Below are 72,089 nucleotides of genomic sequence, written 5' to 3'. Positions count from 1 at the left end.
ACAGAGGAGTCTGATGGGCTACAGTCCATGGGTCACAAAGAGTCAGACAGGACTGAAGGACTAACACTTTCACTTTTTCATACCTCCTGTATACATGTGAGATACTCAGAAAAACTGAGTAACTCCCTGAAAATTGCATGGTGGAAGCTCTTCACCCTGAATACCATCTTCAGTTAAAAAAAAAAAAAAAAAGATGTGGGACTTCTCTGGTGGTCCAGTGGTTAAGAATCCACCTGCCAATGCAGGGAACACTGGTTCGATCCCACATGCCTCGGAGCAACTAAGCCTGTGTGCCGCAAGTACTGAAACTCCTGTGCCCAGGGCAGGTGCTCTGCAATAAGAGAAGGCACTGCAGTGAGAAGCTGGCACACTAGAAGGAGAGGTGGCCCCCACTTGCCGCAACTAGAGAAAGCTCATGAGTAACAACCAAAGAGCCAATGCAGCCAAAAGTAAATACATATATATTTAAAGCAGAAGATGTAGGATTTCCCTGATGGTCCAGTGGCTAAGACTGCTCTTCCATGAAGGGAGCCAGATTCCATCCCTGGTCTGGATCCCACGTGCCAAAGCTGAGTTCACATGCCACAGCTAAGTCCCTGCCCAGCCAAATAAATAAATAAAAATAAATATTTAAAACAACAAACAAAAAATGTTGGGGGTGGAGACCTATGGCAGGTCACCAGGAAAAGCACAGTAAACAAGGTTAGGTTTTGTGTGGATTTGAGGCTTTATCTTCTGCACTGGACATGAGTTTGAGTAAACTTTGGGAGTTGTTGATGGACAGGCAGGCCTGGTGTGCTGCAGTCCATGGAGCTGCAAAGAGTCGGACACGACTGAGCGACTGAACTGAACTGAACTGAACTCTTGCACTGGTAAGTGTTTCTAGAAATAAGGTCATCTTTCTCTTCCCGGTACACTGAGGGAGATACCTTACAGATGGAGACTTCCCCTGTACATGTGAATGCCTCTTATAAAAGGGTAACTTCTACTCAGTTTTCAGAGCTTCTCATGGTCTGCAGTTTCTTAAAAGTAATCAGCCTGAAATAGCCCTATGCTAAAGAGTTAAATTCTGTGGTGGCAAATTTTGTTCCCGTATAGCAGAAAATTCCTTTGAAAATTTTCCAAGATGTCTCACAGCCCAGAAACTATTGGTCCGTACCATGTTGAACCAGTTTCCCAATGGTGAGAATAGGTCAGTTCAGTTAGAGTTATATATCTCATTTCAGGAGGTAAGTGATGCAACTGGGTCCCCAAAGTTAGCCCTATATTGTGCAAGAAATCAGGTATTTAATAAGAGGAATTTCTTTTTCTTTTTTAACTTTTAATTTTGTATTGGGGTATAGACGATTAACAATGTTGTGATAGTTTCAAGCGAGGGACTCAGCCATACACATATATGTACCCATTCTCCCCAAAATCCTCTCCCATCTAGGCTGCCACATAACACTGAGTAGAATCCATGTGCTATACAGGAGGTTCTTGCTGGTTATCCAGTTTAAATCCAGCATCGTGTACAAGCAACCATACATTCGTTCTCCAAGTTTGTGAGTCTTAATAAGAGGAATTTCTAAGGAAACAAAGTGAATGATTGGAGCAAGTTATAACCCAATGTCTGAGTCCTGAGAACCGCCAGTGAGAGCTGACATCAGTTGTAGATGTCAGGCTGAAAGCATCTTCAGATGGAGGGCAAGTGGTGGCAATCAGATTCTCCTGATTCGCAGTTTGAATGTCGGATGATAATCATCAAGCATACTGGTGGCCCATCGAATTTTTCTCAATGGCCTAGACAACAACAAACACAAAGAAGATTGTCTAAACATGAGCTATTGGGGCAATTTCTCTGAAGTTTATATCAAGTCATTCAGTCTGTAGGGTTTCAAGGAAAAGAGCAGCTTTTGTTCTCAGTGATTCCAAGTCAGAAGGGTGGGAGAAAATTGGAAAGTTTAGTTTGGAGCATCATAACCAGATATTGAAGGAAACTAGTAGAATTCAGGATCCAGTTCAGTTCACAAGTAAATAACAAAATCTCAAAGACAATGAACAGCACTACAGCCTGATATCTACAAAGGTGTGCTATTGAAATTTTTCTCTTTAAAATCACCCTGTTCAGTCACTAAGCTGTGTCTGACTCTTTGCAACCCCTTAGACTGTAGCACACCAGGCTTCCTTGTCCTTCACCATCTCCTGGATTTTGTTCAAACCCATATCCATTGAGTCAGTGATGCCATCCAATCATCTCATCCTCTGTTGCCCCCTTCTGTTCTCAATCTTTCCCAGCATCAGGGTCTTTTCCAATGAGTCAGCCCCTTGCATCACGTGGCCAAAGTATTGGAGCTTCAGCATCAGTCTTTCCTTGAATGAATATTCAAGGTTGATTTCCTTTAGAATTGACTGGTTTGATCTCTGCTGTCCAAGGGACTCTCAAGAGTCTTCTCTAGCACCACAGTTCAAAAGCATCAATTCTTTGGCACTCAGCCTTCTTTATGGTCCTACTCTCACATCCATACAAGACTACTGGAAAAACCATAGTTATACGGACCTTTGTCGGCAAAGTAATGTCTCTCCTTTTTAAGATGATGTGTAGGTTTGACATTGCTTTTTTTTTTCCAAGGAGCAATTGTCTTTTAATTTCATGGCTGCAGTCACCATCCACAGTGATTTTGCAGCCCCCCAAAATAAAAGCTGTCACTGTTATTGCTTTTTCCCCATTTATCTTCCATGAAGTGATGGGACTGGATGCCATGATCTTAGTTTTTGCAATGTTGGGTTTTAAGCCATCTTAAAATCATCTTAATTTCTACCAAAGATAGACAAATTAAGACCAGTTTGTTTGCAAAGGAAATACAGCCTCATCAGACTTGGCCAGATTATCTACATAAGTGCAGCAAGAATAGTGATTGATCATGTAGGCTGTCTAAAATCTGGTTTGAGGGAACTTTACATAAGGAATCTTCAGAGTGAAATTTTCACAGCTTCTTGAGGTCAAGAAGCCAAGCCAAGGACCAGCCATTGTGAAAATTAATTAACAGAAACCTCATTTAAGATGGAGTTGGGAGGTCAGAAGAGGGAGCTCTCATGCTCTACCATTCAATGTCAACTGCAAACCTGATATAAAGTATAGTCCATGGGGTCGCCGAGTCAGACACGACTGAGCGACTTGCACTTTGCATCTCCAGTGGAAGAAAGTTACTACTTAGAGCCCAGCAGGAGGAAGGAAGAACTTCTCCTTGCCCTGCAACAGCCCAGCCAACGAGAGACTGTCACAACTCGGCCAATGAATAGCCACCACATTTCAAACTTCCTGTTTCTTCCAATGGACTCTTTGTTTATATCAGCCCCTCCCAGCTTCCCTTTCTTTTCTATCAAAGAATGATTTTGAAACTGCTAGGTGGTGGCATTCAGCAAGAGGCAAAGTGATAGCTAACAAGTGATTTATCAGATTAGGACACTTGTGGTGCTCACAAGTAGGTAGGAGAGAGGATGCTGTGCCCCGAGAACTTAGTGGGCTACAGTTTTATAATCAAAGGAAAAGTGTGTGTGGGGGCGGGGGGAGACCACTTTATTCCTCATTCTTGAGTAGACGTCATGATTCCATTCAGCTCCTCCTCCAGGTTGGACAGTGGAGTTTTCGTATCCCTACATGGTCAAGCTGGGACTGTCGTGGCACTATGGAAAAGTAATTTCAGGTCTCAGTACAATGAGGAGCTTTCACTTTGAAGTGTCACCTTTCTAGAAATTATTGTTTTTTAGGTGTGCAGAGAGCATGTCCTAGAGGTCATTAACTCACTGAGCTCACTGGGCAGAGTGTGGGTCTCATGCCATTATTGTTTTATTGTTTTGAGGCATGTCTCATGCCTCTGTTTCATGGTTTTATGGTTAAGCAAACCTGCTTTCTTGAGTGATCATTAACTTACTGAGGTCTCCCAAAGCCCCCTAAAGTTCCCTCTATAATTGCCTAATGGGATTTCTGAGCTAACTATTTGATCATCCTACTCTGTCCCTTTCGGTTCTCCCCTTTGTTCTTCAGATTTGCTTGTGATTTGCCATAGGTTGTATGTACCAAATTGCAGTTCTTTGCTGTTCCCATATACACCCATTTTCCTGGTAAAATAATTGACTGTTTTGTTTTAGGTCAACACCATCAGACTTTCCTGAAATCCCTATAGCTTTGAATGAGTCCTCTATTTTTTGAGGTTCCCTCAAATACCGTGAGATTCCTGCCCCTGCCAGGAAGTGGCAGATGAAGGCCTTATTCATCTGGTAAACTTGCTGGTAATCTTGTAAGTAAGGTGCCAGGCCAGCTCTGTGAAGAGGCTTTATTGGCTCCATAAAGTCAACCTGAGTTCTTTAAAGCTGTCTGGTCAAATCTGAGTCTCTGCACATCTCTCAAATATGGCATTCCAGTCAAAGGTTTGGTAATATAACCAATGTTTCTCGTTGTGTCCTATTATAAGGAGAACAGATTCCTAGAAACTAAGAGTTTCTGAATTCTGGAGGGATCTGGTAGAGAGAAGACATAAATGTTTCATCTTTGTTCACAAGATATATTTTACTAAATGACTGTAAGCTTAAGAGAAAGAAGTTTCCTTAAGTGTGGAGAGAGTGAATTTGTGTGCACGCATGCTCAGTCGTGCCCAAATCTTTGCAACCCCAGACAGGCAGATTCTTTACCTCTGCACTACCTGGGATGACTAAGTGTGAAAAGACAAAACCTTAAAGAACCTTAAAGCAATAAAACAAAGTCACAAAAATTATAGTCATTCTTATCAGTTTATTCAATTCCATATTATTAATTCTTGATCTTTTGTTAGCAATTTTATGAATCCAGTTTTTCCTTAGGGTTCTGTTACTTCTTACCCAGTTCAGTTTTATGGTCTTAAGGTTATCAGAAATGTGTATTTGTCAGAATTCCTTTTCTTGAATCTCCTTGATTCTGCATACATTGGAGTGTTTTCCTTTTCCTCTGGCTCCATTTAGCTTAGGAAAAACTCCTACTGGATCTTAATATCAGCTGTAATGAGTTCAGGCAGACTGGTGGCCTCTCACCTTATTTTCTTTCTGTTTGTTATCAAACCGTTAATCTCAGGAGGTAATCCACAAAATCTTTTGAGAATCCTTCCTGCATTTAAGGCATTCTTTAACTATGGCCCTTAGCTTGGCCTTTGACCGAGAAGTGAAAGGTATCTAAGACTGTCTGCAACCTCAAGTGGTTTTATTTTCAAAAATAATTGTCTAATAGTCTCTTCAGAGTGGAAAGGGAATTCAGGCAAAGGATTACTAGGGTAAGCACTCAAAGGAGGACAGAGAGGAGCAGTAGGAATTGTTAATCTCATGCTTGTTTTTTTTTTCTTCTGTAAATTATCTTTTAGTTTAAATTTCTTACTTTTTTTTTTTTTTTTTTAGTTATTTTAGTTTTGGTTGTTCTGGGTCTTCATTGCTGCACATGGGTTTTCTCCAGCTGTGGCGAGCAGGAGCTACTCTTCATTGCAGAGTGCAAGCTTCTCACTGCAGCGGCTTCTCTCGTTGCAGAGCACGGGCTCTAGCAGCTGCAGGACACAGGCTCCGTCTCTCTGCAGCACATGGAATCGTCCTGGACCTGGGATCAAACCCACGTCCCCTGTATTGGCAGGCGGACTCCAATCCACTGTGCCACCGGGGAAGTCCTAACCTTTTGTTGGGATACTTCTTGTATCTTTATTTTTCATTAGCCTTTTACAACAAATCTTTCAAGAGGCCATTTTGGAACCTTTGGGAGGCTTCCACATACCAATTAAAATAGGTATCCCTCTAACTGATTCCAAAGCCCTTGGTTGTAAGTGTACTTCCTAAATGGTCTTATCTAATCAGAATATTCCCCACTTTGGTCATGGTAGTTCTAGGCTGTAATTTCTCTGAGGGCTGGCAGCAACTGTGTCGGAACCTAGCCGCAAATGAAATGTAACCCACATTTTCTGTCTAGCCAGCTGTGTTAAGTCACTTCAGTCATGTCGGACTTTGTGACCCCATGGACTGTAGCCTGCCATGCTCCTCTGTCCATGGGGATTTTCCAGACAAGAATATGGGAGTGGGTTACCATGCCCTCCTCCAGGGGATCATCCTAGGGATAGAACCCACACCTCGTATGTCTCCTTCCCTGGCAGGTGGGTTCTTTACCACTAGCGCCACCTGGGAAGCCCTAATCAGCTTTACCTCGATACAAAAGGAAAAGTTTAAAAAAAAAAAAAAAGAAAGAAAGAAAGAAATGATTAAATATACAAACTAAAAAAAAAGGGCTGTGGCCCAATTCTCGGAAATCCCCAACACTTCCCCCAAAGAGTTGGAATAATCCTCCCACTCTTTAGCTTAGGAAATTACCCATCCTTATAAAGAGTGACAACGCTGTGCCCTGATGCCTCTCTCGCCTTCTGAGATGGGCCTCACTCTGCCTACAGAGTGTATCTCCCTCAACGAACCTTCTTTCGCTTTACCATGACTTGCTCTTGAATTCTTTCTTGTGCAAAGCCAAGAACCCACACTTGGCAGCCATCCCAGGGACTTGCCTGAGACCTGGGACCTGACCATCTTCTTGAGCCTTCCTTTCTTTCCTGCAAGAGGCGTCCCCAAGAGAGTGAAAAACATCCAGCCATTACATGATCCAGAAAGTTCACTCTCAAAGGCAGCCTGAGAAGTAAAACCCTTTGTTGATACAGGCGGTAAGACTGATGCTGTGAAAATGTATCTCCAGTTTCCCAATAGCGAGCCCGGTGCCTTCGGTTATGGAACTGATCATCTTTGACACCTGGCAGGTGCTCCCGGCATGGATTTTTTTTTTTTTCTTTTTAGCACTAACAAAGTAACAGAAGTTGACAAGACAAAGGCCTCTTATGGACAAGGACACCTGATGACAAAGTACGTAAGAGCTGGCAAGGATGAACAGAGATTGCGGAGAGCCCAGTTGCAAGCCCTGGTCATTACCTGAGCATCTGACTAACTGGCTGATTGGATCCATAGCTTATATGGTGTCCATTAGATGCACACTGGTACGTGCACCTCCCTGCTGGCAAGAGACTGGACAGGACATTCTCACTGGGCGTAAAGTCCAGTGCACAGGATGTGGATGACAGAGACAAAAGAGTAATCCTCCCTGGAAAGAAAGGGGTCAACAGAAAATTCATAACATTCTTAGCAAAATCCTGGAGTGCCAAGGAACTAATTCCACAGATATTTTCTCCTGCTAATCTAAATTTACACAAAGAAAAGGACTCACCTCTCTTATTTCCATCAGATCCTGCAGGCAGAGATCCAGGAGACTGATGTGATAAGAATTCTTAATTTCTGCCAGCTTTTGCCTGAGGCCCCAGGTTCTCTCAGCTGCAGCAGTCGATTACACAGATTAAACTACCGGGGAGGCATTTTTTTCTTTTACCCTTCTAGGGTCTTGGACTAGTCTAATAATTTAACTGATGTAGGACAGATTACCCTGGTGGGTCAGATAGTAAAGAATCTGCCTGCCAATACAGGAGACCTGGGTTCAATCACTGGGTCAGGAAGATCGCCTGGAGAAGGAAATGGCAACCTACTCCAGTATTCTTGCCTGGAGAATTCGATGGACAGAGGAACATGGCAGGCTACAGTTCATTGGGTCACAAACAGTTGGACATGACTGAGTGACGAACACACACACGAGACAGATTAACGGCTTCCCAGGTGGTGCTAGTGGTAAAGAACTCAGCTGCCAATGCAAGAGACATAAAATAAGTGGATTTGATTCCTGGGTTGGGAAGATCCCCTAGAGGAGGGTATGGCAACCCATTCCAGTATTCTTGCCTGGAGAATCCATGGACGGAGGAGCCAGGCGGGCTACAGTTCATAGGGTTGCAAAGAGTCGCACACGACTGAAGCGACTTAGCATGCAAGCACACAAGACAGATTAACAGGAGAAAAGCAAACAAAAAAAAGCTGAAGAACTTGTATACCTGCTGTGTGGGGCTTCCCTGGCCGCTCACTGGTAAAGAATCAGCCTGTCAGTGCAGGAGATGTGGATTCAGTTCCTGGGTTGGGAAGATCCCCTGGAGAAGGAAATGGTGACTTACACTAGTATTTTTGTCTGGAAAACCCCATGGACAGGGGAACTTGGCAGGCTATAGTCCCCGGGGTCACAAAGAGTCAGACATGACTTAGTAACTAAAAAACAGCAACACCTCTTGTATACGTGGAAGATCCCCCAGAAAAATAAGTAACTCCCCAAAATGGCAGAAATCCTCACCTTAAACATCATCTTCAGCTGAAGACAAAAGGAGTTGGGGGAAAAAGAATTTTAAAAAGATAATTCCCAGGTGATCCAGTGGTTAAGACTCTGTGCTTCCATTGCAAGGGGAATGTTCGATTCCTGGTCTGGGAACTAAGATCCTTCTTGCCCTGGGTGGCAGCTAAGACCAAAAAAAAAAAAAAAAAGAGTTGTTGGTGGTGAAGAATCAGTTTGGGAGGTCACCAGGAAAAGCACAGTGAACAAAGGTTAGATTTTTCAGCAGATTGAATTCTCCTCTTCTGCACTGATAAGAATTTCTAGAGGTAAGGTCATCGTCCTCTTCCCAGAACACAGAGGGAGATACCCTTATAAAGGGAGATTTCCCTTATACACACGGATGTCTCTTATCAAAGGGTAACTTCTACTCAGTTTTCAGAGCTTCTCCTATGTCTGCAATTTCTTAAAATAATCAGTCAAAGAGACATATTTTTGGGTGGCAACTTTTGCTCCCCCATAGTAGCAAGAATGGGGAAGAAGGGAAGACAGCTTAGGGACTGAGTTAGGAGTGAGTAAGTGGTCCTCATATTTCAATGGGGTGATTTCCAAATCCCTGAGCTGTGGTACCCTCAGATGGTAAAGAATCTGCCTGCCAATGCAGGAGACCTGGGTTCAATCCCTGGGTCAGGAATGTTCCCTGGAGAAGGAAATGGCAACCTACTCCAGTATTCTTGCCTGGAGAATTCGATGGACAGAGGAACCTGGCAGGCTACAGTCCATGGGGTCGCAAAGAGTCAGACATGACTGACTAACACACACACACACTCATTAGCATCTCCTCGCAACCCTTAAGGTGATCAGGATCCACACTGTTATAGCTACTTAAACATGGAGGGACTGCAGTTTAAGAAAGGTGAAAAGTGCCGTGGACCTCACACTGCCTCTCTCCTAAGGGGCTGTGGGAGGAGACATTGTAGAAACTGCTGGGTGCAGCCTGATGCGGTGAGAGGCTGCGAAGGTGACTCTGGACAACAGGTGGGAGGGCGGGGCAATGGGGGACCCACAACGGGTCCTTTGCATGCCACCCCTGCAGTGGTCAGCCTCCTCTAGCAACGTCATGTCATGCTGGTCTCAGTTCCAGATGGCGAGAACGGACTTCTCTGGCACTGAAGACTGGGCATAGACATTCACACCTAAAGCCTTGGTCACAAGGTAAGAGAGGATGAGGCAAACACTTGGGAAGAGTGCACTGACTTTTATGCCTATGCAAGGCAATAGAGGAAAAGAACAGAATGGGAAAGACTAGAGATCTCTTCAAGAAAATTAGAGATACCAAGGGAACATTTCATGCAAAGATGGGCTCGATAAAGGACAGAAATGGTACCGACCTAACAGAAGCAGAAGATATTAAGAAGAGGTGGCAAGAATACACAGAAGAACTGTACAAAAAAGATCTTCATGACCCAGATAATCATGATGGTGTGATCTCTAATCTAGAGCCAGACATCCTGGAATGTGAAGTCAAGTGGGCCTTAGAAAGCATCACTACGAACAAAGCTAGTGGAGGTGATGGAATTCCAGTGGAGCTGTTTCAAATCCTGAAAGATGATGCTGTGAAAGTGCTGCACTCAATATGCCAGCAAATTTGGAAAACTCAGCAGTGGCCACAGGACTGGAAAAGGTCAGTTTTCATTCCAATTCCAAAGAAAGGCAAAGCCAAAGAATGCTCAAACTACTGCACAATTGCACTCATCTCACATGCTAGTAAAGTAATGCTCAAAATTCTCCAAGACAGGCTTCAGCAGTACGTGAACCATGAACTTCCTGATGTTCAAGCTGGTTTTAGAAAAGGCAGAAGAACCAGAGATCAAATTGCCAACATCCGCTGGATCATGGAAAAAACAAGAGAGTTCCAGAAAAACATCTATTTCTGCTTTATTGACTATGCCAAAGCCTTTGACTGTGTGGATCACAATGAACTGTGGAAAATTCTTCAAGAGATGGGAATACCAGACCACTAACCTGCCTCTTGAGAAACCTGTATGCAGGTCAGGAAGCAACAGTTAGAACTGGACATGGAACAACAGACTGGTTCCAAATAGGAAAAGGAGTACGTCAAGGCTGTATATTGTCACCCTGCTTATTTGACTTCTATGCGGAGTACATCATGAGAAATGCTGGACTGGAAGAAGCACAAGCTGGAGTCAAGATTGCCGGGAGACATATCAATAACCTCAGATATGCAGATGACACTACCCTTATGGCAGAAAGTGAAGAGGAACTAAAAAGCCTCTTGATGAAAGTGAAAGTGGAGAGTGAAAAAGTTGGCTTAAAGGTCAACATTCAGAAAACGAAGATCATGGCATCCAGTCCCTCACTTCATGGGAAATAGATGGGGAAACAGTGGAAATAGTGTCAGACTTCATTTTTGGGGGCTCCAAAATCACTGCAGATGGTGACTGCAGCCATGAAATTAAAAGACGCTTACTCCTTGGAAGAAAAGTTGTGACCAGCCTAGATAGTATATTCAAAAGCAGAGACATTACTTTGCTAACTAAAGTCTGTCTAGTCAAGGCTATGGTTTTTCCTGTGGTCATGTATGGATGTGAGAGTTGGACTGTGAAGAAGGCTGAGCGCCGAAGAATTGATGCTTTTGAAGTGTGGTGTTGGAGAAGACTCTTGAGGGTCCCTTGGACTGCAAGGAGATCCAACCAGTCCATTCTGAAGGAGATCATCCCTGGGATTTCTTTGGAAGGACTGATGCTAAAGCTGAAACTCCAGTACTTTGGCCACCTCATGCGAAGAGTTGACTCATTGGAAAAGACCCTGATGCTGGGAGGGATTGGGGGCAGGAGGAGAAGGGGACGACAGAGGATGAGATGGCTGGATCGCATCACTGACTCGATGGACGTGAGTCTGAGTGAACTCCAAGAGCTGGTGATGGACAGGGAGGCCTGGGGTGCTGTGATTCATGGGGTTGCAAAGAGTCGGACACGACTGAGCGACTGAACTGAACTGAAAGGTTTGCTGGGACTTCCCTGGTGGTCCAGTGGTTAAGAATCCACCTGCCAGTGCAGGGGATGTAGGTTCAATCCCTGGTTGGGAAGATCCCACATGCCATGGAGCAACTAAACCCAAGCACCGTAGAGTCCATATACAGCAATGAAAGATCCCAAGTGCTGCAAATCAGCCAAACAGATTAATTTTAAAATATATTTTTTAAAAAGTTTACTGAAACAGTAACCAATATTGTTGATTTTTGAAAGGGGGATTAACACAATACATGGGGAAGATGAATGAAAATGTTAAAAAGGTCCTGGAGCTCAGAGGAAGGAGTGCTAAATGAAAGGAAGGGTCATCTCGTGGGGGAGCTTCACAGGCTGAGAAAGGGGCATTATGAGAAGGTGCTGAAGCCCTAAAAGGCAGCCAGCACGTTTGGGGTGAGCAAGAAGGATGTATCGGCCAGGGGGTGGGGCTCCCAGCAGATCCCTGGGAACCACTACCCAGAGTAGACCCTGAAAATCATCTGATGAAGACACGAATGAATGAATGAATATAAGAAGAGTGAGGAATGGCTCCAAGAGTTCTGGTAAGAACTGCTCTGTGTAGGGTTCAAACTGGGAAAAGCCTGGCATGCTGCTGGAAGGATGGCAAGACTGTATCGTGGAGGAAGCAAGGAAACTCCTAAAGTAGGAGTGTGCTAGACCTATGATCTATGATAGGTCTTTTTTAAAAATATATTTTTTAATTAATCTGTTTGTTTGGCTGATTTGCAGCACTTGGGATCTTTCATTGCTGTATGTAGACTCTAGGGTGCTTGGGTTTAGCTGCTCCATGGCATATGGGATCTTCCCAACCAGGGACTGAACCTGCCTCCCCTGCATTGGCAGGTGGATTCTTAACTACTGGACCACCAGGGAAGTCCCAGCAAACCTTTAGATCACAGACCCAGATCTATGATGTAGAAAGAGACTTTGGGGGACAAGTTGGAGGTGGGGTGGAATATAGGGGAGACATCCTACAAGAAGTAAGATCCGTTCAGAGGCACTGCAGCGTCCCAGCAGAGAGAAGGGGAGGGAGTCTGCACTAAGGGAGAACTCTATTTTATTTTATTATTTTTGCTCCATCACGCAGCTTGTGGGATCTTAGTTCTGTGACCAGGGACTGAACCCAGGGCCATGACCTCAAAACTGAAACACAAGGGATCGGGGCAGACACAACCTTTAAAAGAAGGACATAGACCTTGTTGTTTAGTCACTCAGGAGTGTCTGACTCTTTAGCAACCCCATGGGCTGTAGCCCAGCAGGCTCCTCTGTCCACAGGATGTTCCAGGCAAGAACACTAGAGTGGGTTGCCATATCCTTCTGTGGGGGATTTTGCTGACCCAGAGACTGAACTCATGTCTCCTGCATAGTCAAGTGGATTCTTTATCACTGAGCCACGTGGGAAACCCAAGGTAACATAGCCATATGACATGACAGAGACTGGTTAGAACCAACCAGGTTCAAGATAGCAGGTGAGCTGACTTCCAGTAGACTTCCAGCCTCATTAAACTCTCATTGTAATATATTAGCATATGCTGAATGACACGCCTACCAGGGTCATGGTGCTCTGTGGCCAACCATAAGAGGTCAAAAAGGGAGAGGTGGCCCAATTCCTGGAAATCTCCATCCCATACTCAAAACAGTTGGAAATAGCCATTTCCTTCTGGAGGGGATCTTCCCAACCCAGGGAGAGAACTCAGGTCTCCTGCATTGCAGGCAGATTCTTTACCATCTGAGCCACCAGGGAAGTCCAAGAATACTGGAGTGTGTAGCCTATCCCTTCTCCAGTGGATCTTCCCAACCCAGGAATTGAACTGGAGTCTCCTGCATAGCAGGCAGATTCTTTACCAGCTGGGCTACCAGGGAAGCTTCCCAATCATTAGCTTATGAAATTACCCACCCCTATAAAAATTGACAACCCATACACCTTCTGAGATAACCCTCACTCTGTCTGTGGCGTGTGTTTCTCTCTATGCTCTGAATAAATCCACATCTTACCTATCACTTTTTCACTGAATTCTTTCTGTGATGAGACATCAAGAGTCTGAGCTTCACTGAGTCCTGAAACGAAGTGTGTGATTGCAATTAAAAGACTGTGGGTTGAAGTCCTAACCTCGGGGCCACTAGGGAACACCCCTAAGGGGGAATTTTAGAAGGCTGAAGTCTGCAGCATCACTGCCTTGCCCCTACCTACCTCCTCCTCTATTATTCATTACTCTCACTACTTGGATGGGCTGGTGAGACTGTCCCCTTAGAGAAAATCCCCAGTTTTCCAACTGACTACAGCGTCCTTCAGAAATTAGGGTGATTTCAGAGAGGGATGAGCTTGCCATGGCATCCTCCTGCCCTACAGAACCATACCCTGGCATGCAGCAGTACCAAGGACCACAGTTCTTGGGGATCTTGTCAGGAATTCTTTGTGATCTTTGCACTTTATCAGGGACAAACAGACCGGCATGGGTGGCTTGGAGCTGAGGTCGTCTCAGCCAGCCAAGTGGTTGAAAGGGTGGGCAGGGTGGGGCAGTTACCCAGTAAGACAGAGCCTGGAAGGATGGAGCCCATGACACCAGTTCCCACAGAACTGGTGAGTGGGGTTTTCCGTCTTGTCCTCACCAGGAGTCTCTGAAGTCTGCAGCAGACTGGCGGAGTCCAGGTAGCAAAGAGACTGGTTAATCAGAGGGAGGGTGAAAGTCAAAGACAGCCAAAGGGATCAGGCCCTGAGGCAGTGACAGAGAATGTGATGTGACATGGAGCACCTCACAGGCAGAGGACCAGCTGGCCCAAGCCAAAAGCTCTTTCTGGCCACTTTTGTCTCTTCCCTCCTTTCTGGGTCTACTTTCTGTCTCCTGTTCATTTCTCAGATTGCTATAATCTTCTCCAATTCTGAGAGTGGTGGTAACCATCCCTCCATTCTGTCTAGCATGTTCAGTTCAGTCGCTCAGTCGTGTCCGACTCTTTGCGACCCCATGGATGGCAGCATGCCAGGCTTCCCTGTCCAGCACGCCAGGCTTCCCAGTCCAGCACCAACTCCTGAAGCTTGCTCAAACTCATGTCCATCGAGTTGGTGATGCCATCCAACCATCTCATCCTCTGTCCTCCCCTTCTGCTCCTGCCTTCAATCTTGCCCAGGATCAGGGTCTTTTCAAACGAGTCAGTTCTTCCCATCAGGTGGCCAAAGTATTGTGCTTCAGCTTCAGCATCAGTCCTTCAAATGAATATTCAGGGCTGATCTCCTTTAGGATGGACTGGTTGGATCTCCTTGCAGTCCAAGGGACTCTCAAGAGTCTTCTCCAATACCACAGTTCAAAAGCATCAATGATCTCTATCAGGTTAGGGCATGCAAAGGGCTCTCAAGTGCACAAAAGCCCTTAGTCCAGTGCCTTCCTCCTCCTCCTCCTCCTAAGGTAGCTACTGTGACTCCATCTTTGCAGAAGAGGACTCCAATGCTCAGGAAGATGACAGACTCTCAACCAGCAGATACTAAACAGAGTCAGCCCCCACCAAGGCTTCTGGAATCTGATCTGAAAAGTCACCAGCAAGTGTGGTCACCCCTTCTCGGCCCTCTGAGAGGCATCTGGCAGGCTGACATCCCCTCCCTCTCGCCAGGCCATGTCCCCTGGCTCTTGGACAAGACGCGGTCCTGATTATACTATTGAACCACCCCTTCTTTTATCTCTTCCATTCATTTCTCTTGCTCTTCCTCCCCACTAAATGTTCTTGGTCCTTGGCTCACTCAGTATTTTCACTTTCAAGCACCACACCTAGGGCGACTCCACCTCTCAAATCTATATCCATGTAACTCCCAAGGCATGCAAAACTAACCATCCCACTACCCCAGGTAACCTCCCTGAGTCCAGAGACAGTCCTGCCCAGGTGTGTTCCCTGGGCGTACTCAGGTCTAAGCTTCACTGTTTCTGGTATAAACCTGAATTTGTCCTCTTCCGTTCCAAAAGCCCTTCCGTTGAACACATCCATTTCTATTAATGGTACCACTCCTCTTCCTGTCATTCCACCAGAATTCTAGAGTGACTTTCACTTCTCTTGCTTCCCACTCTTGCAAAAAAGTTGTGTTTGGGGATCTCCTTGGTGGTTCGGTAGTTAAGACTCCCTGGTGCCAATGCAAGGGGTTCGGGTTGGATGCCTAGTCAAGGAACTAAGATCCCACATACCCTAAGGCACAGCCAAAAGATTTAAAAAAAGAAAAAAGTTGTGTTCTACAGATTCTACCTCCATCAGTGTTTCGCATCAGCCCCTCTTGTTCTGATGCCACTGCTGCTGCTCCCATTGAAGGTCCTCCAAAACCCCCAGCTACTGATGCACGGCTGCAGTGCCCTCTGCCTCAGCCCGGCTCTTCCTGGGACTTCTGCCAGAACACTTTCCACGGTTTCACAATGCCCTGCCCAGTGAATCAGCCAGGGATGAGGCAAGGAAGGAAAGGACATAAATGGCAGTAATGTTTCCTGAAGATGTTGGTCTTGCCCAGACCTCCAGCTCAAAAGGCTAAAAAAATATAGGATGTCATCAGTGATGAGGGGAAATGACCTTATCTTTGTGCCAAATCATAGTAGAAACATCCTCTGTCATTCTGATCATGAGGCCAACTAATGACTAAGGAGGTGGGTGTCTTACTGCAAAAAAAATGCTCCTTGTTAACCTGCAGATTGAAAGAGGAGGAACAAAAAATAATAAAAGTTGGGCTAAGGGGAAGCACTAAGTCCTAGAATAAGAACAAAAATAGGAGGGGCCTCCTGGAGACCTAAAGAGGAGAGCGAACACAATATATATATACAAAAACAAGGGTGACTCTACCTGGTGGGGAACCAGGGTAAGAATAAAGGGGTGATGCTCAGTCTAGAATACCTGGGAATCTAGTATCCTTACTGCTCATTCTAATATCAGATATAAACATGCATTTTTACAGAGCATCGGAGTTAGGGAAGGACAGTGACATGAGCCATGGATCAGACCCCAGAGAATACCCGTATTACAAAGCCCAGATTCTAGCACAAGCTCTGGCCCCTGTTGGCTGTGTGACCCTCCTTGACCAGGTCATTTTATTCCTCTGAGCCTGTCTCTTCATCTGTTAAATGTAGGTAATACCTACCTCACAGGATCATGAAGATATAATCAGACAAATACAATAAAAACTAAAAACACTTGACCATCTATGAAGTACTATACACAATATAAGGGACTTATGACTCTTGTTCTTTCTACTGTTTCGTCTCAGTGGTGCTGGAGCTTGTGTGCTCTTGCCATTGTTTGTTTCTTTGACTATCAGGACCAATAAGGGACATTTCTTGAACATTTCCTATGCACAAAGCTCTGCTAAATTCTTTAAACCCAGGATTCATTTTACTCTTCATAGCAGTCCTACAAGGACCACTAAGGACACTAAGGCTTAGACAGGTTAAGTAGCTTGCCGAAGGTCCCACAAGCAGGGATGGGATATATCTGATTCTGTAGCCCATGCCCTTCCCATCAACGTGCACTCCTTGGTGAGTGTCTAAATGCTAAAGGATAAAAGCTAAAACCATTCAGTCATTCATTCATGCAACAGCTGTTGATGAAGGGCCCCTCACGCCAGGCTCAACAGAAACAAGGTGGCCAAACTCAGTGGACAGAGCAGTCCTCAGGGGAGGAAGAGCTGCTCTGGGAACCTTGGGCTTGCAGCCAAATTTGCTAACTTCAAGTGCATTTGCTCATTTCTTTATTTTCCAGGAAAGAACCATTTTTTCCCCAATATTTATTTGGATGTGTGAGATCTTAGTTATGGCACGTGAGATTTTTATTTTTGGCAAGTAAACTCTTATTTGCAGCCTGTAGGATCCAGTTCCCTGACCAGGGATCCCACTTGGGTCCCTTGCATCAGGAGAGTAGAGTCTTAGCCACTGGACCACCAGGGAAGTTCATACATTTGGTCATTTCAGAATGTCACGGTTTTTAGAGCTGGGACAACCTCATTAGATCACCAAGACGGCTAAGGCCCAGCAAGCCTGAAGGCCTTGAACAAAGGCTGTGTGGCAAACTAGTGGAAAAAGAAAGACTAGAAGCTCAGGTCTTCTGAAAGATCAAAGCTCTTTCATCAGTGATCTAGTTATGGACAGCAAACAAGACAGATTCACCTGGCAAGACTTCAGCCAACATGATAAAACATACATGTGTGTTTGAACAGGAGGCTGATGGGGTCTCAGAGCTCCAAAGGGTCTCAGAGCCTGGATCCTGACGGTTCCTCCTGCCTCGCCCTTGGCCACATCTCTGTCCTCTCTTCTCACCTTGTAGAGACCCAGGGTTCATAGGCTCCAATCTGCTGGGACTTATAGGCCCTGGCAGGCTAGTCTCCAGCCACCATCCCCACTCATAGTCTTTGGTTTGCCAGACAGCTGACTCCCATGCTTGTGCCTGAACATGGGGTGACCTTTGGAGGGAACATCCTGAGAACTGAACATGCCCTTACTGTCCCCATTTTACAGTTGGGGGAATCAGAACTCAGTGAAGTTAAGTAATTCACATAAGTGAGATTTGACCTTTAGGTCCAATTATAAAGTACAAGCTCTTTCCAAACTAACAATTGATTAACCCTTTGGACACTCTGTTAAAAGAGAGGAAAAGGAACAGATAGATATCATTAGATATCACTTATATGTAGAATCTAAAATATGGCACAAATAAACTTATCTACAAAACAGAAACTAGACACAGAGAACAGACTTGCGGTTACCAAGGGGGCACAGAGTGATGGGGGAGGGTTGGATTGGAAGTTTGGGATTAGCAGACACAAACTATTGTATATCGAATGGATAAATAGCAAGGTCCTACTGTGCACCACAGGGAACTCTGCTCAATGCCATGTGGCAGCCTGGATGGGAGGGGAGTTTGGAGGAGAAGGATACATGTGTATGTATGGCTGGATCACTTTGCTGTGTGCCTAAAACTATCACAATGTTGTCAATCAGCTATATTACAAAATAAGATGAAAAACTTCTTTTAGAAATTCTAGATCTAAATAGGAGGAGCTTCCTGGAGATGTGAAGAGGAGACCGAACATAATGTATATAAAAACAAGGCTGGACTACCCTGGTGGTCCAGTGGACAAGAATCCACCTCCCGAGGCAGAGGATGTGGGTTCAATCCAGGCCGGGAAAATATCACTGCTGCAGGGCAACTAAGCCTGTGCGCCACAAGTACTGAGCATGTGCTCTAGAGCCTGTGCTCCGAGACAAGGGAAGCCACCACAGTGAGAAGCTTGAGCACCGCAGCTAGAGAATAGCCCCTGCTCACCGGAACTACAGAAAGCCCACTTGCAGCAACAAAGAAGACTCAGAGCAGCTAAAAAGAAAATAAATGTGTTTTTAACAAAACCAAACAAGGGTGACTATCTGGTGGAGAACCAGCGTAAGAACAGGGTTCATAGGCTTCAATCTGCTGGGACTTACAGGCCCTGGCAGGCTAGTCTCCAGCCAATACCCCTGCTCATAGTCTTTGGTTTGCCAGGCAGTTGACTCCCATGCTTGTGCCCAAACATGGGGTGACCTAAGGGAGAGAAAATCCTGAGAACTGAACATGCCCTTATTGTCCCCATTTTACAGTTGCAGAAATTGGAGCTCTGTGAAGTTGAGTAATTCATGTAACTGGGATTTGAACATTAGGTCTAATTGCAAAGTATAAGTTCTTTCCAAACTAGCAATTGATTAACCTTTTGGATGCTTGGCTTTCCCATTTGTAAAAACAGAGATTTGACAAACCTAGACACTGTATTAAGAAGCAGAGACATCACTTTGCAGACAAAGGTCCGTATAGTCAAAGCTATGGTTTTTCCAGTAGTCATATATGGATGTGAAAGTTGGATGCTTTCGAACTGTGGTATTGGAAAAGGTTCTTGAGAGTCCCTTGGACAGCAAGGAGATCAAACCAGACAATCCTAAAAGGAAATCAACCTGAATACTCATTGGAAGGACTGATGCTAAAACTGGAACACCAATACTTTGGCCACCTGATATAAAGATCCAAATCATTGGAAAAGACCCTGATGCTGGGAAAGATTGAAGACCAAAGAGTAAGGGGGTGTCAGAGGATGACATGGTTAGGCAGCATCACCGAGTTCAATGGACATGAATCTGAGCAAACTCTGGGAGATAGTGAAGGACAGGGGAGACTGGTGTGAGCTGTCCATGGGGTCACAAACAGGCAGACACAACTTGGTGACTAAACAGCAACAAACAGAAAACAAAGATACATACACATAGCACTCACTTCCGAGGGCTGCACTTAATGAATAGCAAAGCACTTTTAAATTGTTATAGAAGCTAATGAAATGATGCTGAAGCATATCTATGTATGTGAAGTGAAGTGAAAGTCACTCACTCGTGTCCGACTCTTTGAGACCCCATGGACTTAGACCATGGAATTCTCCAGGCCAGATTACCGGAGTGGGTAGCTTTTCCCTTCTCCAGGGGATCTTCCCAACCCAAGGATCTAACCCAGGTCTCCCACCTTGCAGGCGGATTCTTTACCAGCTGAGCCATAAGGTATAGATAGGATGTTTATACCTATCTGTAAGGTTGGAGGCAATTCAGCATCATTAATAATATAATTGGGAGGTTGCTGAACCAGGACTACAGTTTAGATATTTGGCTTCTAATCCAAGGGCTCCTTGCCAAAGAGGCCAGCAGAACTGGGCAGAAATGTTGCCACTGTTCTCCAGGGCTCTCTTCCCACGACTGCTGTCGGGTTTGATAGATGGCCTCACAGTTCAGCTTCTGAGTGACCAGCTCTGAGAGGCTTCAGTTCAGTTCAGTTCAGTCGCTCAGTCGTGTCAGCCTCTGGCCCAGTGAGAAGTGAGTGTGGTAGAGGGGAGAGCCCTGCCCTCTGCTAGGACACATTCCTGAATGGCCTTTCAGTTGCCTGCTATGTGCCCCTGGACAAGTCACTTCTTTCTTTCATTCAGCATTTCTGCGTGTGGTGGGACTTTGGAGCATGACACCTTAGCTAAGGCGAACTGCCTTTCCTGGAATTCCCCTCCCTGTGGGGCAGCCAGGAGAGACAGGTGTGCAGGACTTGAGGGTGCAGGGGAAGCGCAGCCCTTTTGTGTCCTGAGGATGGAGCAGGGAGGACAGAGGCAGGGCGGCTCAGGCACACTTGTCAGTGGTGGGAGCCCCTGAGCCCACAGCCCCCGCACCCTGGGCTGAGAGTGTGCGCCTCTTGGGTGTGGGGCCCCAGCTGGTCCCCAGGGTCACCACAACATGGGGATCACAGGTGGTGAGAGCTTTTCCAGTCTGCCCCTCATCCTCCCACTCCGTGTCCATCTTCCCTCCCGAGCTGGCCCCACTGAGATGCAGAGAGGACCTTACCCAGACAGCAGAACCAGGCCACCAGTGCGGGAGCTCGGACCCCAGGTCAGACCCTGACTCTGGTTCTTAGCGTATTCTGTGACAGGTACCCTTCCGGACAATGGAAATAGGAAAACAAATGTCAACCCCATTGACGGTCCAGATCCCCCATTGGTACGATGAGGAGAGGTTAAATGATCTTTAAAATCTCAGCTAGAGAAGGAAATGGCACCCCACTCCAGTATTCTTGTCTGGAGAATCCCGTGGACAGAGGAGCCTGGCGGGCTACATGGGGGCTACAGGGGGCCGCAAAGAGTCGAACACGACTGAAACGACTGAGAATGCAAGATCCCAACTGTTCCACCAAATCTCTGATCAGAAGAGCCCCCAGTGAAGGTACTTGCAGCCACTCACTGTACATCCCATGGACTTATGGAACCATTCCCCTGGGACAGGGCTCGGTAGATGGAGAAGCACCCGGGAGTCAAGCTTTATGTTGCTAAGGTTATGTCTGCCCAGGGCTGAAAGAAAGACCTTTGAGCTCTGTCCACTGTTAGCTCAGCCAATCAACCACGTGTTAATTTTTCTTAAATCCTGAGGTCAAAGGCCTTCCACGCTGTGTGTGGGAGGTGGGAGGCACAAATCCAACTACTGATGGTGAAGGACTAGCATTTCAAAACGAATTTCTAATCCATCACAGATCTATGCTCATAAAATACAATAAAAATGAATCATTAGAGTAATGAAAGCCAAACCACCCAGTATCCAGGAGGAGAATGCTTTAGAATTAGAGATAGTAGGCACAAATTCTTCCATCAAATTGCTATAAACATCTATAAGCTGTTGCTGTTCTTGTTTGGTTGCTAAGTTGTGTCCGCCTCTTTTGCAAATCCGTGGACTGTAGCCCACCAGGTACCTCCATCCATGGGATTTCCCAAGCAAGAACACTGGAGCAGGTTGCCATCTCCTTCTCAGGGGATTGTCCTGACCCAGAGATCAGACCCAAGTCTCTTGCGTTTCCTACACTGGCAGGCGGGTTCTTTACCGCAGAGCCACCAGGGAAGCCCAAGCATTTCTAAATGCCAAGGCATGGACAGGCATCAAACCAAATCATGGCTGGTGAGGCTCCAGAGAGACTCGGGGCGCATGACCGGTTCCCCAGTTCTCCTGGGTAGAGGTTCTTAGGGGAGGCTCCCTGCTCGTCCGGTGCAGAACAAGGAAAGGAAGCCTTGTAATCATCACTCTATGACCTTGCTTCCAGTAGGACCTGTCCGGTCTCTGATTTCTCACCTGTAAGATGGAACGCTGTCAGAATCGTACAGCCTGACTATGCAGACCAGCTGAGCCCAACTGGGATTTGGCTGTGGCTGCTGCTGTACCGCTGCTTTTACTGATGAGTCAGTGAAAGGGCTCATTAAAGAATGTGTCTGGGGAGGCTTGAGGGCAGCACATAACTGGGGGTGTCTTGCTCAACCTGGGCTCACTTGGCTGAAGAAATTTTTTTGGCTGCACCAAGTGGCATGTGGGACCCTGTTTCGCAACCAGGGATTGAAAGGGGGCCCCCCGCCTTGCGAGCAAAAAGTCTTAATCATTGGACTACCAGGGAATTTCCTGAAGGATGTTTTCATGGGATCTCTCTGGGATTTAAGGGGGCCATGCAGCCACCAGCCGGGGGACACAGAGGGATGAAAAGTGGTGAAGCATGCACCTCCTTTCCATGAGACATCAGCACCCTTTGGGGCCATCAGGTCCAGCTACTTCGGGAGCATGGTAAGGTGACCTTGGGAAGCACAGGGTCTTCTGCAACACTGGGTGGCCACCAGGCAAGTTCTTTCAAGAAGCCAAAGTGGGCAGGTCGGAGAGTCACAGGAGCTACTCTCTCTGGTCCTGTAATAAGTGAGGAGGCTTTGATCTCAGCAGGGCAGGATCACTGCCAAAGAGAAAAAAATTGCCTTCTTGGGGGCTGAAAAAAAATCTTACTCTTTCTATATATAAACAGATAGACAAGCACAGGGAACTCTGCGCAATACTCCATGGCAGTCTGGATGGGGGGGGACGTCTGTGGGAGAATGGCTATGTGTATATGTTTGGTTGGGTCCCTTTTCTGTTCACCCGAAACCATCACAACATTGGTAAACAGCTATTCTCCAACATAAAAAAGTTAAAAGACAAACAAAAATAAACATAGACATACAAACAATAAGTGGACAGTCATCTATGGTATTAAACTTTCTAGATGGGATATGATTTGGGGATAACTGTCTAAAACGGATCCTTAGGGGCATGAGAATTAAAAAAGGGTTTGCACATACTAACCTGGAGAGTCCAAAGTCCTGCCATCATGTAGACCGATGCAGTGAGCCGTGGACTCCACTCAGATCTACTCACACCCAGGTCCCACTACTCATAACAAGAAACCCCAAACTCCTGAGCACCCTGCAAACAGGGCCATCCCAGGAGCCTTCCCAGGCTGTTCCCATGTCCGCCACCCTTGAGCAAAGCCTTTGCAAAGGCCTCATGCAAAGTTTTGATTCATCTACCAGCCACTCTGGCTCGCAGAGGCCTCGAGCTTTCTTGCATTGTAAGAAGCTGCCAGCTCACCCCCAGGGCACTGCAGGAGAAGATTTAGGAGGTCTGGCACAGGCTGGTTGTCTCTCACAAGTGAAGTCCCTGCTCTAATGCCAGCTTCCAGGAGGACGTTCCAGACACATTAGCTGAATGGGGAACTCTTCCCTGCCCCCAAGCTCTCCCCAGAATCCTGGCCCATGGAGAGCCTGTCTGGAGCTGCAGCATCTCCAGATGCCCTCTTGCTCCCCAGCAGAGCCTCCTGACCCCTCACTGCTCCACTCAACTTGAACCACCTTAAAATACATCCCAGGTCCTCTCACCCGCCTACTTGAGACCTTTCCCATTGCACCTAGAGTTGTCCAAACACCCCACTTCAAGCCTGCTTGCTGGTTTTGAAAAGTCAGGTTCTTTCCCCAAGCATTCCTCCTCTCTCCCCACCCAGGTCATAGCTCAGCGGAATTCTCGCCAACCTCCTCCACGCACCATCACCACCGCCCCCAGCGCCCCTTAGCCTCGACCGCCCTGTTTCCTTCATAGCAGCTGTCCCACTTCATTGACTGGGTTATTGCTTTTCTTCCCACTAGACTGGAAGCTTCCTGAGAGCGGGGACCAGGTCCTTTGGCCCCTCTACTGTGTGTGTCCCCCCTCTCAGAGTGCCTGGCATGTCATAGGCTTCAGTGATTCTTGAGCGAGTGAACGCGTGGACAGGCGACCACCAGGCTGTAAGAAGCAGGCTGGGGTGAACACACACTGGAAGACGGTCTCCCTCTGGGCCGCCCCGCCCACACTCAAGCCCAGCACTGCTATTAAGGACTCACGTGGGCAGGTGACTGAAGAAGAGGCTAAAGCCAGAGACGGTGCTGCGTAATATTCTCTGGGGGATAGGGCCTGGATTGAAACAGGAGGGAGGAGAGCAGCACACAGCCTTTGAAAGAAGGACATAACCAAGGACGTGACATAAGCGGATTAGAATCAAATGTGTCCAAGATGGCAGACAAGTCAACTTCAACTAGACCTTGACCCTCAGTGCACGCCCATTGTAACACATCAGCAAGTAAATGGCACACTCACAGGCACCATGACAGTTCCAAGGCTGACCATCAAAGACCAAAATGAGAGGCGGCCCAGTTCCTGGAAATCTCCACCCCTTCCCTAAGATAGTTGGAGTGATTCTCCCACTCTTTAGTTTATGAAAGTTCCCGTCCATTAAAACAAACATGACCATATTGCAGAGCTCTATCACCTTCGGAGGTGGCCCATGTCTGTCTGTGCAATGTGTTTCTCTCTAAATATATCCACTTCTTATCCACCCAAAGCAGGAATACTTTGTCTCTCTCTGAATTCTTTCTGCAATGAGACATCAAGAACCAGGGCTTCATTAAGTCCTGAAACCAGGTGTGTGATTTCATTTGAAGACCGTGGGTTTGGGCCAGATTCAAGTCCTGGCTGTGGGGGTTCAAGTCTCAGTCAGCGTTTTGGCTGGGTTCGAGTCCCAATTTGAGGTACATGCTTTTAGAATGACCCTGGGAGAGATCACCCTGCTGATCAATCACAAAGCCTATTGATAATTAACCTAAGAGATAAATTACAAATTCTTACCTCCTCCCCAGGAGACCTGGTCGATAAGCTGGTAGGAAAGTGATTCCTCTTCTGTCTGTTCCAGTGAAAGTGTCCCCAGAACTGGACAGGGAAGGAAGAGGAGGCTGGGTCACCTTGCTTCTTCCAGCACCGGCAATGTTATGTTAGCAATGCCCACAGCCCGCAGTGTCCTCTTTCAAGACATTGTCACAACTTTTGCCCCATCTCCATGGACAATCTCCCCGCAACCTGACCGCGTGCATGCATGCTCTGTCGTGTCTGACACTTTGCGACCCTGCTAGACTCCTATGTCCATGGAATTTTCCAGACAGGAATACTGGAGCAGGTTGTCATTTCCTGTTCCAGGGGAGCTTCCTGACCCAGGGATCGAACCCGAGTCTCCTGCGTCTCCTCCATTAGCAGGCGGGTTCTTTACCACAGCACTACCTGGGAAGCCCCACAACCTGATTCCGCCATGCCAATTCATTGTGCTCTTAGCAATACCAGTGGGTTTCTATTTTCAAGGAATTTTCATGTCTTTGATCTCCCGGATTCAGCCAACCTAATGCTGTGGTGAGCCAAACTGATCACCTAGGCAGCGCTCTGGGGAAGGAACTAGAAGAACAGCCAATAGTTAGTATACACTAGAACTATGCTGGGTGCCTTCCATGTATTATTTCACAAATGAGTCACTACCTGTGAAGTAGGTTTTTAAATTTACACTTTATAGAGGAGGAAGTGTAGACTCGGAGGCAATAAATAATGTCCTCCAAACCACAAAGGCACTAACTGAAAACCCATTAAGAGGTCTTCATCAGACTGTGTGGTTCAATCCTAAGGATATGTGATAAGGATCTGTATAAATTTAGACTTCCTCTGTGTAATCCGTGATCAGGTGAGATTTCACTAGAGAGGATTCAATGTTAAAGTTAAATAGCATCTGTTTATCAGCCAGCAAATCTGCCTTGGGAGGCCTTGGGTGAGGGAGATTAGAGGAATTTCAGAGGCCTGGAATGAAACTCAGGCGGCCTGAGTTCTGGTTCAGTCTTATTTTACACAAATAGTGTGCCTTTAAACCGGTGCCTCTCCTCACTGGGCCTCTGTTTTCCCCAAAATAAAACAAAGAGGTAAACACTATATACTACTTATAACATCCCTTCTGTTAATAGTACGAGTGTTCTAGGAGTGAATCATTCCTCATGTCTAAGACTCACTTTAACCTTCTTGGATACGCCAATTTCTTTCCCAAATTCTTTTCTGCCCAGTATTATCATACTTCCGGGCTCCCAGTAACAAAACACATGATCCCCATTGCCCTCTCTCTCCCTTCCTCAATATTCTTTCTTTCATGTTATTCAGATTTCATTGATTCCCAGTTATTCCTGCCACCACCATCCTGCTTCTGGTTACAGTTGCTTTCTGGCTGGTTCCTTCCTCAGCCTCGGTTTATCTGGTTCAGCTACCAGACTGATCTTAAGAGGCCACAGAACTGATTTCTCTGCTATGATCTTCAGTGATTCCCCTAAAGCCACAGCCTGCCAAGCTCCAGGCGCTGATCCCAATCTCTTTGCTTCTTAATTAATCCTGTGGACATATAACTTCTTATGGCTTCTCTCCTATAAAACACAGAGAGTGGATAAGGTCCTGCTCAAAGTCCTTTTCAAGTCAAAAGTGCCCTGATTCTACTAGAGTCAGAATGACTTTTCTATTCCCTCTAGTGTTTTCTGGCCCCCAGGCTGCCAGCTCACTGTTCTGTCCAAATGTCTCAGGAATCACTGGAGGTCTGCTTGGTGGAGAGAGTGGGAGGGTCTAGGGTCATGATCAGTGAGAGCGGATGTAGCATTTCACTCCCTGACCCTGCTCCTCACCTAAAAAAACCCAGAAAGTCATTCTTCTCCTCCCTCCCTACAGATCCACTGAGAAGATGAAATGAAGGAATGACTCTAAAAACAACCCTTCCTTCCTTCCTTCTTTTTTACTTCCTCCTTCCCTCCTTCCTTCATAAAATAGCAATAAAATGCCAGATACTTGCCTTGGCATTGGGTATATGGCGGTAAAATGGACCTATTTGGTTCCCACTCTCAGGAAGGATCTTACAGTGGAGACCAGCACTGTTCAGCAGTATTTTCCAGGCTGATGGAAATACAGGAGCCGCTAATCACGTGTGGCTACTGGACACTGGACATGTAGCTAATGTGACGAAGGATCTGAATCTTTCGTTTTATTTAATGCTGCTGCTGCTAAGTCACTTCAGTCGTGTCCGACTCTGTGCGACCCCATAGACAGCAGCCCACCAGGCTCCCCCGTCCCTGGGATTCTCCAGGCAAGAACACTGGAGTGGGTTGCCATTTCCTTTTCCAATGTATGAAAGTGAAGTCGCTCAGTCGTGTCCGACTCTTAGCGACCCCATGGACTGCAGCCTTCCAGGCTCCTCCATCCATGGTATTTTCCAGGCAAGGGTACCGGAGTGGGGTGTCATCGCCTTCTCTGTTTTATTTAATGCTAACTAATCTAAATTTTTATTTTTGCATTTCTTTCCCATGGGGATGGTCTTGATCCCTGTCTTCTGTACAATATCATGAACCTCCGTCCATAGTTCATCAGGCACTCTGTCTATCAGATCTAGTCCCTTAGATCTATTTCTCACTTCCACTATATAATCATATGGGATTGATTTAGGTCATACCTGAATGGTCTAGTGGTTTTCCCTACTTTCTTCAATTTAAGTTTGAATTTGGCAATAAGGAGTTCATGATCTGAGCCACACTCAGCCCCTGGTCTTGTTTTTGCTGACTGTATAGAGCTTCTCCATCTTCGGCTGCAAAGAATATAATAAATCTGATTTCAGTATTGACCATCTCATGATGTCCATGTGTAGAGACTTCTCTTGTGTTGTTGGAAGAGGGTGTTTGCTATGACCAGTGCTTTCTCTTGGCAAAACTCTATTAGCCTTTGCCCTGCTTCATTCCGTACTCCAAGGCCAAATTTGCCCATTACTCCAGGTGTTTCTTGACTTCCTACTTTTGCATTCCAGTCCCCTATAATGAAAAGGACATCTTTTTTGGGTGTTAGTTCTAAAAGGTCTTGTATGTCTTCATAGAACCATTCAACTTCAGCTTCTTCAGCATTACTGGTTGGGGCATAGGCTTGGATTACTGTGATATTGAATGGTTTGCCTTGGAAACGAACAGAGATCATTCTGTTGTTTTTAAGATTGCATCCAAGTACTGCATTTCAACATTTTTTGTTGACCATGATGGCTACTCCATTTCTTCTAAGGGATTCCTGCCCACAGTAGTAGATATAATGGTCATCTGAGTTAAATTCACCCATTCCAGTCCATTTTAGTTCACTGATTCCTAGAATGTCAACGTTCACTCTTGCCATCTCCTGTTTGACCACTTCCAATTTGCCTTGATTCATGGACCTAATATTCCAGGTTCCTATGCAATATTGCTCTTTACAGCATCAGACCTTGCTTCTATCACCAGTCACATCCACAACTGGGTATGGTTTTTGCTTTGGCTCCATCCCTTCATTCTTTCTGGAGTTATTTCTCCCCTGATCTCCAGTAGCATATTGGGCAGCTACTGACCTGGGGAGTTCCTCTTTCAGTGTCCTATCATTTTGCCTTTTCGTACTGTTCATGGGGTTCTCAAGGCAAGAATACTGAAGTGGTTTGCCATTCCCTTCTCCAGTGGACCACATTCTGTCCGGTCTCTCCACCATGACCCGTCCATCTTGGGTGGCCCCACATGGCGTGGCTTAGTTTCATTGAGTTAGACAAGGCTGTGGTCTTTGTGATCAGATTGGCTAGATTTCTGTGATTATGGTTTCAGCATGTCTGCCCTCTGATGCCCTCTTGTAACACCTACCATCTTACTTGGGTTTCTCTTACCTTGGACGTGGGGTATCTCTTCGCGGCTGCTCCAGCAAAGCGCAGCCGCTGCTCCTCACCTTGGATGACGGGTATCTCCTCACAGCTGCCCCTCCCGACCTTGAACGTGGAGTAGCTCCTCTCTGCCCTCCTGCACCCGCGCAGCCACCACTCCTTGGAAATGCAAAAAGGCAAAATGGCTATCTGAGGAGGCCTTACAAATAGCTCTGAAAAGAAGAGAAGCAAAAAGCAAAGGAGAAAAGAAAAGATATAAGCATCTGATTGCAGAGTTTCGAAGAATAGCAAGGAGAGATAAGAAAGCCTTCCTCAGTGATCAATGCAAAGAAATAGAGGAAAACAACAGAATGGGAAAGACTAGAGATCTCTTCAAGAAAATTAGCGATACCAAGGGATCATTTCATGCAAAGGTGGGCTTGATAAAGGACAGAAATGGTATGGACCTAATGGAAGCAGAAGATATTAAGAAGAGGTGGCAAGAATACAGAGAACTGTACAAAAAAGAGCTTCACAACCCAGATAATCACTCACCTAGAGCCAGACATCCTGGAATGTGAAGTCAAGTGGACCTTAGAAAGCATCACTATGAACAAAGCTAGTGGAACTGATGGAATTCCAGTGGAGTTACTTCAAATCCTGAAAGATGATGCTGTGAAAGTGCTGCACTCAATATGCCAGCAAATTTGGAAAACTCAGCAGTTTTCCAGGCCACAGGACTGGAAAAGGTCAGTTTTCATTCCAATCCCAAAGAAAGGCAATGCCAAAGAATGCTCAAACTACTGCACAATTGCACTCATCTCACATGCTAGTAAAGTAATGCTCAAAATTCTCCAAGCCAGGCTTCAGCAGTACGTGAACCGTGAACTTCCAGATGTTCAAACTGGTTTTAGAAAAGGCAGAAGAACCAGAGATCAAATTGCCAACATCCGCTGGATCATCGAAAAGGCAAGAGAGTTTCAGAAAAACATCTATTTCTGCTTTATTGACTATGCCAAAGCTTTTGACTATGTGGGTCACAATAAACTGTAGAAAATTCTGAAAGAGATGGGAATACCAGACCACCTGACCTGCCTCTTGAGAAACCTGTATGCAGGTCAGGAAACAACAGTTAGAACTGGACATGGAACAACAGACTGGTTCCAAATAGGAAAAGGAGTACGTCAAGGCTGTATATTGTCACCCTGTTTATTTAACTTATATGCAGAATACATCATGAGAAACACTGGGCTGGAAGAAGCACAAGCTGGAATCAAGATTGCAGGGAGAAATATCAATAACCTCAGATATGCAGATGACACCACCCTTATGGCAGAAAGTGAAGAGGCACTAAAAAGCCTCTTGATGAAAGTGAAAGAGGAGAGTGAAAAAGTTGGCTTAAAGCTCAACATTCAGAACACTAAGATCATGGCATCTGGTCCCATCACTTCATGGGAAATAGATGGGGAAACAGTGGAAACAGTATCAGAGTTTATTTTGGGGGGCTCCAAAATCACTGCAGATGGTGACAGCAGCCATGGAATTCAAAGACGCTTACTCTTTGGAAGGAAAGTTATGACCAACCTAGACGGCATATTCAAAAGCAGAGACATTACTTTGCCAACAAAGGTCCATCGAGTCAAGGCTATGGTTTTTCCAGTAGTCATGTATGGATGTGAGAGTTGGACTGTGAAGAAAGCTGAGTGCCGAAGAATTGATGCTTTTGAACTGTGGTGTTGGAGAAGACTCTTGAGAGTCCCTTGGACTGCAAGGAGATCCAACCAGTCCATTCGGAAGGAGATCAGCCCTGGGATTTCTTTGGAAGGAATGATGTTAAAGCTGAAACTCCAATATTTTGGCCACCTCATGTAAAAAGTTGACTCATTGGAAAAGATCCTGATGCTGGGAGGGATAGAGGGCAGGAGGAGAAGAGAACGACAGACGATGAGATGGCTGGATGGCATCACCAACTCAATGGACATGAGTTTGAGTAAACTCCGGGAGCTGGTGATGGACAGGGAGGCCTGGCGTGCTGCAATTCATGGAGTTGCAAAGAGTCGGACACGACTGAGCAACTGAACTGAGCTGAATCTAAATTTAAGTAACTGATGGGGCTGGGGGCTACTGTATTGGGCAGTGTAGGTCTAGACATTTAAGGGCAAGGAAGACATCAAAAGTAAATTGATTTTTCAAAAACTTGAGCATAATATAGATAAGCAACAAGGACCTACTATATAGCACCGGGAGCTATGCTCAATCTTATCAGTCAGTCAGTTCAGTTGCTCAGTCGTGTCCAACTCTTTGCGACCCCATGGACTGCAGCACGCCAGGCCTCCCTGTCCATCACTAACTCCCAGAGCTTGCTCAAACTCATGTCCATTGAGTCAGTGATGCCATCCAACCATCTCATCCTCTGTCATCCCCTTCTCCCCCTGCCTTCAACCTTTCCCAGTATCAGGGTCTTTTTCATTGAGTCAGTTCTTCACATCAGGTGGCCAAAGTATTAGAGTTTCAGCTTCAGCATCAGTCCTTCCAATGAATATTCAGGACTGATTTCCTTTAGGGTTGACTGGTTTAACTAGTTTAGGATTTATCTCCTTACAGTCCAAGGGACTCTCAAGAGTTCTCCAACACCACAGTTCAAAAGCATTAGTTCTTCTGTGCTCAGCTTTCTTTATGGTCCAACTCTCATATCCATACATGACTACTGGAAAACCTTAGCTTTGACTAGATGAACTGTTGTCAGCAAAGTAATGTCTCTGTTTTTTAATACCCTGTCTAGGTTGGTCATAGCTTTTCTTCCAAGGAGCAAGCCTCTTTTCATTTCATGGCTGCAGTCACCATCTGCAGTGATTTTGGAGTCCAAGAAAATAAAGTCTGTCAGTCTTTCCATTGTTTCCCCATCTATTTGCCATGAAGTGATGGGACCGGATGCCATGATCTTAGTTTTTTGAAATTTTTTTTTTTTAAGGTTCTGAAAACCCAGTCACCTGCTTTATTTCTAGATAAGGGTAAAGGGAAACAAGGAAATATTCACTTGAATTTGAGGGGCAGCTAAACTGAAAGCAATTTTAGGCCTCTAAGGTTACTCTGATCCATAAAGGAATGTTAAAATTTCCTTGTTTGGAGATTTAAGAGTTTAATTTTCCCCTAAAGCAAGATCATTCGCTTTGGCTGGGATAAAAGAACAAAGAACAACAAACTCAGTAGCACCAAATGAGGTTTAACACAGAAAATAGGGCCAGGTTTCTCCTTTCAAATGCAAAAGTTTACATTAAAATACATTTATATATCATAGCTGTTTTTCCTCCTGATTCAATCCTTCTCCTTCTTCTACCAGGAGCCCCAGAAACCTAGACAGCATACGCATTACTGACTAGATATACAATCTAGCTGCCCCTTCCCAACTGGAATCTGATTACAAATGGACTGGCCTAGCTCAGAGCTGCCCTCAGTGACAGGCAGCAATATCTACGCTCTCAGGGAAAACAGATACTGAGGATGCCACCAGTCAAAAAGTTGAACGCTGTGCACTGGGTCCAGGATGACTTGCACACCCTATTCACTGCGCAGTTTCTGACCACCACGGACAGGATAATCTTGGAACACCAGTCTCACTCAATGATGCTACATGTCCGTGCTCACACTGACAGTAAACAGGGTAAATAGCATTCCCATGACAATTGGAATGAAAACGGACCTTCTCCAGTTCCCTGACCAGCAACCTTGGGATACCTATTAGTTTGCTCTGCCTGCAGCTTTGCATTTCAAGCCACAGGAAATGGTCCAGATCTCCATAGCTGCTTCGGCAGAATCAAGTACCACTGGCCTTGTCGAGACCATCAGCAGGCACCTCGGAAGCAGGAGCATGTGAGGTGGGACCAGAGGCAGCCTAGCCAAGCCCTGATTGTTGGCTCTGAAAGGTCAGTTCAGGAAGCATCTATGTTTAGAGGGTTTTGACATCTGATCTTTCCAAGATCAAGGACAGCCTGTCCATCTAGGAAACTCCAACAACTGAAGATAGTCATTCCTCCTGCCCCTTCCCCACCATTCTAGCATGAGTGGAAAATGCTTTTTGAGAGAGGAAGTCTTTTCCTTTTGGGTGAGTTGGAGTGGTCTCTAGGAGGTGTTGGAGAAGAACCAATAGAAAGATCTTGGAGTCGGGGAGTTTGGCGACCTGGGTCCTAACCCTCATTGGATGACCCTGAAGCAAGTCAATTTCTGGGGCTTATCTTATATATATATATAATATATATAATATTCATTTATTTATTTATGTTGTGCTGGGTCTTAGTTGTGGCTCAAAGGATCTTACTGAATGCAGGATCTAGTTCCCCGACCAGGGTTAGACACCAGGCCTCCTGCATTGGGAGTGTGGAGTCTTACCCACTAGACCACCGGGGAAGTCCTTCTGGAGTTTATCTTGTAAAGTGAGGAGGAAGCCTGTTGGCCTGGCTGACCCACAAGTGATTGTAAAAATCAGGTGAGAATCAGAGGAAGAGTGTTGCACAGTGTGAAGCCCGATCCAGATGGCTGGGAACACAATGCCCTCCACGCAGGCTTGCTGACAGTCACCTTCTATCCCCCGCTGCCTGGCTCCTCTGCCAGTCCTCCTGGGCCTTAGCTCCTGCTGGCCTACCACACAGAGCACTGGGCGCACTGGGGAAATAGGCAAGGGGTGGAGCAGGCCCCCCAAACCTAATATGTACAACAGAGCTTGAGCTTTCTTCTAGCTCCACTGCTTCTTTTAAAAATGTATTTATTTACTTTATTTTTTGCTTGTGGGGGGTCTTCTTCCTGCACGTGGGCTTTCTCTAACTGGGACGAGCAGGGGCTACTCTTCCTTGTGATGTGTGGGCTTCTCATTGTAGTGTGTTGCAGAGCACAGGCTCTAGGAGCACGGGCTTTGGCAGTTGCCGTTGGTGGACTCTAGAGCACAGGCTCAATATTTGTGGGGCACAGCTTAGTTACTCCTTGGCATGTGGGATCTTCCCAGACCAGGGATCGAACCCGTGTCCCTTGCATTGCGAGGCTGATTCTTAACTCCTGGACCACCAGGAAAGCCTCAGGTCTGCTGCTTCTGTGTCTTCTCTAATTCCACTGGGGAGCCACAAGAACCAGGACATTGTGCTAGTAGATTCTGAGGTCATAGCTCACTTTTCCCTCCATGGGAGCAGCAGGAAGTGAGCTGAGCAGAGAGTCATAGATTTCCAGATGACTCCCCAAGATGAAGAATTTGCAAGGAAGGAACCCTGCAAGATGTGGCTTCAATCCCTGTGTCGGGAAGATCTCTTGGAGAAGAAAATGGCAACCCACTCCAGTATTCTTGCCTGGGAAATTCCATGGACAGAGGAGTCTGGAGGGTTACAGTCCATGGGGTCTTAAAGAGTCAGACAGGACTTAGCAACAAAGCAACAACAACAGAATATGTAAAATCTTGTGCACCCATCAACTCCATTTAATTCCAAAACATTTTCATCATCTCAAAAGGAAACCCCATACCCATCAAGCAGTCGCTCCCTGGTCCCCTTCCTCTCAGCGCCTGGCAACCGCCAGCCTGCTTTCCGTCTCTGTGAATTTTCCTTTCTGGCCTTTTCATATAAACAGAATCGCACAATATGTGCCCTTCTGGGTCTGGCTTCGTTTCCTCAGCATGATGCTATCGAGGCTCATGGGTCTGGCAGCGTGTGTCAGTGCTCCACTCCTTCGTATGGCTGAACACTAGTTCCTCGTGTGGCTACCCTGCATCCTGTCCTCCATTCATGGACATTTGAGCTGTTTCCACCTTTCGCTGCTCTGAACATTCATGGACAAGTATTTCTTTGAATACCTATTTTCAGTTTGGGGGTACATACACCTAGGACTGAATTATTGGGTCATATGGGAATTCTTGGCTTCCCTGGTGGCTCAGACAGTAAAGAATCTTCCTGCAATGCACAAGACCTGGGTTTGATCCCTGGGTCGGGAAGATCACTTGGAAAAGGAAATGACAACCCACTCCAGTATTATTGCTTGGAAGATTCCATGGACAGGGGAGCCTGGTGAGCTACAGTCCACAGGGTCAGAAAGAGTTGGATATGACTGAGCAACTAACACTGTACCATAACCCTATGGGAATTCTATGTTTAACTTTTTTTTTCATTTTATTGAAGTATAGTTGATTTACAATGTTGTGTTAGTTTCAGGTGTACAGCAAAGTGATTCAGTTACACACACACATATTCTTTTTCAGATTCTTTTCCATTATAAGTTATTAAAGAAGAGAAGTGAAAGGCAAAGGATAAAAGGAAAGATATATCCGTCTGAATGCAGAGTTCCAAAAAATATTAAGGAGAGATAAGAAAGCCTTCCTCAGTGATCAATGCAAAGAAATAGAGGAAAACAATAGAATGGGAAAGACTAGAGATCCCTTCAAGAAAATCAGAGATACCAAGGGAACATTTCATGCAAAGGTGGGCACAATAAAGAACAGAAATGGTCTGGACCTAACAGAAGCAGAAGATATTAAGAAAAGGTGGCAAGAATACACAGAAAAACTATTAAAAAAAGATCTTAATGACCTAGATAACCATGATGGTGTGATCACTCACCTAGAGCCAGACATCCTGGTGTGCGAAGTCAAGTGGGCCTTAGGAAGCATCACTACGAACAAAGCTAGCGGAGGTGATGGAATTCCAGCTGAGCTATTTCAAATCCTGAAAGATGATGCTGTGAAAGTGCTGCACTCAACATGCCAGCAGACTTGGAAACCTCAGCAGTGGCCACAGGACTGGAAAAGGTCAGTTTTCATTCCAATACCAAAGAAAGGCAATGCCAGAGAATGCTCAAACTACCGCACAATTGCACTCATTTCACACGCTAGCAAAGTAATGCTCAAAATTCTCCAAGCCAGGCTTCAGCAATATGTGAACCAAGAACTTCCAGATGTTCTAAATGGATTTAGAAAAGGCAGAGGAACCAGAGATCAAATTGCCAACATCAAAGGTCAACAAAGGTCACTGGGGTCCAGCAGAGCAACACAGAGGGCAGCAAAATGATGCCAGAAAAATAGACAGTCTTTGACCTGAGATACCCCAGGCTTATCTTAGATCCCTTCAATGAACCCTGCAGCTGAGCCTTTGGCCCTGCCTTCAGCTGGCACAGAAAGTGCCAACCTGGAAAGAGCACCACAGGTCCCCACTGTTTGCTTGTCTGAATGTTACCAAAGTCTACTTTGTGGCAAGAAAGGGATCAGAGGAGAGGTCAGGGGTTCATTTGGTCAGAGGCTCCAGGTCCCACAGATATAGGGCCTACCTCCCTTCAGCTGTGGGACACAGAGCCTCTGGGGAAGAATGTTCACCCTCCCCCAACCCTGTCTTGTGCTGGCCCTCAGTCTGACTTGAGTTCAGTGAGGGGGTCTCTGGCAACCACACCTGGGCAATAATTTGCTATGTGACCTCAAGCAAGCCTTTTCTTTTCGAACCTCTAGGTCCTTTTCTGAGAGATGAGTTCTCCAAGATTTCTGCCATCCTCCTGGTCAACATTTCAGGGCAGTGAGCACTGGGCCATCCTCCAGGCTTGGACACCTGGGAAGTATGTCAGCATCCCACATCCTGGGAGAGTGTGGTACCTATGCCCGGGCACTCACACCTCTGCTTTTTCCTGTGGGACCACCATGGTAGCAGAGCAGACATATTACCGATGGCCCAGAGGACCCAAACCAGGTAGACTTGGCCAGTATTATCTGATCATCTGGCCTCATGGCCTGGGCTACCACCCCAATACACAGAGGTCTCCTCCAGAGGCTTTATGATTAGCACAGGCAGGCAGCCGGCCAACAGAAACCTTCACAACACTGTCCCATCAAAATTCTATGAGAGGTTTTACTGTATCTATTTTGATCACGTGGAGAAATAGCGATGAAAAGTATGAACTAAGCAGCGTGAGATCACACAGCTAGTGCTTGGTAGCCCTACATCTAAGGCTTAGCTGTTCATCTCCTGTCAGTGCTCCTGATCTATGCTGGTGACCGACAACACCTGTGCTTGCATCTCTGCCAGACTGGCTGCACTGAGAATCAAGAGCTTGCTTCTGGAGATGCTGATTCAAACGCACAGGAGTCTGGGGGCCTGGGTTTAATCTCTGGTTGAGGAGCTAAAATCCCATAGGTGGTGTGGTGCAGCCAAAAAGAGGTGGAACTTAGAGAAAAGGGGACTGCAGTGGGGTCCTGGCACCAGCATTCCACGTTCCTGAGTACATTTCTTAACCTCTGAGTGTCTGAGTTTTCATCTACAAATAAAGATAATAATAAACACTTGTGGAATCGGTGACCGAAAGGGGACATGCTTCCCTGCACTGATTCTTAACCTCTCTGATCCCACCTGGGCTCTGGGCTGCCCCAGGCCTCCTGGGCTTAGGCTGTGCTGCAGCCATCTGCTCTCTGCCTGGAAAGGGGGGTGACAATGAGGCCCCAAAGGGAGGGACTTTCCAGGCTGGGCAGCCCTCAGCCAGCGCCACTGGACTGATCATCCCTTCACTCTGCCCATACACAACTGCTGAGGCCTAATACAATATTTTTTGTTTACAGAGCCAGGTTTACGCTTTCTGACGAGCAAAGATTAGGTGATTCTCCAAGTCACTCCAAGTCACACCAGAGCGGGTCCTGATAACCCACTGTACTTAGCAGCAAACCGTGGTTCCAGGGGGAAGTGTCACCAAGAAGTCACTGGCAGGGCTGGGGCTTATTGATTTCCACCCTCTCTGGCTGCTTTTGTTTGCGTAGAGGGGTTGTGCTTCTGCTGGTAGACTGTGTTGCCTGGGAGCCATCAAGCCGATGACTGTAAGAAAAAAGGTCTCTAAGCCATTTCCAGTCTGATTCCAGTGATGCTATGGTGGGTCTGTGGCATAAAGTGCTCTCTAGGCTTCCGGTGCAGCGGAAAGAAAGTGGCATCCCAGACAGAGCCCAAGGACTACGAGGGCTGTGGGGCGCTGAGCTGGCAAGCATCTCCCCACCTGACTCCATGGGACTGCTGCCCCCTCCACCTCCTGGCTCTGATTTGCCGGCTCTGGTGGCACCATGAGCCGAGCGCCTCAGGAGTCCCGCTGTCACCCAGGTTGCTGATTCGTCCCTTGGCTTCCTGTTCATCAGGGCTGAGTCCCAAAAACTCAAAGTCCTTCTAGAGGTCAGAAGAGACCCTGACCTGAGCCGAGCGAGCCTGTCCGCACCTCGGATGATGTGAACTTCTTCGCCTACATTAAGTCACTCATTAAGCTGCGGGGCCAGGACCAGATAAACAGCTAGGGAGGTCAGTGAAAGGCCAACCTTGGAAACAGCTGCATGGCCTTGCTCCAGGCTGTGGGAATTGGGCAAGCTGACCTCTCCCCAGTCTTGGGGGTTCTTAAGGTCATTCTCTGACTGTCACCCTTTCCAGAGAGAAATGAACTTGTCAGGCACACGTGCTTCTCACCATGTCACAAATATTCTTACAGTGCCTTCTGGGGCCTCAGCATTCATGGCCAGGACAAATCCCTACAAAGCCTTCCCTTAAGAGACAAATCATGAACCAGCAAATCGATTCCTAGATGGAATACACAAGAGACATGAGCACACATGCCCGTCAGAAAAACACAAGAATGATCAGGGCAGCTTTACAGCTTTACTCACAGTAGCCCAAACTGGAAGCACACCGAAGGTCCAGCAACAGTGGAAAGGATGAAGAAATTGTGCTGTAATCACACAAGCAGTTGCATACATGTGTGCCCAGGTGCTTCAGTCGTGTCCAACTCTTTTCGACCCTAGGACTGTAGCCCACCAGGCCCTTCTGTCCATGGGATTCTCCAGGCAACAATGCTGCCATGGGTTGCCATGCCCTCTCCAGGGGATCTTCCCGACCTAGGGATTGAACCCACGTCACCTGCATTGCACGTGGATTCTTTACCACTGAGCCACCAGGGAAGCCCACAGCAGGCTACTACTGAGCAGTTAAAAAGAACAAGCTCCTGCTACTTCCAGGAACTTGAGGGGACCTCACAGGTATATGATGACTAAAAGAAGGCAGACATGAAATACTACACTCTGTGTGATTCCATCTCAGATGAAGTTTAAGAATAGGAAAAACTAATAGCTGGTGAACAGGTCAGAACAGTGATTACCTGTTAGATAGTGCTTGGAAAGGAGCTTAAGGAAATTCCAGGGTGTTGGGAAAGCTCCTTGTCTGTGTGGTAGTTACAGAAGTGTGTATATGTATATGTGTGTGAATTATTCAAGTTGTATACTTAAGATTTGTGCATTGTACATGAAAAGATGCTCAGCATTGCTAGTTATCATTCTTGTTTAGTTACTAAGTTGGGTCTGAGTCTTTGCGACCCCATGCACTGCAGCCCGTGAGGCTCCCCAGTCCTTCACTATCACCCAGAGTTTGCTCAAACTCATGTCCACTGAGTCTGTGAGGCTATCTAACCATTTCACCCTCTGCCACCCTCTCCTCCTGCCTTCAGTCTTTCCCAGCATCACGGTCTTTTCCAACGAGTTGGCTCTTCATATCAAGTGGCCAAAGTATTGGAGCTTCAGCTTCAGCATCAGTCCTTCCAGTGAATATTCAGAGTTGACTTCCTTTTAGGATTGACTGGTTTGATCTCCTTGAGGACCGAGGAACTCTTAAGAGTCTTCTCCAACACCACATTTCAAAAGCATCCAACTTTCACATCCATACATGACTATTGGAAAAACCATACCTTTGACTATGCAGGCCTTTGTCTCTGCTTTTTAATATGTTGTCTAGGTTTGTCATAACTTTCCTTCCCAGGAGCAAGTGTCTTTTAATTTTGTGGCTGCAGTCACCATCTGCAGTGATTTTGGAGCCCCCCAAATAGAATCTGTTACTGCTTCCAGTGTTTCCCATCTATTTGCCATGAAATGATTGAAGAGGATGCTTTTTTTTTTAATTTTTATTTTTACTTTATTTTGCTTTACAATACTGTATTGGTTTTGCCATACATTGACATGAATCAGCCACGGGTGTACATGAGTTCCCAATCTTGAACCCCCCTCCCACCTCCCACCCCTGCTATGATATTATTGACAGTTTTTTAATGCTGAATTTTAAGCCAACTTTTTCAGTCGTCTCTTTTACCCTCATCAAGAAACTCTTAAGTTTCTCTTCACTTTCTGCCATTAGGGTGGTATCATGTACCTATCTTAGGTTGTTGATATTTCTCCTGGCAATCTTGACTCCAGCTTGTGATTCATCTAGCCCAGCATTTCACACGATGTACTCTGTTTGAAATAATAGATTTATCAGTGCTAACAAAGCAACAAAAGTGTTTTTATTGTTAAGGAGCTACATTCAAGTATGTAATAAGATAAGCATGCTCAAGACCAGTGTTTCCTGAGTCTACCATCTTTGTTAACTGTATTTGAAATTGAGACTTAGCTACATTGTAAAAACCTCTTAATTCAGTAAATAACCCTGTCAATCTTGTATTAATACCCGAATGAAGAACAATATTAATGATGTAATATTTTAAGTGTAGACATCTTAATATAGATATTTATGTTTTAATGACTGAAAAATGATTCTTGAAAGACATTTATAATATAAAGTCATGCACTGATTACCATGTAACTTGGTTGTGAGGTAAGTTGGATTCTAGTGTTAAGTGTATCTGAAAAAATTAGTAAGCTAGTTTTATGAACCCTATGAGGGCCTGAGCTGTGACAGGTCTTTCCTGTGTATAAGTTTGTAGTACTATACATTGCCTACCCCCTTCCCCCCAATTATAAAGGAGAAAATAATATAGTTATTATTACGGAGATTATAGACAAGGCTAGGAGAAGGCAGTGGCACCCTAGTCCGGTACTCTTGCCTGGAAAATCCCATGGACAGAAGAGCCTGGTGGGCTGCAGTCCACGAGGTTGCTAAGCGTCAGACATGACTGAGCGACTTCCCTTTCACTCTGCATATGACGGCTTCCCTGGTGGCTCAGCCAGTAAAGAATCTGCCTGCAATGCGGGAGATGCAGGTTCGGTCCCTGGCTGGGAAGATCCCCTGCAGAGGAGCATGACAACCCACTCCAGTATTCTTGCCCAGAGAATTCCATGGATAGAGGAGGCTGGTGGGCCACAGTCCATGGGGTCACAAAGGGTCAGACATGACAGAACCAACTCAGTACCCATGCATGCACTCTGCACATAAGTTAAATAAGCAGGGTGTCAATACACAGCCTTGTTGTACTCCTTTTCTGATTTTGAACCAGTCTGTTGTTCTATGGAAGTTTTTAACTATTGATTCTTGACCTGTATACAAGTTTCTCAGGAGACTGGTAAGGTGGTCTGGTATTCCCATCTCTTTAAGGATTTTCCACAGTTTGTTGTGATCCACACAGTCAAGGCTTTAGCGTAGTCAGTGCAGCCAAAGTATGTTTTCTGGAATTCCCTTGCTTTCTCCATGATCCAATGAATGTTGGCAATTTGATCTCTGGTTCTTCTACCTTTTCTAAATCCAGCTTGTACATCTGGAAGTACACGGTTCACGTCCTGCTGAGGCTAGCTTGAAGGATTTTGAGCATTACCTTACTAGCATGTGAAATTAGCACAACTGTGTGATAGTTGGAATATTCTTTGGCATTGCCCTTCTTTAGGATTGGAATGAAAACTGACCTTTTCCAGTTCTGTGGCCGTTGTTGCCTTTTCCAAATTTGCCAATACATTGAGGGCAGCACTTTAACAGCATCATCTTTTAGGATTTGAAATAGCTCAGCTGTTCAATGCAGTGAGGAGCCTGGCGGGCTACTGTCCATGGGGTCAGAAAGAGTCAGACATGACTGAGCAACAACACTCTCTATTGCTACACTATAAATGCAGTAAATCTTATCTCACAGGAATATGAAGATACAATTGACATATACAATAAAAACAAAAAACGCTTGACCGTCTGTGAAGCACGGTACAGAATATAAGGGACTTAAGATTATTGCTGTTTCTACCTTTTTGTGTTAAGTAGTGCCGGGCTTTGGTGCTCTTGCCACTGTTGGTCTCTTTGGCTGTCAGGACTCATGAGGAATAGTGTGAGCATTTCCTATGCGCCAAACACTATGTTAAATTCTTTATACCCATTATCCATTCTAATCTTCAGAGTAAGCCTACAAGGACTAATAAAGACATCAAGACTCAGAGAGATTAAGTAGCTTGCCCACGGTCCCAAGTCTATAAGCAGAGTTGGAATATGTCTGCTTCTGTAGCCCAAGTGCTTTCCACCAAAATGCACTCCTTGGCTAGAGTGGTGTCTAAATGCTAAATGGTAAAGCCTAAAGTCATTCAGCCATTCATCCACTTATGCAACAGCTGTTGAGTGCCCACTCATGCCGTGCTCCACAGGAACGAGGCAGCCAAAGTCAGCAGTCCTCCTGGAAGAGCTTCTCTGGGGACCTCGGTTTGCTGTCAAGATCACTAAATTCAAGTGCAAGCTCAGTGTCGTAGTTTTTAGAGCTGGGAGGACCTCATTGTATCACCAAGATGGATAAGGCTCAGCAGGGCTGGAGAGTCTGACCAAGACTGTGTGGCAAACTAGTGGCAAAAGAGAGACTGGAAGCTCAAGTTCTGACTCAAAGGTCACAACTCATGCATCGGTGATCTAGTTATGGACAGCAAACGAGACAGATTCACGTGGCAAGACCTCATCCGACATGACAAAACATACATGTGTGTTTGAGCAGGAGGCTGATGGGGTCTCAGAGCTCCAAAGGGTCTCAGAGCCTGGATCCTGAAGGCCCCTTCTGCTTCATCCTTGGCCACATCTGGGTCCTCTCCTCTCACCTCGCAGAGATCCGGGCTTCAGAATCTCCAGTCTGCTGGGACTTACAGGCCTTGGCAGGCTAGCCTCAGTTACCACCCCTACGGTCAGCCTTTGGTTTGCCAGGTAGCTCTCACGCTTGTGATCAAACGTGGGGTAACCTATGGGAGGAAATGTACTGAGAGGTAGATGTGCCCTTACTGTTCCCATTTTACAGTTGGAGGAATTAACTCAATGAAGCTAAGTGATTCATGCAACTGGGATTTGACATTTAGGTCTAATTGCAAAGTGCAAGTTCTTTCCAAACTAGCAATTGATTAACGCTTTAAATGCTCAGTTAAAGAGACAGAAAGGTAAATATCATATAGTATCACTTATACACGGAATCTAAAATATGACACAACATAAATTATACACATTATAGAAACAGTCTGGACGTCCTTGGTGTAGTGGATAAGAATCCACCTGCCAACACAGGGGACACGGGTTTGATCCGTGGTCTGGGAAGATTTCACGTGCCACAGAGCAACTTAGCCCCTCCACAACTAGAGTCCTCGAGCCACAAGTATTGAGCCTGTGTGCTGCAGCTTTTGAAGTCTGCGCACCCTAGAGCTCGCATGCTGGAACTCCTGAGCCCGTGTACTGCAGCTATCGAAGAGCAAGCACCTGCAGCCTGTGCTCCATAACAAAAGAAGCCACCACAGGGAGAAACCCATGCACTGAAACCAGAGAGTGGCCATTGCTCTCTGAAACTAGAGAAAGCCCATGCGTAGCAACAAAAGACCCAGTGGAACCAAAAATCAATTAATAATTTAAAATAAAACAGATTCACAGACCTAGAGAATAGACGTGTTTGCCATGTGGGAGGGTGGTTGGTGGGGGAGGAATGGATTGGGAAAAGAGTACCAAAAAGAGTACGAAAAAGAATGTGTGTGTATCGTGTATGGATATATATATACATGTGTATATAAATGAATCACTTTGCTGTACAGTAGAAATTAACACAACATCATAAATCAACTGTACTTCAATAAAATAAATTTTAAAAATATTTGTACATTTTACTGTATGTGTGTTATACCTCAAATTTAAAAAATAAATGGCTAAATATATTCAAAATTTGTCCTATGAGATATGTACTCTGACTCTCTTTCCCGCCAGTGGAAGCACCGCAGAAGTTCTTCTATTTGTCAACTGGATGCTGAGTTGGCTGGTTCCATAAATGATTATTCTGAGATTTTTCTCTGAAGCAGGTGATGCTCTGACAAAAGCTACTCTTTCTCTTGCCTTCAGTCCCTTAAACCTCTGTCTGCCGGTATAGAGTATCAAGGGAAAAAGAAGGGAAAGATGGGACCTGAGACATGGGAAGCCTCCATGAAGGGAAGATTTGAGCAGGGCTATGGCAGAAAAAAGTTCTGGGACGATGTCTGCTGCACCAGTAACTCTAGAATCGCAAGGAGAACATTTCACATTTTACTCCACATATTTCTACAAGAGGGGCTTCCCGGGCGGCTCAGTGATAAACAATCTGCCTGCCGATGCAGAAGACGCAGCAGACTCGGGTTTGATCCCTGGGTCAGAAGATCCCCAGGAGGAGGAAATGGCAACCCACTCCAGTATTCTTGCCTGGGAAATCCCACGAACAGAGGAGCCTGGAGATGGGATCACAAAGAGTAGGACACGACTGAGCGACGGAGCATGCACCCTATTTCTACAATGGCTGAAGTTTTAAAATGAACACGAATTATCTCTGCATTTAAAAGTAATAATAGTACATAATCACACAACTTTCTCAGTTGACCAATAATGAAGGTGCAGGTGTTTTGCCTGAGATGACACCACTGCCCCCACAGCAGGCCAGGGCTGGCCATCAGACCTTCACTCGTGTCTCACTCTTTGGAACTTGTTTTGTATAAGACCTGGCCTGGAATCCCAGTTGAATGCTCTTGGTTGCTAAGGACTTCATTTGTTTTTCTTACTCAGATTTTCTTGGGGGAAGGCCAGTGCATCTTGCAGGATACATAATATATTAATCAGGTTGGACTGCCATAACAAAATACCATAGGCAGTGTGGCTTAGACAGCAGAAATGTGTTTTCTCACAGTTCTGGAGATGGGAGGTCTGGGGTCGGGATGCTACGTGATGGGTTTCTGGCGAGAGATCTCTTCCTGGCTTGCAGACAGCGCCACCTCCTTGCTGTGTGCCTACAGGGCATTTCCTTGGTGCATGTGGGGAGAGAGGGAAAGCAAGCTCTCAGGTGTCTCTTCTGAAAAGGGCACAATTCTCATCAGACCAGAGCTCCACCAATTGACCCAATTACCTCCCCAAAGCCCCATCTCCAAATACTGTAACAATGGGGGTTGGGGGTTCAACATATGAATTTAGGGAGATGGGGGACACAGATATTCAGTCTATAACACACAATTATTTCTCCCTGATGCATAATGTGATTTTGAATCCCTTTTCCATCTTGAGCTTTTTTTTGGCTGTTTTAATTTAATCAACAAGTATTTATAGGGCACTTACAGTGTTTTGAGCTTTTGAACAAAAAAGACCAAGATCCCTGCCCTCATGGATTCTCTTTCAATGTGCAAGTGTCCTATGCTTCAGTCCTCGGTTATCCTTCTCTTGTTTGACTCTACTTTTGTTGCAGAGAAGAAGCCAGTTCTGATTCCATATTGGCAATTGTTTCTTTCACTTGCTTTTTGTTGCTTTTGTCATTATAATCAGGGCTTCCCTGATAGCTCAGTTGGTAAAGAATCTGCCTGCAATACAGGAGACCCTTGTTTGATTCCTGGGTCGGGAAGATCTGCTGAAGAAGGGGTAGCCACCCACTCCAGTATTCTGGCCTGGAGAATTCCATGAACCGTATAGTCCACGGGGTCACAAAGAGTCTGACATGACTGCGTGATGTTCACTTTCATTATAATCGTATGTAATAGCCTGCCTCAGAGGACCCTGATGGGCACTGCCCAACTGTAAACTAAAATGCCGTTGTTCGGCTCATAGAGATATATTCTGACCCTGCCCACCTATGAATAGCTACAACAAAAAGAAGAGATTAACACAGCCCTTCCAAAGGCCAGCCATTTCCTTTGGAGATGTTTTGGGAGACTGAAGACCCTTTCATTTTACTTCCCCACTGCCTCTCCCTCTCTATTCTGCCTTTTGATTTTAATTTCTCATTGCTTCTCTCTCTCTGACTCTATAAAAGAACTTGGCACCCAGACTCTGACAAGATGGTTACTCTGAAGCATTAGTCTGCCATCTTCTCAGTCAGCCAGCTTTCTGAGAAAGGTCGTATTCCCTGCCTCAACACCTCGTCTCTCTGATTCGTTAGCCTGTCCTGTGGTGAGTAGAGCAAGCTTGGACTCAGTAACACTTTCACTCTCTTGATCTTATCCAGTCTCGTGACTTCAGATAACATCTTTAGTACAAAGACTTTTACCTTTGTGTTTCCAGCCCTAGGTATCTCTCCCAGCTTCAGACTTGTTGAATCACCTGCCTACTCAGCATCACTCGGTTGTCCTATCCGTAGTGGATGCTGTGAGATGCAGCTTGTATTTTTCCCCTTCAGGTTCCAGGCACTCATTTCCCCAGCGAAGTCCTTCCTCAGGAGCTGAAGGAAGCTGTCTCACCCAAGGTTAAGCCCTCTCCTTGGGGCAGTATGAACCTAGTGGCTGGTTGAGGCCGTAAGACAGAGGTCCAGACCTCTTGCTTCAACTTAAGTCAACTCTGAGGAGTTCTACCAGTTCAAGTACGCAGTATGCAGCCATTAATAATGCTGACTGAGTTCTTTTCTATCCTTTCTAGAAGGAGGACTGGAAATTATTTACATTCACAAGAGCTGGACAGTAGCTTAGGGGATGGTTTTGCCCCTGGGCTGTGTTAGTTCTCTTTTTCTGTCCTGTATGTGTGTGTGTGCTCACTCAGCCAAGTCCGACTCTTTTCGACCCTATGGACTGTAGCCTGCCAGTCTCTTCCATTCACAGGATTTTCCCAGCAGGAACACTGGAGTGGGTTGCCATTTCCTCTTCCAGTGGCTCCTCCCAATCCAGGATCAAACCCCCCTCTTCTGAGTCTCCTGCACTGGCAAGTGGATTTTTTTTTTTTTTTTTTAACCACTGAGCCAGCTGGGAAGCCTTCCTCTGTCCTAGGACAGACTGAAAGGATTTGAGCCATTGGACATTCTGCAGAATATTTCATGGATCCACTACATCAGTGAACAAATGTGGAAAGTATTTAGGAAGCCTTGACCAGACGTATTTGTTTCAAAGGATTGGAGATAAATCCTATGAAGAGTAAAAGCCCAGCTGAAAATGTATCAGCAGTAAAAGCCCAGCATAAAAACCTTCATGCAGATGTTTATAGCAGCTTTATTCATAATTTCCAAAACTTGGAAGCATCTAGCATGTCCTTCTACAGATGAATGGATAAACATCCAGACGTGGAATATTGTTCAGCAATAAAGATAAATGAGATACAATGCATGGAGGAAGCTTAAATGTATTTGACTAAGTGAAAGAAGCCAATTGGAAAGGCTACATAGTGTGTGATTCCAACTTGATGGCATTCCGGAAAAGGCAAAACTATGGAGACAATAAAAAATCAGTAATTTCCAGGGCCTATGGGGAAGGCAGGAATAAATAGGCAGAACACAGAGGATTTTAAGGCAGTGAAGCTATTCTGTCCCATACTATAAGTGTACATGTCATTATACATTGTCCAGACCCATAGAATGCATATCACCAAGGGGGGACCTAATGTAAACTATGGACTTTGGGTGATGGTGTGGTGTTAAAGTAGGTTCATGGATCATAGCAATTGTATCCCTCTGGTTGGGCACGTTGATAATGGGGGAAGCTATGCATGTGTGGTGTAGGGGTCATATGGGAAATTTCTATAACTTTTGCTTAGTTTTGCTGTGAACCTAAAACTTAAGTAAAAAATAAAATCTAGGGACTTCCCTGGTGGTCAAGTAGTTAAGAATCTGCCTTCCAATGCAGGGGATGTGGGTTTGATCCCTGCCTGGGGAGCTAAGATCCCTCATGTTGCAGAGTAACTAAGACCTTGAGCTGAAATTAGGGAGGCTATGAGCTGCATCTGCTGAGACCTCATGCTCCAGCCCCCTGCTCCCAGCTGGAGAAGCCTGCTCACCATAGGAGAAGCCCGTGCGCCACAGTGAAGAGCCTGTGTACTGCAGTGAAGACCAAGTGGAACCAAAACAAATAAATAAAACAGAGTCTATTTTGGGGGGAAGTTCCCTGGTAGCCTAGTGATTAGGATTCCAGGTCTTTGCTGCCTTGGCCCAGGTTCAATCCCTGGTTGGGAAACTGAGATCCCACAAGGAATGAGGTGTGGCCCCCCCAAAAAAGTTCATTTAAAAAAAAACAAGGCCCACTGCATTGGGTTTCCTTGGTGGTTCAGATGGTAAAGAACCTGCCTGCAATGCGGGAGACCTAAATTCAATCCTTGGGTCAGGAAGATCCCCTGGAGGAGGAAATGGCAACCCACTCCAGGATCCTTGCCTGGAGAGTCCCATGGACAAAGGAGCCTGGCGGCCTACAGTCCATGGAGTTGCAAAGAGTCGGACACAACTGAGCAACTAACATTTTCCACTGCATCGGTGAAATTTTTAGGGATTCTAGGGCAATTTAGGACATTTTTTTCCAAGTAAAGGACAAAGAAAAGAACAAATTGTACTCTCCATTAAGAAGGAAGCAAAATACCCAGTAGTGTTAGGGGAAACGCTGACTGAAACCACTCTCCCTGACCAGGAAAGGTGGCAGCCACTTGCACAAGCTATCATACTACAGAAGGTTCTCTTCAGGAATGTGGAACTAGTAAGCTGCCACCAACTGGAAGGATTCAGGAAAGGCCAAAAGGAGAAAGGAGAGGCCAGTCCTTATGTCCATATGGCCTATCAACCTCCCAGGATTCTTTTTGCTGGAATCCATCTTGGGTGAACAAATAGGTGTGCTACCAGGAAGGACCCTGTGTCAGAGCGATTGGTCAGAGACAACCTGGAAATTTACCCCATCATCCTAAAACCTAAGACTGAGCCACATGGCAGAGCAATCCTCCAGGTTCCCTTAACCTCCTGCTCTCCGCCCAGGGGTCCCTTCCCAATAAAGTCTCCTGCTTTGTCAGCACATGTATCTCCTCAAAAAACTCACTTCCCAGTCTCAGACAAGAGCTCCCTCTTGGCCCCTGGAAGGGGGCTCCCTTGCTGCAACAGTAAGAGTCTGCAGGTTCTGTAAGCTGCAGAGTCTGCACTTGGGAACTCCACTCTGACCCATCTACTGATGACATAGGAGGATGGTTAGTTTTGATGGGGCTTAGTAGAGGGAAATATTTCTGCAGTAGATCCAGGCTGAAGGAAGAGAAGCAGTAGTTAACTCATGGGTAGTAGTGAATGGCTTGGCTAATTGGTCATGGGGTCTGGGGTGGAAATACCTGAAGATTAGGGATAAAGAGGTCGGGGAAGAAGCATGTGGGAAAGCCTGCGATGGTGAGCAAGGGGTGCAAATATCTCTGTCTCATGTGGTCCCCCTCCCGAGTGCATCCACGGTGTAGGAGGTGTCAGACACTCAAGGGGTCAGAACGACTCAGCTGGGTGACATGAGGTGCCTCCATCACCAGTCCTTCCAGGTCTAACGCAGTTGTGCATGCCCAACGTAGCCATGCTGGCCAAGACGGAGCACACACAGGGGTTCCACCTGTGGCCTCAACTTCACTCTCCACTGCCATGGCTGAATATCCAACCTGCCGGCCGAGACTGTCCTGTGCTGGAGCCAGGCTGTACTAGCATGGAAGAGCCAACTGTTCACTTCTCAGGACATTGCTGTGTCAGTTGACATCATGTTGGTTGCTTGAAATTGGCTATGGTGGGAGTGTTTACAACATAGAGATCTTCAGATGCTATTTCAGAGTTCCCACTTGCTCAGCGATCCGATTGTTAGTTATCAGCATACTGCTGAACAGAGGACAGAACTGAGCCCTGATGTGGTGCTACACCAATGAGCCCCTTGTTGGCAAGTTGATTACATTGGACGTTTTCCACCTGAAAAAGTGTGAGTCACTCAGTCGTGTTCGACTCTTTGTGATCCCACGGGCTGCAGCCTGCCAGGCTCCTCTGTCCATGGAATTCTCCAGGCAAGAATACTGGAGGGTAAGCAATTTATCTGACTGTAACTGACACATACTGGAGAATTTCCTGCCCACAGGGCCACATCCAGCAGCGTTATCTGACGACTTACAGGTTCAAGCCACAAGACCCTACAGCATCTAGCACAGGACTAAGGAATATACATTAGAGCAAAGGAGCACTGGGCATGTGACCGTGGAATCCACTGGCCCTATCACACAGAGTAGCACCTAGAAGCCAGGAGCCTGAAGGAGTGATGGAGCAGACTTATGAAGGTACAACCAAGTTGCTACTTGCGAGCAATACCTTACAAGAGTGGGGTGCCATCTGCCAAGAGGCAATATAAACTCTAAATTAATGACCTTTATAAGGTGCTATGTTCCCAAAAGGTGGAATTACATGAGACGAAGAATCAGGGGTAGAAGTGAGAGGCCCTGCTTAACCGCCAGTGACTCAACTTGGGGAATTTATGCATCCAAATCCCTCAGCTATGAGGAATGTGGGTTTAGATCCTGGTTTCCAGAAGCAGAGCTGCCAGCAGGAGACTTAACTAGAGTCTCATTAAGCTGTAAAGCTATGATGTGTTCCTGATCACTTTGGGATCCTTATGCCCACAGATAAGCAAGAAAAGAGTCACCATCCTGGCAGGGGGTAACTACCTCCATATATCACAGAGAGACAGGACTTACAATAAAGGCAGGGAAAATGTGTTTGGCATCTAGATAATCCACAGAGGGCATCTTTCATAATCCCTTGCCCAATTTTCTGGGTAGGCTTTATTGAGGAAAAACTTATGTACATACTGGGGCTTCCCAGCCGGTGCTAGGGGTAAAGAACCTGTCTGTCAGTGCAGACATGAGAGACACAGGTTTGATTCTTGGACTGGGAAGATCCCCTTGAGGAGGACATAGCAACCGACTCCAGTATTCTTGCCTGGAGACTCCCATGGACAGAGGAGCCTAATGGGTTACCTTTGATTTGTCTAAGGAAGATCTAAAGCTCAAGTGAAGCCCAGTTTGTTGCTTTTCACTGCTGAATAGTATGCCACTGTGTAGACAGAGCACAGTTCCCTTCTCCATTCACCAGAGGCTGGGTATTTGTATTGTTTCCAGTTTTTGCCTCTTAGGAACATTATGTACAAGTCTTTGTTGGTGTTGTACAGTCACTAAGTTATGTCTGACTTTTTCAACCTCATGGACTGCAGCACATCAATCTTCCTTGTCATTCACCATCTTTCAGGGTTTGCTCAAACTCATGTCCATTGAGTTGGTGGCACCATCCAACAATTTAATCTTCTGTTGACCCCCCCTTCTACTCTTGCCTTCAGTCTTTCCCAGCACTGGGGTCTTTTCCAGTGAGTCAGTTCTTCGCATCAAGTGGCCAAAGTATTGGAGCTTCAGCTTCAGCATCAGCACTTCCAATGAACATTCAGGGTTGATCTCCTTTAGGATTGCCTGGTTTGACCTCCTTGCAGTCCAAGGGACCCTCAAGAGTCTTCTCCAACACCACAGTTCAAAAGCATCAATTCTTTGGTGCTCAGTTTTCTTTATGGTCCGACTCTCATGTCCATATATGACTATAGGAAAAACCATAGCTTTGACTAGACAGACCTTTGTCAGCAAAGTGATGTCTTTAGCTATCTAGGTTTGTCAATGTTTTTCTTCCAAGGAGCAAGTGTCTTTTAATTTCATACAAGTCTTTGTATGAACTTTCTTTCTTGGGAAAATGCCCAGGAGTGGATTTGCTGGGTCATATAGTAAATCTATGCTTAACTTTATAAGAACCTCCTGTTTTCTGAAGTGCCGGGACCATTTTGCACTCCCACTAGCAGTGCAAAAGAGTTCCATTGCTCCATATTCCTGTCAATGCTTGGTATTCTCAATATTTTCAATTTTAATCATTCAGCTGGGTGCAGTGGCATCTCATTGTTTTAATTTGCATTTCCCCAATGACTAATGATTTTATTTACTCTTCACCAAATATATATGATTCATATAAATGACTTTTGGGGAAGGTCTTATTTGCCACTCATATATGGCTTCCCTGGTGGGTCAAACAGTAAATAATCCATCTGCAATGCTAGAGACCTGGGTTCGATCCCTGGGTCAGGAAAATCCCTTGGAGAAAGGAATGGCAACCCACTCCAGTACTCTTGCCTGGAGAATTCTATGGACAGAGAAGCCTGGCAGGCTACAGTCCATGGGATCACAAAGAATTGGACATGACTGAGCGACTTTCTCTTTTCATTTGTTTTTTGTTGAAGTGTCTGTTGGAATATTTTGCCCATTTTCCTTAGGTTGTTATCTTCCTATAAATGAGTTGTAAGAGTTCCTTACTATTATGTATACAAGTCCTTTGACGAATATATGTCTCACAAATATTTTCTCTCCGTCTGTGTCTTGACATCTCATTTTATTTTTGGTGTCATTTGAAGAGAAAACATTTATAACTTTAACCTAATCCAATTTATTAATTTTTTCTTTTGGAGTTCATGCGATTTTGTGTAGTCAGGAAATCTGTTCCTATCTCAAAGTCCCTTAGATTTTCTCCTATGTTTGTTCAATTCTTACACTTAGGTTAATGATTCTTTTACAGTTTGTTTATATCTATTCAGATGGTAAAGAATATGCCTGCAATGTGGGAGACTTGGGTTGGATCCCTGGGTCAGGAAGATTCTCTGGCAAAGGAAATGGTCACCCACTTTAGTACTCTTGCCTGGAGAATTCCATAGACAGAGGAGCCTGGCGGGCTACAGTCCATGGGGTTACAAAAGAGTCCGACGTGACCTAGTGACTTAACAGCAATAGTTTATTTATACAAATGAAAGTGTTTCCTCGTCTTCTATTTTCTGGAATATTTTGTGTAGAACTGGTGTTTTTTCCTTTCATGTGAGGTAGAATTTACTAGTAAAGCCATTTATGCCCAGAGTTATTTTATGGGACAGCTTAAAAAAAAAATGTCTATACTTTATTCAGAGTCCTTTGGTTTTAAGGTAACATCCATTTTCTGTTCCAGAATCTTATCTCCAATATCATGTTACAGTTTGTCATCCCTTCTGCTTAGGCTCTTCTTGGCTATAACAGTTTCTCAGACTTTCCTTATTTTGATGACCTGGACAGTTTTGAGAAGTACTGATCAGATATTTTGTAGAACATCCCTCACATGCGATTTATCTGGTGTTTTTCTCATGATTGGTATAGTGGTTTTCTCCACTTTCTTCAATTTCAGTCTGAATTTGTCAATAAGGAGTTCATGATCTGAGCCACAGTCAGCTCCTGGTCTTGTTTTTGCTGACTGTATAGAGCTTCTCCATCTTTGGCTGCAAAGAATACCATTCAGGTATGACCTAAATCAAATCCCTTATGACTCTACAGTGGAAGTGAGAAATAGATTTAAGGGACTAGATCTGACAGAGTGCTGATGAGCTATGGATGGAGGTTCGTGACACTGTACAGGAGACAGGAATCAAGACCATCCCCAAGAAAAAGAAATGCAAAAGAGCAAAATGGCTGTCTGAGGAGGCCTCACATATAGCTCTGAAAAGAAGGGAAGCAAAAGGAAAGGAGAAAAGGAAAGATATACCCATTTGAATGCAGAGTTCCAAAGAATAGCAAGGAGAGATAAGAAAGCCTTCCTCGGTGATCAGTGCAAAGAAATAGAGGAAAACAACAGAATGGGAAAGACTAGAGATCTCTTCAAGAAAATCAGAGATACCAAGGGAACATTTCACGCAAAGATGGGCTCGATAAAGGATAGAAATGGTATGGACCTAACAGAAGCAGAAGATATTAAGAAGAGGTGGCAAGAATACACAGAAGAACTGTACAAAAAAGATCTTCACGACCAAGATAACCACAATGGTGTGATCACTCACCTAGAGCCAGACATTCTGGAATGTGAAGTCAAGTGGGCCTTAGAAAGCATCACTACAAACAAAGCTAGTAGAGGTGATGGAATTCCAGTTGAGTTATTTCAAATCCTGGAAAATGATGCTGTGAAAGTGCTTTGCTCAATATGCCAGGAAATTTGGAAAACTCAGCCTTGGCCACAGGACTGGAAAAGGTCAGTTTTCATTCCAATCCCAAAGAAAGGCAATGCCAAAGAATGCTTAAATTACCGCACAATTGCACTCATCTCACATGCTAGTAAAGTAATGCTCAAATTCTCCAAGCCAGGCTTCAGCAATATGTGAACTGTGAAATTCCAGATGTTCAAGCTGGTTTTAGAAAAGGCAGAGGAACCAGAGATCAAATTGCCAACATCCGCTGGATCATGGAAAAAACAAGAGAGTTCCAGAAAAACATCTATTTCTGCTTTATTGACTATGCCAAAGCCTTTGACTGTGTGGATCACAATAAACTGTGGACAATTCTGAAAGAGATGGGAATACCAGACCACCTGACCTGCCTCTTGAGAAACCTGTATGCAGGTCAGGAAGCAACAGTTAGAACTGGACATGGAACAACAGACTGGTTCCAAAAAGGAAAAGGAGTACGTCAAGGCTGTATATTGTCACCCTGCTTATTTAACTTATATGCAGAGTACATCATGAGAAATGCTAGGCTGGAGGAAGCACAAGCTAGAATCAAAATTGCTGGGGAAAATATCAATAACCTCAGATATGCAGATGACACCACCCTTATGGCAGAAAGTGAAGAAGAACTAAAGAGCCTCTTAATGAAAGTGAAAGAGGAGAGTGAAAAAGTTGGCTTAAAGCTTAACATTCAGAACACTAAGATCATGGCATCTGGTCCCATCACTTCATGGGAAATAGATGGGGAAACAATGGCTGACTTTATTTTTCTGGGCTCCAAAATCCCTGCAGATGGTGATTGCAGCCATAAAATTAAAAGATGCTTACTCCTTGGAAGGAAAGTTATGACCAACCTAGACAGCATATTAAAAAGCAAAGACATTATTTTGTCAACAAAGGTTCGTCTAGTCAAAGCTATGGTTTATCTAGTAGTCATGTATGGATGTGAGAGTTGGACTATAAAGAAAGCTGAGCACTGAAGAATTGATACTTTTGAACTGTGGTGTTGGAGAAGACTCTTGAGAGTCCCTTGGACTGCAAGGAGATCCAACCAGTCCATCCTAAAGGACATCAGTCCTGGGTGTTCATTGGTAGGACTGACATTGAAGCTGAAACTCCAATACTTTGGCCACCTAATGGAAAGAGCTGACTCATTTGAAAAGACCATGATGCTGGGAGGGATTGGGGGCAGGAGGAGAAGAGGACAACAGAGGATGAGATGGCTTTGGCATCACTGACTCAATGGACATGGGTTTGGGTGGACTCTGGGAGTTGGTGATGGACAGGGAGGCCTGGCATGCTGTGGTTCATGGGGTCTCAAAGAGTTGGACACGACTGAGTGACTGAACTGAACTGAACTTTCTCATGATTAGACTAGGGTTATGGGCTCAGGGTAGGAAGACCACAAATAGATCAGTTTAGGCAATAGTCATCAATGGTTTATGCTCCCACAGTGAAGAGATTCAGAATGGGGGGAGAAACAACACCCAAACTATATGCTGCTTACAGTGAAGTGAAGTGAAAGTCGCTCAGTCGTGTCCGACTCTTTGCGACTCCATGGACTATACAGTCTACGGAATTCTCCAGGCCAGAATACTGGAGTGGATAGCTGCTTACAGGAGACCTACCTAAAACAAAATGACCCCAAGAGGTTAAAAATTAATGGGATGGCAAATGCAAAGTAAAAAATAAAAATAAAAAAGCAATATTAATATCAAAGCAGAGGGAATTCCCTGGCAGGAAGCATGGGTTCTATCCCTGATGAGGGAACTAAGATCCCACATGCCTCAGGCCCCACATCCCACCCCCCCAGCTCCACCCCCTCCACAAAAGAATTAAAGCAGAAATCTTTATTTGATGGCAAAGATACTGTCCATTTAGAGGTATTCAAACTCCACTTCTCTACCCCTCTGAGGCCAGAACTTTTGTGGAAGTGAAAGGGCTAAGGTAGGACTGCCTGTCCCCCAGGTCATGCAAGTGGCAAGACAGAGTCAAGGGCACATTCTGAGGGGATCACTGATGCCCTCTTTTCATGCTTGCTTTGGCTGGCTTCCTATTGTCCACAAAGTTCTAACCCTTCTAACTCTGGCTGAATCCCTGAACTTCCTGTCCATGAACAAATGACTCAATTGCTTTGGTCCTCCATTTGTCTACCTTTCCCTACCTTGGTTATACAGGTAAATAAAAGGCCAGCTAAAAATACTTTGAAAGTTAAAGACATAAAGTTATACTTTTTTTGTACAGAAAGCTTTTCCTTTATTTAAGGTTCTTTAAAATAATATTATGTGTCCTTAGTCGCTCAGTCGTATCCGACTCTTTGTGACCCCATGGACTGTAGCCCTCTAGGTTCCTCTGTTCATGGGGATTCTCCAGGCAAGAATACTGGAGTGGGTTGCCATGCCCTCCTCCAGGGGATCTTCCCAACCCAGGAATCGAACCCAAGTCTCCCGCATTGCAGGCGAATTCTTTACCATCTGAGCCACCAAGGAAGCTGAGTCAAGGGTAAAAAAATTATTACCAAATCTCAAATAATTTTTTTATTTAAGTATAGTTGATATACAATGTTGTGTTAATTTCAGGTGTATTATTCAGTTCTACATACATATGTATGTATTATATATATTCAGTTATATAGTTATTCAGTTATACATATCCATGTTTCTATTTTTTTCACATTCTTTTTCCCTTAGAGGTTATTACAAAATGTTGAGTGTAGTTCCCTGTGCTATATAGTAGGTCTTTGTTGGTTATCTATTTTATATATCAGTTCAGTTCAGTTCAGTTCAGTCACTCAGTCGTGTCTGACTCTTTGCAACCCCATGAATCACAGCACGCCAGGCCTCCCTGTCCATCACCATCTCCCGGAGTTCGCTCAGACTCGCGTCTATCGAGTCAGTGATGCCATCCAGCCATCTCATCCTCTGTCATCCCCTTCTTCTCCTGCCCCCAATCCCTCCCAGCATCAAAATCTTTTCCAGTGAGTCAACTCTTCTCATGAGGTGGCCAAAGTACTGGAGTTTCAGCTTTAGCATCATTCCTTCCAAAGAAATCCCAGGGTTGATCTCCTTCAGAATGGACTGGTTGGATCTCCTTGCAGTCCAAGGGACTCTCAAGAATCTTCTCCAACACCACAGTTCAAACGCATCAATTCTTCTGCGCTCAGCCTATATAGTAGTTTGTTAATCCCAGACTCCTACTTTATCCCTCCCCCTGCCCTTTGGTAACTCTAAGTTTGTTTTCTACGTCTGTGGGTCTATTTCTGTGACACAAAACTACTTTTCAAAAATTTATTTTTTTTAAGGACATCCCTGGCGGTCCAAAGGCTAAGACTCTCCACTATCAATGCAGGGGGCCCAGGTTCAACTCCTGGTCAGGGAACTAGATCCTACATATTGCAATGAAGATTGAAGATCCTGTTTGCTGCAACTATGATCCTGCATAGCCAAATAAATAAATAAATATTCTAAAAAACCTTTTTTTTTTAAAAAAAAAAAAGCAAATAAAGCCCTTTTATAAATACAATCAATGTTATTTATCTGAGGCAAATACTCCTGTCTCTATGTGTAAGTAACTACTGGGCTATGGGAAAGTTAACTGTCTTGCCTGAGGTCTTGCACAGCTAATTGTTTTCTGTTGTTGTTGTTTTAAAAAAAGATCTCCCTACTTCTTATCCTATGTTTTATCCACATAAAAATTGTCTTCTCCTGCTGTTAAATTTTTTTAGGTGTGATCATTGTCTTGGGCTTTTAAAAAAATCTTTATGAGATACATAATGAAATACTTACAGATGATGAAATTGTATGATGCTTGAGAGTTGCTTCAAAATTCTACCGAGGAGAAACGTGTGGTTGATGAAATGAAAACTGACCATAAAGTAAAAACTGTTGAAACTGGACGATGGGTACGTGGAGGTACATTGTGTATTTTTCCTCTACTATTGTATAGATTTTCTATTTTCCATAATAAAGAATAAAATTAAAACTATCCTTTTTCTCTTCTGCTACACACTAATCGCTGACATCTCTCCCCCGCTCCCAGTAACAGGGATCACGTTTTCTGACATCTAATCTAGGTCTATAATCCGAGCACTGGGGTCACTGAAGGACAAGGGGAAGAAGAGCAAGAACAGAAAGCAATGTTGAGAATAGCCAAGTGGCAACAAGGGTACCTGATAAGTGACACCCATCATCTCTTAAGCCCTTGGAGAATTAAGCAATAGTGGGTACATGAGGGTTTGTGACACTATTTTCTCTAGACAGGGTCTAAAACGCTGGGCCTTCCCCAGGGATGGTTGAGCACAGGTTGGGACTTAGCCTGTGCTTTGGGAACATTTCTGCTCTCCCTACCATCATCACCAATGGCCCCATGTTGCAAAACCCAGTGGACTCTGTTCACAGCCTCTTGGAAGCACTAAATGTTGTTGCCCACTTCCTCCTTTTGGAAACACGCTCTTGCCCAGGCTGCCAGGCCCCTGTGCTCTCTTGGTTCTCCTCCTTCCATCCTAGCTTTGTCTTCTCATTCTCCGCTGCTTGCTGTCTGCCCAGCTCCTCATGTGGATCTTCCCCTGGCCTCCTCCTCACTCCCACAGTGTCCCCGAGGCCGCTCAATTGTTCCTCCATTTCACTCACCCACCAGGGGCCCACAGCGCCAAGATCTATGTCCCTAAACAGAGCTCCCTCTCCAACTGCTGACCAGACCATCTTGCCTGGGTGTCACACTGTTGCAGAAACCAGTATTCAAGAAACCAAGCACCACACTTTGAGAGTTGGAGAACTCAGGTTTATTATGCCGGTGGGCCCAGAGGAGTTAACATTCCTAGCTCTGAGCCCCAGCGAAGGGGTTACAGAGTTTTTACAGACAGACTCTAGTGCGCAACTAGCTGCTAATAGGCTGGTTTAAACTAAGGGGTTTCACGCGCATGGGAACAGCAGTCAAGATGGGGAGGGGGATGCCTGACCTTTACACAGACAGGCATGATTAAGCAGGTTCGCAGGGGCTGGGTAATTGCAAAGAGCAGGACAAGGGTGAATGAGATAAGCTCCAGTTCCTAATATTTTAAGTCCCACTTTCTGAGACTATGTGACTCACGTGATCCAGAATTTGCAAGGAGCAAGCTGAGTTACAGAGGCAGAAGGAGCAGGAGGTTATGTAAAATGTTAACTTTTCCTCTTCAACACAAGTTTCTCATACTCAGAATATCCAAACCTACACTTATCATATACCCTTGGCTCTGCTGAATATCCAGTTCCAGAGGGGGCCGCCTCCCCTTCTAAGATCTCAGGTGTCCTCTCCATCCACCCACGTGGCACTGCACATCTTCTTTCACCACCTTCCTGCTCTCCAAAAGGTGCGTCTCATTACCCAAACTTGCAGGGAAAACTACTACTAGAACAAATGCCAAGGCTGATCCTTCCCTGGATGAACAAAGCAAACGAACACCCTTCATGTCTCTCCAGAAATCTTCTGACAGAGAAAAAGGAGAGACAGGGAGAAACACGTCTTTACCAGCAGACAGTCTACCTTTTTTTTTTTTCACATAGGTGATCAAACTGAGGCCCATTGGTCATCAGGGCTTCTGGCACCCCTTTCCTTCTGGAGGTGGTCTCCAAGGATCAGCCAAGGCTTGGAAAGAGTTCCACGGCCACTGATGGCACCCATCCCCTGCATCCATTCTGTAATGCTAAAAGCCTCTCAGGAAGACTCATGTTGGTGCCTTACCCAGTGTTCTGGTTAAAGAGCTATCAGTGGACCCTGTCTTACCTGTCACCAAACAGTGAGGAGGTTGTTACTGAATTTTGACAAGATTTGGGGGAGCTCTAATAAAAGAACTCCAAAACCCACACTGGAAATTCTGTGACCCAAGGCTCCAGCACCCCCACCTCCCAATCCCTAAGAAACCCAGGCCTCTTCTCCCCAAAACTCTGAAGTCCAGCAAACAATGACTTCTGAATACATCACAACTCTGTGACCCTGGAGCATTCCCCAGGGCCCAGAACTACAATCTGGGGACTTCACCGGCATCACAGAAACAGACTCCAGCTCATCCCAGCTCTAGGGACTTCTCCTCTCGCTAGCACTGCCTTCAACAGGGTGGGTTATGTCTGACCACCGGCGCTGGAAACAACTGTCTTGTCTGATTGCAGGACCAGATCCAATCATTCCCAGGAGTTTGAGATCCACAGGTCCTTTGCTTGGCTCTGCTATGCCCAGTAGGGTCTTTTTCTTTCCTTTCTTTCTTTTTCTTTTTTACTTTCTTTTTAATATTTGTTTATTTGGGTGCATTGGATCTTAGTTGCTATACTTGGGATATTTAGTTGCAGTATGTAAACTCATAGTTGCAGCATGTGGGATCTAGTTCCCTGATCAGGGATCAAACCTGGGCCCCCTGCACTGGGAGCGAAGAGTCTTAGCCACTGCTCCATCCAGGAAGTTCCCCAGTAGGCTCTTGAAGAAAGGCCAGCTCTGGATTCACCTTGGGACTCCAGAGCTTGTTGAGACTGCATTGCTAAGCTTTCTCTGAAGTTGCTCACCTCCCAAGAACCCAAGGCTATGGTTTTTCCAGCAGTCATGTATGGATGTGAGAGTTAGACTATAAAGAAAGCTGAGCCCCGAAGAATTGATGCTTTTGAACTGTGGTGTTGGAGAAGACTCTTGAGAGTCCCTTGGACTGCAAGGAGATCCAACCAGTCCATCCTAAAGGACATCAGTCCTGGGTGTTCATTGGAAGGACTGATGTTGAAGCTGAAACTCCAATATTTTGGACATCTGATGTGAAGAGCTGACTCATTTGAAAAGACCTTGATGCTGGGAAAGATTGAGGGCAGGAGGAGAAGGGAACGACAGAGGATGAGATGGTTGGATGACATCAATGACACAATGGACATGGGTTTGGGTGGACTCTGGGAGTTGGTGATAGACAGGGAGGCCTGGTGTGCTGTGGTTCATGGGGTCTCAAAGAGTTGGACATGACTGAGTGACTGAACTGAACTGAACAAGAACCCAAAGCCCCTGTCAGTTTGCTCCTTCAGCCTAAAAGCCCAGACCAGATCATCCCCAACCTTCAGAATCCGCTTATGGACTCACAGACCAGACCCTAGGAAAGCTTGGACCCCACGTGACCAATAGTGATGAGTGCACATTGTGAGGGTCCTGAGAAGACGGGGGAGAGTCTTCCTTCCCATCGGGGGAGAGCAAGGAGCCCAGTGACTATGCCACAGCTGTACCTCTTAGACTGGGTGTCAGTGCCTCTGAGGGCACACAAGGCCACGGGACAAACATGATCCATGCCCAGGGTTCCCACTCACTCTCCTCTGCCATCGTGAAACTTCAGTGGAAGAATTCAGACTCAATTCCCAACGTGTCAGGACTTCTCTGGTGGTCCAGTGGTTAAGAATCCACCTACCAATGCAGGAGACACTGGTTCAGTTCCTGATCCAGGAACTAAGATTCCGCAAGCTGCAGGGCAACTGAGCCCGTGTGCCACCACTACCGAAGCTGGCGAGCTCTAGAGTCTGTGCTCCACAACAGGAAGCCCCTGCAATGAGAAGCCTGAGCTCCTCACCTGGAGAGTAACCCCTGCTCCCTGCAACTAGAGAAAGCCCACATGCAGCAACGAAGACCCAGCACAGCCAAAATAATGAAGTAATTTTTAAAAATTCCCAACACCTCTCCAGAATTGCCTGGGGAGGTAATGACTGCCTTCTGTATTCATTTATTCTTAAGAATCTACAAGCCAAGCATGGAATTAAGTATGTATTGCAAATAGAGGCTGATGTCCTGAAATAAGCTTGAATGTAAGTTCCCTAGGCTTCCCTGCTACTAAAGGCTGATGGAAGGACATCATGATGAAGTTTAAGCTTCGTAGAGCGCTCCGTGGAGACCTTGGGAGACAAGGGGTTATGTGAGGACCAACAGCCACCATACCTGAATTTCAATTCTTTAGAAGTATTCCCCTCCAGATATTTCAAAACTGAATGCAAAGGAGATGTTATCCCCAACTTGAGGCTTGGAAAGGGTAAACAAGTAGACCCGGGTCACACAGAAAAGTGATACAGTTGGCTTTAGAACCTGCTCCCATCTGATCCTAGAACTCATGTGTCTTTCCTCCCAGCCTCAAACCCTCAAAAAACAAACAAACAAACAAACAACTCTTAGTGCCAACCCTGGCACTCAGAAATCTTGGGCAAAAAAGGGCTTCTCTCCAGGGTGTGGATGGGATGGGGGATGGCAAGTGCTGGTCACTGAATACAGGGTTTCCTTTAGGGCTGATGAAAATCTTTCAGAACTTGACAGGGTGATGGCTGCACAACATTATAAATAGACTAAATGCATTTAAAAGTGTACACTGAATTTTATAAAGTGGTTAATTTCATGTTACACGAATTTTTTCTCAGTTCAAAAGAGAAATAAAGAAGGGACTGCTTGGCGGTTCAGTGGTTAAGACTGTGCTCCCAAAGCACGGGGTACAGGTTCAATCCCTGGTTGGGGAATGGTGATCCTGCATGCCACAGGTGTAGCCCAAAAGCAGAAATAAAAGGGCTTCTCCTTTAACAGACTGGACACAGTGGCTCCTTTCCCTCCCCAATTTGTCAAGTCACTGATATTTCCACAGGCCACAAAAAACGCTCTGTTCATTTTTTGTCAGCCTTCTTTCTCTCCATTCTTCACTGTGGACAGTTTCTATTGCTATGTCTTCATAGATTTAGATTTTGTAGTTTTCATCTCGTGGAGTTTATTAACTGATTCAGTACTGACAGAGATAATGAAATGAGCAGATAAGGATATTTTAAAAAAGAAAAAGAAAATACATCTGTTCCTCAGGTTCAAGAAGCTAGAGGGAAACAGGAGCAAGATGAGGAGAGAAATGAAAGATAGTTCTTAAAAAGACCCCAAATAAACTCCACGAGATGAAAACTACAATATCTAAATCGCAAACTACACTGGGTGGGATAAACAGCCAATTAGAGGCTGCGGAAGAAGAAATCAGTGAAGTTGAAGACATAGCAATAGAAACTGTCCACAGTGAAGAATGGAGAGAACAAAGGCCAACAAAAAATGAGCAGAGCATTTTCGTGATCTGTGGAAATATCCAGCACTCTCACGTAAGTGTTAGTCAAGTTGCACTAGGAGAGGAGGGAGGGGGAAGACAGGAAAAGTAGCTGAAGGAATACTTGGGCCACTTTCCAGATGAAAACCATTCCATCATTTTCCAGGTGCCTTAAAATACTGCCCATGTTCCTTACATTGACCTACAAGATTCTTCCCACCGCGCCCTGTTACTGCTTCAGTTTCAGCGGCACCACTCCTCCATCCATCTCACTCCAGCCTCACTGGACTTCTCAGCTCTGCAAACCTCCTCCCAGTCTGGGTTTTCTTGCATGCCATCCCCTCTAGCTGGAAGGCTTTCCCCCATTGCTAGTTGATTTCCACTCCTCTTTTGATCTTAGATAATTATCACTTCCTCAGAGAAGCTGTCCCTGACTTCCCAACCAGGCATGGTCCTCTCAGCTCCCTTAACAGCCACGCTTCTGGGCAGCATTTGGGACAGTTGAGATGAAGAAATTATGACTCTATTATCTTCTTCCTTAGAGTATTGCTCATCACTGCAACCCCAGGGCTTAGCCTCATGCCCAAGCTTGCTCTTAAACCACCTCTGTTGTGACAATCAATTTCCTGGTTTTATTTCTGCCTCCCGTCTCAACTTAGTCCTTGGTTGACTCTCTAATATCTACTGTCAAATACCCATCTTTGCCATGAGCAAAATGGCCCAGGAGTGCCCTTGGAGAGGGCCAGAGATACCCATTTGTGTTAATTAGGGTTCTCCAGAGAAACAAAACATATATAAATATACATGGAGAGAGAGAGACAGAAAGAGAGATTATTTTAAGGAATTATCTCTCATGATAACGGAAATTGGCAACTCCAAAATCTGCCCAGTGGGCAGTCTGCCGATCTAGAGAAGAGCCAAAGTTACAGGTCAGGTCTAAAGGCCATCTACCTCTTGCTTGAGGGAAGTCAGTCTTTGGTCTTGCTGATTGTATGAGGGCCATCCACATTATGGAGAGTAAGTAATCTGCTTTTCTCAAAGTTCACTAACGTATTTATTAATATCTATTGTTTATTTTGGCTGCCCTGGATCTTTGATGCTACCTTCGGGCTTTTTCTAGTTCTGGCGAACTGTTCTGCCATGTCCCCTGCATTGGCAGGCAAATTTTTAACCACTGGACCACAAAGGAAGTCCAAAGTCCACTAATTTAAAGGTCAATCTTGGGACTGTCCTAGTGGTCCAGTGGCTAATACTGAACTCTCAAATCAGGGGACCTGGGTTCAATCCCTGGTCAAGGAACTAAATCCTATATGCTGCAACTAAGAGTTCATGTGCCGTAACTAAGACCTGGCACAGACAAATAAATAAATAAATACTTTATCTAAATAAATAAATAAATATCAATCACATCCAAAAAGGAGAAGGCAATGGCACCCCACTCCAGTACTCTTGGCTGGAAAATCCCATGGACGGAGGGGCCTGGTGGCCTGCAGTCCACGGGGTTGCTAAGAGCTGGACGCAACTGAGCGACTTCACTTTGACTTTTCCCTTTCATGCATCACTGGAGAAGGAAATAGCAACCCACTCCAGTGTTCTTGCTGGAGAATCCCAGGGACGGGGGAGCCTGGTGGGCTGCCGTCTATGGGGTCACACAGAGTCAGACATGACTGAAGCGACTTAGCAGCAGTAGCAATATCCAAAAAATACCAAAACATTCAGAAGTGTTTGACCAAATATTCAGGCTTTGTGGCACTACCAAGCTGACACATAAAATTAACTGTCTCACCATCTGAGAACCCCTCAGATAAACTCTCTCTGTGAAGTCCTCTCCCATCCCTATAAGTAGAAGTGAGAGGTTGATCTAATCACTTCTGTGCTCTCCACCAAGGGCAGATGAGTAAATGTTTCCTCTTCTTCCTTTACTTCTTTCTCTGTTGGTCTGTCTTTCCCCCTCTAAGAAGGATGTCCAGCCCCCAGTGACCAACTTTGGCTTTCTGTGTAGGAATGGTTTCCTTTCTCTTCCATGCTGCTGGTCTTCATCCTTGGCTAAGGTTTTACATCTATCAAGGAAGGCAAGTTTGGTTATTATACATAGCAGTCAGTGGGCATTTCCCCTTTGCCCACAAAGCCTCTCTGCTGACTGGTCCATCTATGTACCTGGATGGGACTTGTTGATTTCATGTGATGCTTTAGGATGAGTAAATGGGCGAGGAGCTAGCATTTGGGTTGTGTGAAACCTTAAACGGCAGAATGGAGAGGCCTCTCCTCTGGAGCACCAACACTCCCTTTAGCGATAGTTCGTTTAGTTTCTTTGGAGAATATGCTTTTTGGCTAGGTCTAAATGGCTGGCTCTCTACTGGCACAGGAGTGAGGATGGAAGAACAGGGTATGGGAGAGGGGGCAGTTGATGGGTACGGTTGCTCAACAGATGGACTTTCATTATTCCCTGACAGCCTTCCCATCTCGCTTCCACTCTCTGTCGGAGGTACCCTACTTCCTGGCATTTTGTTCCGTGGGTTGGCTGTATCTGCCAGTGCTTATTCTTGGCTGTGGTTTCTTACACTCCATCCATCAAGGCATTTCTACCCAGTTTATATCTTCCAGAAATGCACTGAAATCCACCATCCACGGATGGCCCATGCTGTTCTCCTCAATGTTATGTATTTAGTTCTGTTTCTTTTTTTTAAATTTAATTTTATTATTGGAGTATACTTCTTTTACAACGTTATGTTAGCCTCAGCTATACAACAAAGTGAATCAGCTAGCTGTAGACATATATCCCCTCCCTCTGGAGCCTCCCTCCCACCCATCTGCCACCCCAACCCACATCTCTAGGTCATCAGAGAGCACCGAACTGAGCTTCCTGTGCTGTTGCTTTTTCTAATTTTGGTGGAGTATCAAGAGAGGAAGAAGACAAGTACATGAGTTTGGTTTGCTATACTGCAAGGGAAGTCCAGAGTAACCTTATAAAAACCTAACTTTCTTCTTTTTTACAAGGTTTTGATACGTGCTGAAGTTCAAATGTCCCAAGAAAGGACATTTGGGACAAGAGAAAGGACCACTTGCTCTTATGAAGTATACACCCTTGTATAAGTGAAAGCTGTGAATGTATTTTTTTTCTTCTCTCTCTTTTTTTTTTTTGCCAAGTCATATGGTTTATGGGATGTTAGTCCCCCAACCAGGAATCAAGCTTGGGCCCTGACAGTGAAAGTGCCAAGCTCTAACCACTGGACCACTGGGGAATTCCCTGTGAGTGCATTTTCCGATCAACAGAGCAATAGATGTCTGTCTAGATGTCATGCGTTATATGAAGTGTCATACATAACTCACTTTGCATGGAACCCTCTGAAGGAGGTGTTAAGAGTCTCCTTCCTGGCTGTCCAGTGGTTAAGACTCCCTGCTTCCACTGTAGGCGGCACACGTTTACTCCCTGGTCGGGAAGCTAAGATGCCACATGGCATGTGGTGAAGACCAGGAAAAAAAAGAAAAAAAAAAACACCTCCATCTTATAGATGAGGTCATTGGGGTGTAGTAAGGTAACTAATATGCAAAAATATTTGTTATTTTCATTTATTCAATAAATATGCATCAAGGGCCTTCTATGGGTGTGCTGTTTTAGGTGCAGGGGATACAGGAGTAAACAAGAGAATATCCTAGATCTAAGTATAGATGGATAATAAACAGATTAACAAATAAATATATACCTGGTCAGGTGGTAGCTGTGCTTTGGGAAAAAATGAAGCTGGAAAGGAAGGGGAAGCTGGGAGTTGAAGTGGGGTACTTTTTTTTTTTGCTACATTATGAAGCATGCAGAACCCTAGTTCCTTGACCAGGCATTGAATTTGTGACTCCTGCAGTGGAAGCATGGAGTCTTAACCATGGGACTGCCAGGGAAGTCTCAGGGGGTACTCCTGTATTCTGGGTGGGAAGACCTTCTGGAGAAGCAGACATCTGAGACCTGAAGGAGGAGAGTCTGATCTTGGACAACGGATAACTGAAAGATGAGTCTCCTTTTGAGAAGGGAATCAGCTCGAATTAGGCTTCCCAGGAAGCTCAGTGGTAAAGAATCTACCTGCCAATGCAGGAGATGCAAGAGATGTAAGGTCTGATCCCTGGATCTGGAGAATCCCCTGGAGGAGGAAATGGCAACCCACTCCAGTATTCTTGCCTGGAAAATCCCATAGACAGAGGAGCTTGAGGTGGGGGATACAGTCTATGGGGTCACAAAAGTTGGACACGACAGAGCACACACACAGAGACACACACACACTAATTAAATAGAGACTTTGAAGGAAATCCCTGGACCAAAAAGGACTTTGGTTATTCAGATACAATGCGGGTACTTCTGTGAGAACCTGACTTTGCCATCTTTGAGAATTATACCAAGATCCTTGAGTAGCTGATGAGTCAACTAAGACAAAAGTACCCAGTAAAACTAAAGTGAAGTCTGTTTTATTCTCTGTTGTAAATTACAGACCCTTCCATTTCACTTGACATCAAGAGATAAGTCTCCTGTCCAATTGTTTGACAACAATCTGTCTTAACCATCTATAATATAACTTTTATGTTATAGTAGACATCAAGGCTTGTAAAACCAGTTTTAAATACTTAGGAAAAGCCATAAAACAGTGTGCTACCATTTCTGTAAAAAAATAGGAAAAAGTATAAACACACACAGAGTCGATGTACTCATACTAACAAACATATGCTGTGGTAGACTGCAAAAAAAAGAAAAAAGCCTCAAATTCTATTCATCCCTGAATGGATGCCCTTTTGCAATGTGATTTTAAAGCTCTTTCCAGACTTCCCTGGTGGCCCAGTGGTTAAGTATCTGCCTGCCACGGACTCAATCCCTGGTCCAAGAAGATTCCATGAACTGTGGGGCAACTAAACCCACGTGCTGCAAGCCAGTGGTCTGCAATGAAAAAAGCCACTGCAATGAGAAATCTGTGCACTTTAACTAGAGAGTCACCCCTGTTCGCTGAAACTAGAGAAAGCTTGAGCACAGCAATGAAGACCCAATGCAGCCAAACAGCAACGAACAAACAACAAAAACAAATATATTTTAAAAAAGAAAAAGTAACGCTCTTGCCATCACAACATGGAGTCTATTTCTCCAGGCCCCTTGAATCAGGACTTGGCCATTTGCTTTGATTTAATTTGCTTTATCAGAGGTTCATTAGCAAACGTGATGAAGGTGGAGGCTCAAAGATTGGTCGTGCATCGGAGTGCGCCCTCACTGCTGGGAATCTCCGGTCGTCACAAGAGGGAGGCTGGACTAGCCTGCTGCATGTTGGGAAGTGGGTGTCTGTCACTCAGACTGACATTGACATTAAGCCAGCTTCCAGATATGTGAAGACTCCCCAGTCTAAACAGCCTGCCAACTGCCAGGCACGTGACTGAGGCCATTCTAGGTCATCCATCCCACTGAGTAAGCCTGGCCAAGAACTGCCTAGCTGGCCAGTAGAATCTAGAGCGGTTACAAATGCTTGTTACTTGAAGCTGCTAAGTTCTGGAGCAACTTGTCACGCACCAAGTACACGTGGAAAATATCTCTGGAAAGATTTATTTACTGGCTACCCTGGTTGCCTGGGGGCATAGGAAGAACTGAGCCAGGGACAAGGATGAGAGGAAGAATTTTTACTGTATCTCTTTTTGTACTTTTTGAATTTTGAACCTTAAGAATGTGCAGTTCAGTTCAGTTCAGTCACTCAGTCATGCCCGATTCTTTGAGACCCCATGAACCGCAGCACACCAGGCCTCCCTGTCTATCACCAACTCCCAGAGTCCACCCAAACCCATGTCCATTGAGTTGGTGATGCCATCCAACCATCTCATCCTCTGTCCTCCCCTTCTCCTCCTGCCCTCAATCTTTCCCAGCATCAGGGTCTTTTCAAATAAGTCAGCTCTTCGCATCAGGTGTCCAAAGTATTGGAGTTTCAGCTTCAACATCAGTCCTTCCAATGAACACCCAGGACTGATCTCCTTGGGATGAACTGGTTGGATCACCTTGCAGTCCAAGGGACTCTCAAGAGTCTTCTCCAACACCACAGTTCAAAAAAGAATGTGCAGACTGCGTTCGAAAAGACAAATGCAACTGTAAAATGTTAAAATTAGAAAGCATGACTGGCGGAGAAGAGAATTTTCATTCATCAATTGTCCTTTCTGTTATTATGTCAAGAGTGAGTGAACTGAAAATGAACATACAGTGCTTGTGGTTTTGTTTCCTTTTCTCAAATAGATCTAAGACCTTTGTCCTCCAGGACAATAGCAGCCTGAATGTGCTGTGGTGTTTGAGACAACAGCCCAGTCTCTTATCCTCTCTGCAGTGCTTCTGACAGTTTCTGAAGCTCAAATAGCGTAACACATTGTTTCAGCCACGTCTTGTCAAGGAGCTCACTCTGAAGTCCAAATTCCTTCCACTGCAATTTAGTGCCGCTTCCTTCCCAGGGGAAGAAGAGTGGAATGGAAGCCATATTGGCTGCATGGGACTAAACTTGAACTGGCTCAGGAAAAAGGAGAAATTTGTTGCCTCCTTAAATCCAAGGAGAGGTGGGACAGTCTGACCCCTAGAAGGTGGGGATGCGGGGATTGCGAATGAGCAGATGCAGGAGCTTGAAGGCTGGCGGGTCTTTTCCTCCTTTGTTCCTCCTTGATGTCACTTCCTTCTCATTCCTTGCAGACCAGTATCTGGTGGAGACACAGTTGAAAACTAAAGTCTTAGGTTTTACTGCTTGCTGCATTGGAAGGCATGCCCCCTAATCTCTTCAGGTGTAAACTCAGACCCACCATGGGAATGTAGAGCAAAAAGACAGTTGTCTAAGAAGTGAACCATCTCACCAGCTCCCCAGCCTGCTAGTACCTTGATCTTGGACTTACTAGCCTCCAGAACTGTGAGGAATAAATTTCTATTGTTTATAAGCTACCCAGTCTATGGTATTTCTGTTATAGCAGCCAAAATAGACTAAGATATATCTATCTCCTCACATAGTTCTTTTAGTGTGTGTAGATGGTGAGAACATTTAAAATCTACTCCCTTAGCAGTTTTCAAAAACACAGTTCAGTTTTGTTAGCTATAGACATCATGCTGCCATATATTAGATCCCTAGAACTTGTACCCTTGACTACCATTCACACTTTCCTCCCCATCTCTCTGGCTACCACAATTCTACTCTCTGTTCTGAGTTTGTTTGTTGTTTTTTTTTTTTTTTTTTTTTTAGATTCCACATATAAGTGAGTTCTTAACAGTATTAATCCTTCTCTGACTGACTTACTTCACGTAGCATAATGCCCTCAAAAGATGATGCTGTGAAAGTGCTGCACTCAATATGCCAGCAAATCTGGAAAACTCAGCAGTGGCCACAGGACTGGAAAAGGTCAGTTTTCATTCCAATTGCAAAGAAAGGCAATACCAAAGAATGTTCAAACTACTGCACAATTGCACTCATCTCACACACTATCAAACTACTACTTAAAATTTTCCAAGCCTGGCTTCAACAGTATGTGAACCAAGAACTTCCAGATGTTCAAGCTGGATTTAGAAAAGGCAGAGGAACCAGAGATCAAATTGCCAGCATCTGATGGATCATCAAAAAAGCAAGAGAGTTCCAGAAAAACATCTACTTCTACTTTATTGACTATGTCAGAGTCTTAACTGTGTGGATCACAGCAAACTGTGGAAAATTCTTCAAGAGATTGGAATACCAGACCACCTGACCTACCTCCTGAGAAATCTGTATGCGGGTCAAGAAGCAACAGTTAGAACTAGACATGGAACAACAGATTGGTTCCAAATTGGGAAAGGAGTATGTCAAGGCTGCATATTGTCACCCTGTTTATTTAACTTATATGGCATGCTGCGATTCATGGGGTCGCGAAGAGTCGGACACGACTGAGCGACTGAACTGAACTGAAACTGAGTACATCATGCAAAATGCTGGGCTGGATGAAGCACAAGCTGGAATTAAGATTGCCAGGAGAAATATCAATAAGCTCAGATAAACAGATGACACCACCCTTAAGCAGAAAGTGAAGAAGAACTAAAGAGCCTCTTGATGAAAGTGAAAGAGGAGAGTGAAAAAGTTGGCTTAAAGCTCAACATTCAAAACACTAAGATCATGGCATCTGGTTCCATCAGTTCAGTTCAGTTGTTCAGTCGTGTCTGGCTTTTTGTGACCTCATGGACTGCAGCACACCAGGCTCGGCCACGGAATTCTCCAGGCAAGAATATTGGAGTGGGTTGCCATTTCCTTCTCCAGGGGATCTTCCTGACCCAGAGATCGAATCCAGGTCTCCCACACTGCAGATGAACTCTTTACCAACTGAGCCTCGGGAAGCCAATACAAGCAGTCAAAGCATCAGGTTTCGCCATGAAGCCTGAGGGTAATTAAATGTAGTGATGTGAACATTTAGGCTTTTCAATCTAAAATGACTCAGCTGTTAATTAGACTTCTTGTGGTGATCATTTTCCAATATACAGAAATTTCAAATCATCATGGTATATGTTGTTGTTCAGTTGCTAAGTCATCACCAACTCTTTGTGACTCCATGGACTGAAGCACACCAGACTCCTCTGTCCTTCACTGTTTCTTGGAATTTGCTCAAATTCATGTCATTGAGTCAGTGAGGCTATCTGACCATTTCATCCTCTGCTGCCACCTTCTCCTTTTGCCTTCAGTCTTTCCCAGCATTAGGGGTTTTTCCAATGAATTGGTTCTTTGCTTCAGGTGACCAAAGTATTGGAGATTCAACTTCAGCAGCAGTCCTTCCAATGAATATTCAGGGTTGAATTCCTTTAGGATTGATCTCCTGGTTTGATCTTCTTGCAGTCCAAGGGACTCTCAAGAGTCTTCTCCAACACCACAGTTCAAAAGAATCAATTCTTTGGCGCTCAGCTTTCTTTATAGTCCAACTCTCACATCCATACATGACCACTGGAAAAACCATCACTTCATGGTTCCATCACTTCATAGCAAATAGATGGGGAAACAATGGAAACAGTGAGAGACTTTATTTTGGGGGGCCTCCAAAATCACTGTAGCTGGTGACTGTAGCCATGAAATTAAAAAATGCTTGCTGCTTGGAAGAAAAGCTATGACCAACCTAGACAGCATATTTAAAAAGCAGAGACATTACTTTGCTAACAAAGGTCCGTCTAGTCAAAGCTATGGTTTTTCCAGTAGTCATATATGGATGCAAGCTGGACTATAAAGAAAGCTGAGCGCCGAAGAATTGGTGCTTTTGAACTGTGGTGTTGGAGAAGACTCTGGAGAGTCCCTTGGGCAGCAAGAGATCAAACCAGTCAATCCTAAAGGAAATCAGTCCTGAATATTCATTGAAAGGACTGCTGCTGAAGCTCAATCTCCAATACTTTGGCCACCTGATGCGAAGAACTGACTCACTGGAAAAGACCCTGATACTGGGAAAGACTGAAGGCAGGAGGAGAAGGGGGTGACAGAGGATGAGATGGTTGGATGGCAT

The sequence above is a fragment of the Oryx dammah genome, unplaced genomic scaffold, assembly GCF_014754425.2.
Source record: "Oryx dammah isolate SB20612 unplaced genomic scaffold, SCBI_Odam_1.1 HiC_scaffold_15, whole genome shotgun sequence".
Classification (NCBI taxonomy): domain Eukaryota; kingdom Metazoa; phylum Chordata; class Mammalia; order Artiodactyla; family Bovidae; genus Oryx; species Oryx dammah.
The sequence above is the reverse complement of the archived record's forward strand: the minus strand, read 5'-3'. Positions refer to the sequence as shown.